This window comes from Homo sapiens, chromosome 15 (genome assembly GCF_000001405.40).
Source record: "Homo sapiens chromosome 15, GRCh38.p14 Primary Assembly".
Classification (NCBI taxonomy): Eukaryota; Metazoa; Chordata; class Mammalia; order Primates; family Hominidae; genus Homo; species Homo sapiens.
The window spans coordinates 94,564,806-94,636,894 of NC_000015.10; the positions used below are offsets into that span (position 1 = coordinate 94,564,806).

General features: G+C 41.4%; 1 long non-coding RNA gene across 1 annotated transcript, besides 1 other annotated feature; it reads right to left on the reverse strand.

Annotated features, from left to right (window-relative positions):
• Positions 12,229-12,308: an enhancer, noted in NCBI's record as "active region_10135". NCBI's record gives its function as "activates an Ori minimal core promoter by ATAC-STARR-seq in GM12878 lymphoblastoid cells {active_cell/tissue: GM12878}" and the evidence as "EXISTENCE:reporter gene assay evidence [ECO:0000049][PMID:35858748]".
• LINC02852 (long intergenic non-protein coding RNA 2852) lies at positions 18,707-24,451 on the reverse strand. The gene is made up of 3 exons (XR_932641.4): positions 24,292-24,451; positions 19,949-20,020; positions 18,707-19,240 (listed from the first exon to the last, which is right to left on the reverse strand). It is a non-coding gene; the product is annotated as a long intergenic non-protein coding RNA 2852 (long non-coding RNA).
• Positions 24,452-72,089: the final 47,638 nt, after the last annotated feature.

Here is a 72,089-nt window from a genome sequence, read left to right on the forward strand (position 1 = left end):
TCTACAATATTTAAACAAGAACCAGTAAGGGTCATTGCCTCTGTTGAGAATTAGGGAACCAGGAAAGGGATGTGAGAACAACTTAGATTTAATTGATTCCATCTTTTACTTCTAAAATGATTTTACTTCTAAAATGATTTAAGAAATAGGTCAAGGTATATTTAAGTTTTTTTCTTTTCTAACTCACCTACAAAGATTTTGAGAGAAAGCCTTTTTTAAAACTATTTATTAGTGATTCCAAGTGGACACATTTAACTTCTACTCCGGTGGCAAATCTCATTAGACTTGTACCTCACTTTGCAACCCTTGGTTAGGATCTCACTGCTTCCCTCACACTCCTGGTTGTTTACTCCAATGGAATTTCTCTACTTACCGCAAGAAAGAACCAGTCTTATCAGGGCTACCAAGGAGAGGGTTTCAGCACTCCAATTCTTGGCTCTCCCTCAGATCCTGGGGCTTACCTTATTTCCCAGAGGGAACAACAAACTTTTCTCTTGCTGCTCTTCTTTTGTTGGAAAATCTTCAACCTTACGACTGAGAACTTATGAACGTAATGATCACACATTTTTGCCCCACATTGGCTAGTGTCTAGAGCTTCCATTACGTTTTCCCTCCTGCAATGTACATTTCTTAGCCTCTTGATTCACTCCAAAATCTTCCTATCTCATTAAGAAAAAAAATTAGGCTGGAGGACTTAAGGTTTAGTCACTAAGCCCTGCATTAACAGTGTTATGCCTTCCTGAGAGCAGCACCTGATTTCTGGAAGTTATTATTGCTGGAATATTTCAAATTAACAAGGAAGTCCCAGAAAGTCATCAATAAATTGTTACTTGATTGATTACAAATTAACAACACTCTCCTTACACATACACACACATGCCAAATCTATTTTCATATTGGAATTTCCTCTCTCAGAGTAGGAGAGGTGGTGAAATGGGGTGACCATTTCCATGCCTCAGATCCCCACTATCCTGCCAACCCCTAAATAGTCTGGTCCCTGCCACCTTTGTGGCTATCTATTCTAAAAGCATTTTCTCGGCAGCGTTTGTTCTGAAGATTTGACCTGATGAGACTGGATGCTCGAATGAAATTTCTGCTTTATTCTCCCAAGTTAATCAGATGGTTTGACCTTTTGTAAATAAAGTTTTATTGGAGCACAGCCACATTTATGCACTATCTTTGCTGCTTTCATGCTACAATGGCAGAATTGAGTAGTTTCCACAGATACCACATGGCTTGCAAAGCCTAAGATGTTTCCTAACTGGCCTTTATGGATAAGTTTGCTAACCTGTACTCTAGATCACGTGAAGTCCATAATAGTTTATATTTAGTGTAGCTGGAGACACTCATTAGTCTTTTAAGTACAAGCCACATCTTCAGTCCTCTTCTGACAGCAAACCTCTCACAGCCTTATTCCTCTTATCCTCCTCATCTGAGATAACCTTTGGGAATAAAGGCATCCCCTGGGCAATGGAATAAACACAGGATTCATGGGTTGGAGGAGTACTGTCTGGTGTCATCTTAATTCTCTCTCACAGCTGAACAATTTTGCAATTTATAACCACCCAATGGGTTCTTGCCCACTGCCTAGATAGAGCTGATTCATCAAGGCAGGGGAATTGCAATAGAGAAAGTTTAATTCATGCAGAGTCAGCTGAACAGGAGACTGGAGTTTTATTATTACTCAAATCAGCCTCCCCATGGGGGCTAGGGTATTCCAAGGATAGGATGGTAGGCAAGGGAATGGTTACTGCTGATTTGTTGGGGATGCAATCATAGGGGTGTAGAAAATGGTCTTCTAGTACATGCATGCTGAGTCTGCTTCTGGGTGGCAGGTCCCTGTGGAGTCATAGGTCATCAGAAACGCAAATACGTGGAAAGACATCTCCAAAGGTCAATCTTAGGTTCTACAATAGGATGTTCTCTGTATAAGTAATTGGGGAAGCTGCAAATTTTGTGATCTCTGGAATAATGGCTGGTAATCCTTCATGCCTACACGTTAGCAGAATTCAGGCTCCTTTCATCCTCCTAACCTGATGCTCTTTCATTAGTTTTACAAAGCAGTTTAGTTTTGGGGAAGAGCTATTATCATTTGAACTATAAACTAAATTTCTTTCAAATTTAGCTTGGCGCAAACCCAGGAATGACTAAAGGCAATGTGGAAGTTAAATGCAAGATGGGAGTTGGGTAGATCAGATGTCTTTCACTGTCATAATTTTCTGTTTTAATTTTTGCAAAGGCAGTTTCAAAATTACTTAACCTCTCTATGCTTCAATTCCTTCATCTGCAAAATAATAGGAATAAGTACCTACTTTATAAAGTTATTATGAAGTTCAAATGAGATCTTAGAGTATATAACTCACTGGTACGTAGTAGTAATTGTTTAATGTTACTTAGAATTGTTGCTCCTCAGACAGCAGTGACCATGTAATTCACCACATAGGCACATCTTAGCCAGCCTCTTTCAACCAAAGATGAGTCCTTTATTCAAGAGCAAGTAGGTCCATTCTATGGGCTCTAAGGAGTCAATAAAGTGGCCAGGAGCAAAGTTTTTGTCTGACCAGTGTGGCTGAGACTTAGGGAGAATATATATTATATACACATAGCCCTGATTGCTCAGGACAGGCCTGATGTACACATATCATCCTGGCATAATAGATCTCTTTCACTTTTTAATTTGGATGATAACTACACAGCTATTGTATCCCTACAGAATGTTGACTGTCAAAAGCAGATAGCTTCAGGAAGTAAGCTGATATTGGGAAAAGTGAAAGATTCACAGAAATGTCATTAAAAAAAAAAAAAGCTCTTAGGCAACAAGAGACTCCAGGGGTAAGCTGGTGTTATGAGACGTGTCAGGACAAAGAGAACACTATAGACAGTAGGGAGAGATTCTGCCTTGATATTCAAATAGCTTCAGAGATAAAATTTGTATTGGGTTTGTGGCTGTGGTTTGACACAGAACAACAAAATGAAGCCTGTCAAATTCAAGTAGAGAGATAGAGGAATCCCAAGGCTGAAGGTTGGTCTGAGGTCAAACTTTCCTAGAGTTAACTAGGACCTATGGGGACCTATAGTAGGGATAGGCTTATCAAAATAACTCCCAGGGCCTCCTGGGGCTCTTCCTTAGTGAGCCTCTATTGTTTGTGGAAGTGACAATTCTAAGACACCTTTGAGGAGAATAAACCAATTTGATAACAGCTTTTTGTGTGTGTGGTGGAGGGTGGGAGGTGGGTATATATAGAAACAGATAAACACAAAAGCAAGACAGGTCAGTGTTTAATCATGTACCATAATCCTGATCATCATAGAGCATTAGTGGATCCACTAGGGTCGGATATTTACTGGGTGAAACATCTAGATGGTGGCTGGAACCAGGCTGGGACTCTAGAGGTGGACCCTGCCCTTAAAGGGTAAGGGTGATCTTGGAAGGGATGAGCCTGTCTGTCCCATTTTCTTGTGGTTGGATTGAAGTTGACATCTTTGGGTGGATTACAATATATGATCACATTAAGCTACAAGCATCCACAGAATGACCAGTGATGAACTGGGAAAGACCTCTGGCAAAAGAGTTGGTACAATGAACCTTCTGTGTATGTTAATGAAGAGCTTCCTTTGGGATGAAAAAGGAATATGGCCAAGCCTTGCAACTCAGGAGTTAACTTTTCTACAAGATTAAAGAGAGAGAGAGGGAGAGAAGGGAAGAAAGGAGGAGGAAGAGGTGGGGCAGAGGAGGAGGCAGGACAGAGGAGGAGGCAGGGCAGAGGGAGAACCTGCAGCAGAAAAAGAGGGAGAAAATGACAATTATATAAAAATGTCAATACCATAATACAACTTTATTGTAAAGTTAATTTGATGAATGTTTTCTCAATCAAGCTTCCATCAGAGAAACAGAACCCATGCAATATATACCTATATAAAGAGATGTATTGCAAGGAATTGGTTTATAGTATTGTTGGAGCTGGCTAGGCTAGTCTGAAATCCAAAGGGTAGGACATCAGGAAGGGTAGGTTGGAAATTCTGCCACAGGAGTTAATTCTACTGTCTATGGCCCAACTCTCTTGTTTCCAAAGGAAGAAACACTGTTCTTAAGGCCTTTCAATGTATTAGATTGGGCTCACCTAGATTACCCAGGGTAAACTCTTTTGCATAAAGTCCATTGACTGTGGATATTAATCACATCTACTAAACTACCTTTGTAGCAACACCTAGCTTAGTGTTTGATTAAATAACTGGGACTATAACCTAGCCAAGCTGACATATAAAACTGATCATCATTCATGTCAATTTATTTTATTAATTTTTTATTTTGAGATAGAGTTTCGTTTTTGTTGCCCAGGCCAGAGTGCAATGGCGTGATCTTGGCTCACTGCAACCTCCGCCTCCCAGGTTCAAGCGATTCTCCTGCTTCAGCCTCACGAGTAGCTGGGATTACAGACACGTGCCACCAAGCTCAGCTGATTTTGTATTTTTAGTAGAAACAGGGTCTCCATGTCTCTGATGACCAGGCTGGTCATCAATTTATTTTTATAATCATATCTGTTGTGTTTAGAAATAAGTGCTTCTCAGGTATGAGGTGATTTTTTAATAGAGTCAAACCAAAATTTTACAATTGTAATACACTGTGATAGAAATAAGCAGAGTTAGACATTTTTTTTAGACCTAAGATATCCCCAAGTCCCCAGTGCTTCCCTGTTACCTCCAAAAACATCCAACCTAGTCCCAACCTACCATTCCCAATCCTTCCTTCTTTACTCCACACCTCCTCATTTGAGCTACTCAGATCTTTTATCATTCACTGTGGGTGCCATACCCTTCCATGGCATGTACAGCACATACTGTTGTACCAGCCTAGAATGGAGGGGAAACACCCAAATGAATGAGTGAGAGATTAAAAAAGCAGGAAGCAGATGAAGGAAGCACAGCCATGCAAGGTGTCATGGCTCCATGCGCGCTGACTACTGAGAAGAGCACACCAATGTCTTCGTCCTCAGGCACAATCCTGCTGACCCTCCTAGTCACTGATTCAGAGTCAGGCCCCTAGCTCCTAGTGCTCTGCACAGCAGGTTGATACTCCAGACCCATAGAATTCCTGCCTGGGACCCAGGTGCTCTGCATTTCCTAGACAGGGACAGTGTGAGGGCTCCTGGTTTCAGAAGAGGTACAAGATCTCAAAGTTTGGTGATTACGTAGCTAATGGGGTACTAACGCTTCATTAAGGCTTTACAGAAGCAGCTACTCTAGAGAAGGTGATGAAGAGTTCAGTCAATCTTATTAGAGGCTCTGAAAGTGCTGGAAATATCCCTCAAGTTATCTGTCTCCCAGCTGAAGTGGGGGTCCACCCTAAGCTTCCTTTTTTTGGTAGTCAGAGGAGTTATTTATGGCAGGAGAAAGAGCGCCTCCTCTTCTCTGTGAGATGTTGAATAGGGCTGAAAATTTTTACACTTGCAGTTAGAGTTTAGACAAGATTAGTTAAGATGTTTGAAATAGCATGAACTGCTATTCAGGATTAAGCAACCCCAATTATAGGTCAATCCTTGAAACGATTAAAAGACATTAAACATCAGTTTTATTAGATGTCTAAGTACAGGAGAAGGGTCATGAATTAGAGACAATAATTCTTTTGGCCAGGGCTAAAGACAAACTTTTTCCATTAGAAATCATGTTGAGGCTCAACTGACTGACTCTTATGCCTGTGGTCATTAGAAAGTCCTCGGGGGCAGCATTTCTGATAGTTGAGGCCATTCTCAGTTTAGAGCAAACCCCACACAAGCAAATAAAAAGCTTAAGGCTCTGTTCACTAGGACAGCACTTCTGTAGGATCCCAATCTCATGGTGACTCAACTTGGACAAGGTCAAATTTTTGTTCCTTATCCATTAAGGAGACTGCTGCCGATGGATCACTCTCTAGTGATAGAACTATATGGGTACACTGAACTCTAGGATGGAGTCTTTCTGCTCTTCTCTCCATCCGTGGTAGCAAGCACAGCACTTGATTGTTTTACTGAAGAGGCTGTTAGCACTATGGTTAAGAGCCATCTATGGGAGCTCAGACTTCAGCCTGGCCACCTTCTAGCTGCATGACCCACTAACCATGCCTCACCTTCTTCATCCATCCAGAGGTCCTGATAATTTTCTTCCCACTTTAGGGTGTTACATAGAATAAATGAGTGAGAATTGCCACATTTTATGTTTCTAAAACTCCATCTGAATTCAAGTTCTCACACACCTAGATGTGAGAGATCCAAACGTCTGCCTGACTTGAGGTGTTTCCTCTTCCTAGGATGGCACAAGAAAAATGTGTGGGGGAGGGAGCTGGTTAAACCGCACCTGCTAAGCAGGGAAAGAACCTCTGGACTAGTGGCTGACGTAATCATGACCTCTGAGATGTTCATTGTCCAAGTCCATTTTCAGGCCTGTTATTCCATCCTCTAAGCCAATACTAGAGTTTGGTCCCCCCTAACCATTTCAGATAAGCCCCTGGGAAGTCCCAACACTGGTCCAGCCTCAGGAGCTAGGTTTGTCCTCCCTCAGAAGCAAGCAGGGAAAGAAACTGAAGACGCTAGTTTTAGTTAAATATCTGGGAAGGGTTTAGGCAAGCACCATGGCTTGAAGTCGGTAGAACTGTTTAAGGGAGATGTTTGGGGGCAAAAATCAAGCTGGTTTGAGGCAAAATGGTTGATGTCCAGTCATAGAGAAGTTTTTCTTTCCTCTGTGCTCAGAACACTGTGATGTTTGGCAACCCTGGGCTGGAAGCTTTGAGAGCATCTGTCATCCTGTGTCTAGTTCCCATGGTGAGCTGAAATAATCAGGCTGAGGCCTCATGGACAGCAGGTATGGACAGGTGGGAAAGGAGCAGGGAGGAGGCCCAGTGTGGTATGGAGGCTGCGGGACACAGACTGGTTGAAGAAACTTCCAGAAATAACTGGAGGGCACTTGGAGGACTATTAATTTTTAGCAGTCAGGTCTGCAGGGGCTCAAATGCCATAATTAGGTCATTAAAAGTAAATGTGATAGAACTTTATATTGAACCAAATGCTTGGCCAACAGGGACTATGGAAAAAAATGTTTTCAGATATTAAAAGAAGAATATGAATCTTCATTTTATGCACAGACAGGTAAGATCTAGGTAGTATATTCATACTCACATTTACAAATGGGTACATATTTCAAGCTCATAAAACAAGGATCTAGTCTCAAATTCTACTGATTCGGTGAGATACTAGGTGTCAGTTATGCTCTATTCCAAAGCTAGGTTCTAGATCACCTAAACAAAAGCTCTAAAGGAAGTGAGAACCCTGGTTTGAGGACTATACCCAACCCCATACCTCCAGCTTATAAAAGACTGCACAGGAGAAGTTTGAAATTGGCAAGCATGGTCTGCTATTCTGCCAGTCTCAAGCTGGCTGAAAGGGCACAGAGTACTCCTACAGAATTCAACGTGTGTGCCTAGGCCCTGTGCCACCTGCCTCCACTGAAAGAATAATCTGATGTGAGGCTGACCTTTGCAGCGTGACTTTAGCAGCCTGCTCTCCAGACAGCAGACAGTGCGGACCATGTGAGAGAGTCAGCTGTGAGTTTACCTGGGCATGGGGGGCTAGAGTCATCCCATCAGTTACAAGCTGAATGTCATCTTCCAATTGCCCAGGCAGAAGAAGGGAAGAACAGAACTGTGGCTGAGGGACCCTAGCTAAAGCTGGAGAGGTGATATCTGAAAATGCCCAGGAAAAAGGTCATCTTCAACTTCTGCTTCAATTGGGTAGAAGAAATGAAAGCTATAATAGTGGTAATCAAATGAAACGTTTCTCATTCCTTGCCCCTTGTTCCTCCTTGCTCACCACCGTGCCTCAATTCAAATAATAAAACTATTCGAATCTGAAACCCGAAGCAAAGCGGACCAGGGAGGAGCTGGAAGAGATCCAGAGAGAGGCAGCCAACCTTATCCCACCTCCTTGACTGCAAGTTTCAGCCTGGGGGAGGGAAGGAGTTTTAATTTTGATGATATTCAAAAGATCTATTATTATATTGGACAGGCCAATTAATGAACGGAGACTTTTTTAGAGAATAATATGACCAGTTTTATTATGTTTTATTATTATGTTTTATTATGTGGGACTCACTAGAAAAAATCATAAGACCTGCCCTAGATTTCATCGAAGTCATGGGGAGAAAACCTATCCTACAGAATATGTTTGAAGGGCAGTGGCTGGTGAAGAGGAGGAAATATGATTTTTCACTGCACCATGGAACTCGTTTACTTAATGAAACTGGCTACATCCACCCACAGTCACATTCCTTATGCCCATTAGCTTAGCCCCTTCCTCACTTTCCTTATCTCTATTGTGTCCAGTTTCTGAAAACCGTATGTTGCTCTCCTTCGTTACTCTGCTTAACTCTCTCTGCCACATATGCAGGCACTCCTACAGCCCTTCCTGGCCTGGAGGCACTGCTCTAAACTTCTGCTTGCTTTGCTGGGGCTCCGAGATGCGCCCTGTCTCTCAGGATCACCCTTCCCTAGGATTGGTTCATGCCCTATACAATCCAGCTCTCGGCTGGCGTCCACCTAAAGTGAGGACGGGGCCTGGTTGGCTTTCTCTTCCCCCTCTTCCTCCTGTATTACTGCTAGACTTTTGTATCATGTCCAAGCCTCTCCAGTTGAAGACACAGATGGCCTTTGGGAAGTTTTCTAGAGCCCCTGCTACAGAATTTTATTTTTCCTTTTTAAAATTTTTTGGAGAAGGGAGAGAAAAATTTTGCTTATTACATAGGCAGCACCTGTTTACCATGCATCCCTAATTTCTGGTGTCATAACTAATTATTTGATGGCTCCGAGAGGAACTTCCCATTCATTATATGTCATTTAGCAGCAAATAACTTAAAGCAAAGCAATAGTTCGACAAAATATATGCTGCATTAAGTTGGATGTGAAGTTATGAGGGGAGAGAAACAGACAACTCTCACACTGTAGAGTTTTAAAAATATATTTGTTTAAAATAACTAATTGCTGTGAGTGCCAGTAGAGTTGCAAAGGTGTGGGTTGTCAGAATCTGGATATTCTTATCTCTTCGGTCACCCTACTGCCAAATTACTAAGAAATATGATGAGAACACGCTTTATAGTCAAGAAGGTGATTTTCAAGAAATAAGACTAATGTTGAGGTTAAATTGATTTATTGAAAATCTGGAATAAACACTTTCTTAATTTTCTTATGGAGAGCCCTGACCTCTGGGAATAAAAGGTTTTGGGTTTTGTTTTTTCTGTATCCACCCTAAATTACCTGTCTGATCGTAAAGAGGCTTTTGTGACACATAATTATTTTATCTAAAGACATTCTGAGGTTTTTTTTTTTTTGGTTGTTTTCTTCTTGTATCTCCTTATAAAAATATTCAAATGGTAGACCCTGGGTTAAAGGACTTTCTATTAGGTTAACATATTAGATTGCCAATATATTATTTTTTTACTTACAAAAGTGTCAGTTTTATGCAGTTTAACTTAATACTGGTCTTGAAGCCAGTTACTGGCCAAAGTATGAGATAAACCATCTTTATTTATAGACAACAATCATATAATCCTGGATTTCTACTGATTCCCACTATAGCTTGCTGGTTTAGTAGCCATTTGAGCTCAATATCATTAACTATAAATACCTCAAGCAGCAGACATAATAGGGATTTGAGAACATGGCTGGTACAGTAGAAAACAAAACTGTCAAAACAACCAGTTGAATATCTTGTCTCAACACTAAATTGGGCTGGTTTACACACCTAATAAGACCAATCATGTTCCAACTGGTCAGAGAGAGGATCAAAAGCCAACTCATTACAAAGTGGTCTGTTCAGTGGTCAGCAATAAATCTACTCAATATGGTTGTGAACTTGGTTGAGTTGAGCATCAAAAACTACTTATGGTGGGAGTGCTGATGGTAAAAGGACAAATCTACTGGAGTAACTAGAGTTTCTCATTACTCACATATTATCACCACTAGCAGAAATGGTGGAAAGCTCTTAACTGCGAGTTTCTCATCTTACTTGTTGAGAATAATCACTTGTACCCAAATTCAGATATTGTTGCCTTGGTACTAACATACTGGAATGGTAGAATTCAAAGAAGCAGATAATCTGGAAGGAAATACAACTATGGCTAACAATGGCTACCTTCTCCAGGTGCATGGAGGAATCATACCTGCCAGCTTCTCTGAGAGAAGAAGGGGTACTGGATCCTGAATTACAACTGAAGCTCATTCTTTCACAAACAGCAACAAGATAAATGAGGGTCAAATAATCTAGCACTGTGTGAAATTTCAAAACTCAACACTTCCACCCAGAGTTAAAGATGGTCAAATAGAGAAAACAGAAGAGTGAACCAAAGTTCAATTGGAAGTAGAACCACTAAGATAAAGATAGATAGATATCTCATAGTTATATGTATGTGTGTATATCTATAAAATAGCTATAAATACATATAAATATAATATATGGTTATATCTATATGATATATAGTTATAAGTTAGTTATCAATAGATATATAGATCCATTATATATAGATATAACTATAATTATAGATATAACCATATAGTTATATAACTACATATAGATATAACTAGTTATATAGATATACATAGATATATAGATAACTATATAGTTATATAACTATATGGATAACTATATATATATAAAACCATTACATATAACTATATAGTTAATATCAACTTAATACATAGATCTTGAAGCCAGTTACTGGCCAAAGCATTAGATAAACCATCTTCGTTTATAGACAACAACCATATAATCCTTGGTTTCTACTGATTCTCCCTATGGCTTGCTGGTTTAGTAACCATTTGAGCTCAATGTGTCTATCTACCTATCTATAACTACTTCTCAATAAATAGGTTCATCTTAAGTGGAAACATGTAAGTCGTAGAATTCTAAGAAATATGTTCAGCCTAGCCAAGTGTTGTGCTGAACTCCTATTAACCACAACAGAGAAGGCACCAGTTTTAAGAGACCTATGAGGAGACCCAGAGCCAGCAAATGAGACATGGGGTTTTATTAGGAGCTTACATACAGGGGAGAGGGTCCTGTGGCGGTGGACTGGTCAGAAGAACCGCCTTATGCACAGAAATGGCCCAGTGGCATTGGGCTGGATAACATATTTGCATGGCCCAGGCTGGGCAGGAAAACTGTAACCACTTGCAAGCAGCATGCATCTTGTAGAGCATTTTTAACTTAACACCCTTCCCCTAATGACCTCCACTGGCAACCTTCATTTAACACAACACTCAGGGCCCTCAAACCTCTGTACTGCCCATGTTCCACAGAATGGGTCAGGGGCTCAGATGTTCCTCATAGACAGACGATGAAGTTCTGAGTTTGCTATTTTTGGATTCCCTATCTTAAAACACACACTCAGGTGCGTCTGCCAAACAGGGTCGTTCTAAGGGTATGCTTAAGTTATTGCTATCAGGTGCATTTACCCTACACCAAGATGACACACTACAAATCCATCTGGGGAAGCCTGATTTTCACGTATTTACCCAATGTTATCTGCTAGTAGGTATTCCCTGACCATACTGTGCCGTCCTCTGGATACAGCCAGGGAGAGGAGAGAGAGCAAAGAAAGGGTGAGGGGCCAACCAGCCCTGCCTCACCTCTGCAAACATAACATTTTAAACTGCTCTAAGCCAAGCCAAGAAAGAAGTCAGTAAGCCTAAGGCTATTGGAATGGGCAGAACATCTATTCTATTGCTGAGACAAATGAGCAAAGACGGGCTTCTTATACAAGTCAAACAATTCAACACGAGTTTTGGTGTTAGTTATCAGAGCATACAGACTTTGTGTGGTTATGATTTCTTTCTAACCTGGTCCTGAGATCTCTTTGTTGAGAGTGGCCATAGCTGATACAGTCACTCTCAAGAAAAGTCCTAAGTGAAGGGAGAAAGTTAGGTTTTGGTGTGTTACTCAAGTGAGATACGACGAGGCAGGAAAACCAAAATGCATGAAGCAGAAGAAATGTATTACTTACAAATCCCAGAGAGGTTGAGGAGGCCCACGGAATGTCCGAAAGCAGCAGGGAGTGCGACCAGGGGTGAGGCGCTCAGGAGAGAGGAGACCTGTGGGACTAGGCCTTTATTAAGGTCCGTGGATGTCTTGTAGGCCTTTTCCTGGCAGGTGTGGATTGGCTAACTTAAAGAAAACACGTGCAAAGAGTCACATGACTCTTACATTGACCATTGGGTTTTATCATGAATAGCAGCTGTAGGATGCCTTGGATTTGGGGTTGGTGAGATGAGGAACAACCGGGAGGTGTCACACTCAGCCACTAGAGGGCAACGTTGAACTAGGCCAAAGGTGATGGGGCACGACTAGGTTTCAAATAACTTACGTGAGGCTTAAAGCAATGACTTTATTAACTAATTTATGACAAGATTTCAGAATTCCAGCAGAGCGACTGTCTATGAAGGCAGTGTGTTTCGAGAGAAAGTCCTAGCCTGGCAGACCAGGACTTGTGACTCCTCCATTTCTAAAGCCATCATCCAGTCCTGGTGACTTAACTAAATGAAGGTGAGTGCTAATAGATTCAGCCCCCACAAAGGGGAATGATTCTGGTCACCCTTCTCAGAATCAGGTGTGTTCACCGAACAAGGTGGTTAAGTGTGGGCGTCCCTGTGATCCAGGTGCAAGCAATTGGCTGATGAAGAACCGCCTCTTCAGGCCCCAGAAGTAAGCCTTTGAAAGCTCTCTCATACAGTGCTGCCCTGTGCTCTGATGATCTTGGGAAAAGGGGAACTTTTCCAAGGAGAGATTTTATTTGTAGTTATCCCAGATCACCAGAGTAGAGGCTTCTGTATTTGGCCCTAACAAAGAAGAATGCATACCACCCAGAGAGCTTGGACTCTGAGCAAGATGAAGTATGCAGACATACCTTTGCGTGGTCTCCCTTTGGAAAGGAGGGGAGCGTGTTGTAGTTGTCTGTATCAGGCAAGATAATAACTTTAAAAGAGTATAAAGCAAAATGGCAATACCTGGGTGCTAGGTTGCCTTGTGATGAAATGTAGTGGATTTGGATTGTTTTTGTCTGTCCAATACTTTTTCCTCTTTGGGAGAATTGGCTCTTCCCATAATCTTTATGACTGAGTGGGACCCTCACAGCACAGACCTCTTCTTGGTCACAGCAATGGGCATAGGATCCAAGATATGTTCCATTGATCAATTGATCTATCTTTACATCTACCTTTCTTTCTAACTACTTACTTATTTATTAACTATCTATATATTTACCTCTCTTTCCATCTTTGTATTTACTTCTCTTTCACCTATCTACCTACAGATAAAAATAGATGTAGACGAAAATGTGTTTATATATGAAAAATAATGTTACCAGAGGCAACAAATTCCCTTCAACCAGCTTGAATTTGGTTTCTGATATTTGTATCTAAATGGAGTTTGGTCAATTCCACACTCTTTGTCCCAGTTTTGCTTACATAGTATACAATCTCAAAAATAAAGCAAAGAGTATCATTCTCTTCCTTTCCTTTTAAGATAACAGGCACACGGAGAGTTTAAGTAAAATACTCAAGGCCATGCAGCTTTTAAGTTGCTGACCTGGGATGTGAGCTCAAGCCTGTGTGACTCAAGCCTTAGCACATTTCTTGTGTGCCAATCTTTTTTTCCTTTCTTGGTATCATGATAAATACGACATTTCATGGACTCATTGGCAAAAACCACCTGGTTTCACAAATAAAAATGAAGCCTGTGGAGGCACTGTGCAGAAAAAGCAGAGTGTTTGGACATTCAACTATTTTTTAAAAGAGAAAAAGTGAATTTAGCCAGAATCATGTTAATAAATATAGTTTTATATTAATAGCACCTTACATCTGTGCGTCTCTATTTTACAGAGCACCGTGATATATCCTTCCTTTCTCAGTAAATTATTTAAATTACTCTGGTAAGCTGGCAGAGTACTCGTTATGATTGCAGAGAGGCCATGTGTTCTGGGCTCAGAGAGGCAAGGTACTTTGCCTAATGTTTCACAGCTAGGAAGAGATAAAAGCAAGACTTGGGCCCAAATCTTCTGACTCCAAGCTACAGTTCTCCAATTAATGGGAAAAATGGCATTTCTAACCCAGTGACCGTTGTGAGATTATTCTATGTGTGGTATTTTAAACCCTGCTAGGTAATTTAAGTTAAAAAATGGTTCTTTTCTTGTTTCATGGAAAGACGTTGTTTCTGTCTTCTCTCTCTTCCTCTCTGAATCCCTTATTTATCCCACATAACCATGGACCCGAATGTTAATCCCAGTCACAATGATTGGATATATATGTTGATTTCTATGTGCCTGACTGTTAAACGCCAAATAAAACCATTATCACACTCCCAAATTCTTGTTGCTCAAATTCATACCCCTTCTTTCTATTCTTTTTTAAAAGTCCTGATGCAATTCTGATCATGTGGGTCTCTTGCTTATAAAATTCAAAGTCTTCTTTGCATGGCATCTCACCCCTCACCCAATGCGATTCTGAAGCTCAGCCAGGATGGGATCCTGGTCCATGGAGGTCTCAGGTGAGTGACAGAAATATCTTGGGATCTGGGTTTTCTGAGATGCATGGTCAGCACAGCTGCAGAGGGAGGAGGAGAAGATCATGCAGGCCCTTGGCAGCCAGTGAAGGACAATGGGCTTATGTGTAAACATCGTTGACAGTGGACTGGAGTGGCAGGCAGATGGAGGAAGGGGAAAGGAACACAGCCAAGAGAGTGCATGGAAAAATGCCACAAGTGCCTAGACAAGACGCCTGCAGCGCCAGGAGCAGCCAATCTTGGTCTCCATTATACCCAACTTGGTTTGTGGGATCAAGGTTGATGGGGGGGGGGGGGGAACGCTCTTACTCAAATGAATAATAAGATATGAAAATACACGATTTTGCTTTAAAATACCTACAAGAAAGAAAACATTTTAAAATGCGCTTTCTCCATAACCCCCAATTTAATATTAGAAAGAATGGTAATGTGCAAAGAGTCTGAATTTTAACATTAATAAAATTAAATGGGAATTTGATTATGCTGTGTTACAGCTACACATAATGTTCTCAAGCACAACTTTTGCAAATCTGTTAATTCCACTGGTGATTAGATATGTGCATTTCAACACATCTTGCTGCCCTTTGAAATCTAGTACAATCAAGATGTTAGATTGTAAGTTATTTTCTGGTTATTAAGATGCATTTCAATCCTCATCTTTAATCAACTGAAGATTCGCAAGATGGCTTTGATTCGCACACTGGGGTGTGTGTGTGTGTGTGTGTGTGTGTGTGTTGTGCACACCTCAAATTGATGTGCTGTCTCTCTCATTTCCTGCATCTCAGGATGTTCCCTCCGGTATATGTTATTAATAAGGAATCTGTGTTCAGTTTCATGCACTTAAAAATGGGAGGGGGGGTGTTGGAAGGCTCTTTACATCCCTAAATCCTAGGGGGAGCCCCGTGGCTTGGCCCCTCCTGTCAGAGTCTATAAGGGAAGGCAGAACTCAGCGAGGCGGAGGGAACACAGCCAGTTGGTAGATAACGCCTGGCTGCCCTCTGACCCTCGGGTTAAACTGCTGTCTGGGCTGCTCAATCTGGTAAGCCGAGTTCCAGGGAGGGAGAGCTGCCAGTTATCTGTCAATGCGCCAAGACATGGACTTCATCACAGAGAGGCACACGGACCAAATCTTCCTAATGACCTCTTTCAGGCCCCCCCTCTCTCTGCAGCACTGAGGCCATTCTAGTATATACAATTTAGGGAGTTTCCAAATCATCGAGGAGCTGATGGCTTCTCTGGACCTTCCAGGGAAAGTAAAGGAAGGAGGTAACCTGTTTCTGGAACATTCTATTTCAGGCCTTCATGTGGTTATGTAAGCTGAGAGGATGGTGAGGCATATTCCCCCAAAGTGCTGCTGTCAGCACGAAGGACTCTGCAATTCTGTGGTTTAAATAAGCGGTGTACAGCGCCTCCACCAAGGATTTCAGTCAGGAGTAGAGGGATGGGAAGGAAAGACAGGACACTTTTATGTCAGATGCCACTAGAATATACACAAAGACAAAGCAATCTGTTGAGAGTGAAGAGGACACACACAGAGACTGTGAGTACGCACAAAGAGAGCAAGGGAGAAGTGAGAGAGACAGGCAGAAAGAGACACGAGGACAGAGAGACATGCAGAGAAAGGCACACAGAGCTGACAGACATAGCAACAGTAGACACAGAGACACAGATAGATGCAGAGAGAGGTAGAGACACAAACGCACAAAGGGAAAAAGAGATGGAGACAGGCAAAGAAACAGAGAGGCCCACAGAAAGGGAAGCAGAGAAAGAGGAAGAGACCGGCTGCCAGACAGACCAAGAGAGACAGAAAGATGCAGTCCGGCTGCAGAGCTTATTTGGGGTTCCAAGATGGACACTCGTGTGTCCCTAGAAAGCAGGACTCAGCCATTGGGTGGGCTGTGGAAAGGAATGTACCCCGACCCCCGACCCACACTACAAGGCTCTCCACTGAGGATGGATATTTGGCTGAGCTTTGGAGAAGGAGCAAGGGCTGGCTGGGCATGCAGGAGTAACAGCGGTGGTAGAGATGAGAATTGCTGTTTGGTTGAGCTGAGGAGGCAGACACATGTATGAGCTGCTTCTCTAACATAAGTGCTTCCACCATCCTCCTTGGAGGGCTGTCTTCTTTCCTCTCCTTTTCTCCTCCCCCCGCCCGTCTTTCTGTTCCCTTCTTTCCCTTGTTCCTCCTTCTGTGGAGCTCCCTTTGCTAGTATTTTGATTCACTCACTCTACAAATATTTTCCAACAACCTGACTATGTGGTTCTCAGCCTTCTGGACACTGGAAACAAATCAGTGAGATGAACCAAGTTGGGACTCTCCTTAATTAAGAGTTTTGCTGTCTGGGTGCCCCATGCATTGTACATGACGGGCACCAGAGTCACAGTTCGCATTGAATGAAGGAGGCCAGAGGGCTCTGGAAGGGAACTTGCATTGTGGTTGCAGAGCTGAACATCAGGCATGGGAGAGAAGAAGTTCCCATTCCCAGGCCAGAGGGCCAGTGTGTTTCATTCATTCATGTACCAAGCACTTATGCATCATCTACTACACACCAGGAACTGTGTCAGATGCTCAGGCAATTCAGTGTCAACAAGTCCAACATGATTGGAATTTAGACATTGGGTTCTTTCACTATTCCCCTCAACTAATGAGCAGATGCTAAAGCAGGAAGCAGGTAAACTGAGTCAAAACTCAGTGCTGTTTGCCAGTGACTCATGAAGGAGAGAAGGCCAGGCGCTGATGACCTTTATCACCTCATCCAAGGCTATCCTGCTGTTGAACGTTTTAACTAAATGTCGCCATACTTCACGGGAAAATCCAGCAAGAACAGCTCTGTAGCCTTCCGCAGCTTTTGTACAAGAATTATACGATTCTTAGTAAAATGCAGCTGAATTATGAGAAAAATGAGTTCCCAGGAACTCTAGTTTGGTCCCCAGCTGAGGCTGAGATTAGAGCCACTGGGCTGCCTGCTTCCCAAAGCCACCAAAACACACAAATGATGGCTCCTCAGAGGACAGCGAGGCATGCAAATTAAATGAGCCCTCCTTTTCCTAGAGACATTATCTTTTTCACAATCCTGTCGTGTTCACTTAAGCTCTGTTTAAGCTTGGAGTTAAGGGCTGTGGCATGGTCTTGACACAATTCACACTTTGGCCTCTTTCTGGGATGTGGGAAGTCACAGTTCAGTAGGTGGTGCTGTCGGCCTTTGAGTCAACCTCAGACTGTCCCCTGGCCTTAAACTAGGGCAGTCTCAGGGTGGAAGAGAGCACTTGCTGTATTAAAGAAGACTCCAAATGTCATTGCAACATAAAGGAATGTGCTGTTTCATTAATAAGGTTTTCAGGTACAAACTCAGCCAAATATGACATTTTTTCTATATTCTTCTAGAATTGTTTTCTTATATCACACAGGCATTTGTTTATACATTCACTTAATCAGGCCACAGATGTGTATGTTGAGCTGTTCCTCTGTGTCAGGAAATGTGAAATTTTTTTTCTGAGATTCAGTTAAGAGGAACAAAGAAAATATATAAAATCTGATCCCTGGTACCTAAAACCTTCAAACTAGTATTAATAAAATGGATTAATAGAGTACCTATCATACGTTGGCTAATAGGCATTTGATATGCATATATTATTCGTATAATCTTCTAAGAATTTCCACTTTCCAGCTGTGCAAATGGAGATTTTGAAATATTAAATGACTTGCCCCAGATTGCACAGCTATTTAAGAGGCTAAGGGGACTTTGAGGCCAAGTCTATGACCTTAAACTCAATTTCCTTTCCATTGCAATAAGATTATAGCACCAGGAATACTGTAAAACAGGAGAGGCTCTGGTGCACAAAATTTAAGGACTCACCCTCTCTTACCCTGATAAGATATAAGCAGAGATGAAGTAGCAGCAAGAACAGAGATCTTGGAGCCTGCCTTTTTGTCTTTGACTCCCAGAGTCTCCTTTCATTAGCTATGCAATGTTGCACAAATTTCTTGATTTCACAGTATCAGTTTCTTCATCTGTAAGATGGGGATAATAACAGTACAAGGCACACAGAGGTACTGTGGGGAGTAAATGAAATAATGTATGTAAAGTGCTTAGAGTACTAATGAACACATATATAAGTATTAGACATTCTTATTTTTATATTATATTAAAATAATTACATGGAATAGCTACATGTGAGAAATCCCCTCTATGCAATTTAGCTCTACAGTTCAGAGGGGAAAGAGCGCTTCCAAATACAATAACCTTGGAGGTTGCATTTGGATTAACTTTTGGCATGATGAAAGGATTTTGACAACTGGAGGTAGTAATATTTGTAGCAACAACATCCTCTCTTTCTTTAGTCCTTATTTTATGTCACGTGCTCTGCTGAGTCTTTTATATTCATTTTCTCATTTAATACTTGCAAGAATTCTATGAGGTCAAGACTTTCTGAGCACTTTCAACTGAGTCAGTGTTCTCTCTGCCCAAGACTGCCTCACTAATAAGCGGCAGGATAGAGTTAGCTCCAGGTCTGCTACATCTCCAAATCCATTAGCTCCTGGGCAGACCATAAGGTGGAGAGGTGCAGGCGAGATCTGAAGTGAAGTTGACTTCCCAGTGGTTGTACAGATGCTCTTGGCTAACTTGGAGCAGGATGAGAAATCCACTTTAGCACATGCGGTGTGCCTGTTGGGAAGTGTAAGAGAAAAGAGCTGAGAGCTGGGGTGGGCCAGAACCTGAACTTAAAGAATCTTCAAGGCCAGGCTAGAAAGTTTGCATGTTAGTTGGTACTGAATAGAAAACCATTGCAATTCGGGGATTGGGAATAAGCAAGTATGTTTGCCAGACACAGTTATATGATAATTGAAAAAGAGCTTGAATGACCTATAGTTCGGTCATACTTACATTTTAGAAATGGACAATTTAGGATTAAATCCCCCTATAATCTTATATTGTTGGAACTATAGGGTTATTTTTATCTGTCCTGGGAGAGGCTGTTTGGAATTTTAGATGAGTTAAGCAAAAAGGTGCTAGGGAAATGTGAAATTTTAAAATGCCAATTGGTTATATTGAATTACTTGCCTTTGGCTCTTCATTTCTACCTTTTTCACTAATTCAAATGCATGTACCACCTAGGGAAGCATTTTGAAAATGCAGCCAGCCATTCTTTCATGATAGCATGAGCTACGGCACTTCTATAGTGCCCAAAGAAAATTATACTCTGAACGTGGAATTTAACTCTAAATGGAGACCTCCTTATGATCCAGAAAGATCTATCTACAATGCTTTTTCTTGAATATGTAAGCGCCTGAACCTCTCTTCACTGTCATCCGGAAAGTTATATTAGGATGTAAGGGATTTCTGCTCCTCTTTTCTGTTCTAAATTAATCTTACCGTACACCAGGAGCAGGGCGAGTAAGTGGCAGGAGACAGGGACCCATTCTCCAGCTATTTCAGCAAAGCGTGCTGCAAAAGAGAATTCTTAGTTATAGCACTTGTGGTTTAGTTATTGTTTTAATGAGCCTTTGCTGTGTAACCACAGCACCATTATGACCCGGCCACACCACAAGAAAAGGAAGTTCCCGTAAGCCGCCTCCTCACTCATCTTTTCATGTTGCTGGAAGTCAGCTCCTCTTAGCGGTGTGCAGCTTGGGCTTCCGGAGTTGGCTGGGTCTTTGTGCTTATCAGCGATACCCTCCTGTCTCCCATCCCTCCCTCTCCCTCTTCCTTCTTCCTCCAAACTGCCAGGCCTGAAGTATCAAGGAGAGAAGGCGAAAGGGAGTGTAATGAATCACATGTCTCGGGCCCGAACGGTTGTGGAAAGAAATGCTGGGCAGGAAAAGGCAGCACGCCACTGGGATGAGAGGGCCCCCTTTCTCCTCCTGCCTTTGTCTGTCTTAAATAGAAACAGATATTTTTCACATGACTTTCCCAAGAGACCACAGTTATTAAGAAAGTGCCAATAGTATATTTAAGAAAAATCGCACTCAGTGAGGAAGTGTGTGTGTGAATTGGTATGAAACTGTACAGTGGGATTTCATGCACTTTTGGGAAAATTTGTTCTTTGAATTAGGAGAATGAGCTGGATATTCCAAAATAGAAAACAGGGATTCCAGAGCCCCAGGTTTTCTGTCACTTTTGATACACCAGCAGGTGACTTTTAATGACTCGTTCCGTGGTACCTGACTCTGGTCTTCCCATGTGAGCACACGGCTGTGTGGTATAAACTTGACCCCTCCACTCTGCTTGGTTCTGCGTCATGGTGAAAAACGTGGCTTTCAGAGTTCTATGAACCTGAATTTAAATCCCAGTCTCACCATTCTCTAATGGTGTGATATGGGTACAAAGTCAGTAATTTATGAGCCTCAGTTTTCTCAGGTGTACAACAGGGAGCTTCATACCTGCGGCATTAAAATTTTGTGGCGATTAAATAAAACAACATGTGTAAAGTACCAGGTACATAGTAGGGGCTTAATCAATAATAACTGTTCTCGTCCTCCCATTTCTTCCTCCTTTTCTTCCCCTTCTTTCTCTGTTCTCTTTCTCCTTCTCCTCCTCCTGTTTTGGTAATTCTGGGAGCTGTGGAGCATAACACTGTTTCTGCGTCCTGCCATGAGGAGGTCTTGGCCAAATGTAATCTTCCTGGGCATAGCCATATGCACATAGCATCAGCTTTCCAGTAAGAGCTTCTCAGATGAACTCAGAGGTCCGTGTATATCCCTAATGGGAAAAGAGGCTGGAAATACAGTGCTGGTCTGATTCTTTGACAGTTTCCCAATTCCTAGGGCTCCAGCCATACCGAGTCTCCTTGCCTGTACACGGGCAGCAGGTGGAGGCTCAGAGGATAGTAGGCTACACACTTCTTTGAAATACTGTAATTTAGAATGTAGAAGTGAAACATACGCCACTAACCATCATGATACCTTTTTTGTCTGTGTACTAAAAACTAGAATGTTTTAGAAAGAAATATTACAGTAGGAAGGTTAGGTTTAAATCAATTTGAGGCAGAAAAAAAATGAGGAACCTCTTCTTTCTTTCAACAAAGATCCACTGTACACCACTCATGTACCAGGCAGTGGTGAAGTAGTGAAAAACAAGATAGCCATGGCCTCTGCTTCCATATCTGTGGTCCTTAAAGATGGCCAAGAATTTTCTTGATGCTCTGGGCTGGCTCTGTGACTGCTTTGGTCAACAGCGATGTGGTATCAGTATATTAGTCTCCTGGAGCTACCATAGCAAAATACCATAGACATGGGGGCCTTAAAAACAATATTAATTGTCTCACAGTTCTGGAGGTGGCAAGTCCAAGATAAGGTGTTGGCTGAGTTGGTCCCTTCTGAGGCTCTGAAAGAGACTCTGTCCAATGCCTCTCCGCACATCCTGATGGTTTGCTGGCCATCTTTGGCTTGTAGATGCATCATTCCATCTCGGCCTTGATCTCTGCATGGCATTCTCCTTGTGAGTCTTTGTATTGTCTTCTCTTTGTGCACATTTGTGTCTCTGTCACAATGTACCCTTTGTATTAAGGACACTAGTTACGTCGGATGAGGCCTCACCCTAATGACTACCTCTTAACTTGACTATATTTACAAAGATACTATTTCCAAATAAGGTCATGCTTTGAGGTACTGGTAGTTAGGATTCCAATATGTCTTTTCAAGGGGACACAATTCACTCCTAACAGTCAGACCAGCCCTTAAGAGATTGATGACTTCTTCTTCTTGTCTTGAACACTCGCATTTGCAAATTAGCCACCCTGTTTTGAGGAAGCCAAAGGGCTTCATGGGGAGGCCCATTTGGAGAGGACCTGAGGCCCTCTGGCCAACAGCCCCACCTCAGTTCCCAGCAAGGACTGCCAGCTGTGTGAGTGAGTTATCTTGGAATAGATAACTCACTTCCAGACCTCAGTGGAGCTAACACAGCTGCCCTGTGTATAACAGTCATGTGCTACTGCTAATGAGCCTGACCCAAATTGCATATTTGTGAGCAAAGCAAATGTCTGTTATTGTTTTCAGCCACTAAGTTACATGAGAATAGATCATCATAACAATATCCTTGAAAGCAGACATTACACAAGTAGTTGTGTGTGACAAGTGTTGGAAATGAGAAGCACAAGACCCCGGCAGGGAGTAAACAAGACAGCTTAGCCGGTCTTGCACTGGTCTGCTTTGTTACTAAGTAAATGCTCTTCCGTGCAGATCAATTGGAGGTGCTTTACTAGTTTGGCATTCCTAGCAAAAGGCATATTTGTTCTTGCCTACCTGGCTTTCTGAGATGCATTTAATTCGAAAACACCTTCACTCTCTTTGCATCTGTGTTTCCCCTTTGGGAAGTGGGAAGGGTGGGAAAGCCCGTAAGTGGGTGATAACAGCTCCCATCCAAAGAGAACTCCATTTACTTTCATCTCCTTCATAATGGCACAGAAAATGGAGCATAAAAATACCCCGTGGAAGGTTAAGTGCTCTGTACTAACAGTGGAGGATATGGAGGAGGCAATGAAGCGAAGGTCGGAATGAACAGGGAGGGGTGAGTTCACATGTGGGTGGTTTCTTTCTTTTCTTTTCTTTTCTTTTTTTGCCTCCTCTTTTACTACTGTTCAAATGAAGCTATGTGATACAACACTTAATAATAAAGGGAAATTGCACAGCAGATAGGCAAGGTGACCACTTTTGACAAGAGTCCCTATCAAATCAGGTAATCCAGAGTGGTATGCTACATTCAGCAAACCAGAACAAGGCCATCTTGTCTTCTAAGAAAACCTGAGGCCAGGTTTATATTCCAAGTCTGTTGTGAGGGATGGGCAGAACCGGATGGGGCTGGGTCCAAGGGGTCATTCTGTTCAACATCTAGGACAGCTGTGTTGGACAATGGTGTGCTTTTAGTTTAAGGAACCCGGGGTCCAGGCTTGGGATGGCATTGGAGCTTTAGACATGGTTTCCTTGGTTCATTCACTCAATGAATACTGAGTGCCTTATATATGCCAGACATTGACGTAGGTAGGCAATGAATAAGTCACACAAGGACTCTGTTCATGTCACAGATTCATTCTAGCAAAGAGAGTGGCACAAATATAACAGACATATATGTATATATATATAATTTTAATTATAATAAAGTGACAAAGTGGAGGGTAAAACTGTCAGTCTTTTTATTCAAAGACCTTTCATTCAAACCCTGATATTTCCTTAAGTGACTTAAATAAACTCCAAATGACTTCTCATGGCATTTAAGATCCTGCACAATCTAATTCCTACTATACTTCCAAAATTATTTTTTTTCTCCTTTCATCATTCCTCAGGACACACCTGTACATTTCAGTGTTGTGAAGCATAGCTCTGGTATCAGACTGCCTAGGTTCAAATCTCAGCTATGGCACTCATTAGCTATATGACCTTAGGTAAGTTACTCAGCCTCTGTGAGCCTTAGCTTTGACTTCTGTAAGATGAGTAGAATACGATTGCTATCTCCCTGGGTGACTGTGAAAATCAGACGAGATCATGGATATGAGAGGGCAGCATTCATACTAAAGTAAGATATGACTTACTTGGAAGTATTAATGACTACATTATAATAAAAGTTTATGTGTGTATTCATATATATATATTCTATATTTAATCTAACAGTGACTCTGTTCTGAGTCAGAATATATCTTAATGCCACATAGTAAGCCTTAGACTGTGCCTATTTTACTATTCATGCACAGTGGATAGATGCTGAATAAAATATAGTCAACTCACTGGTGTCTTGCGGTGATGGCAGAGATCCTTAACTAGGAGGAATGCTGTTTCAGAGGGCTCAGAATGGGTAATTAGGAGACTGTCACAAGGAAGCGTGAAGAACTGCACTCTTTAGCTTAAAGAACTGCAGTTGGGAGCCATATGATGAGAATCCATGTGTGCCACTTGGCAACATTAGAATTCCAAAACAGAGTGATCTTTAAAGATTCCCTCCCCTTGCAGCTGGGTGGAGAGGTGATCTGGGCTGCTCTGGAAACAGCGGTGAGCCTTTTATCATTTAAATATTATTCCATCGGGGGCAGAAAAGGGGGACAAAATACTGAAAATAAAAGTTAATTAAAAAATAAAATCAAGAGAAATGTCTCTCAGAGGCCACCTCTGGTACAGAGACCACCTGTCATTAAGCATTTTCCTGTCTATAAACCCAAGATTGGAAGCTGATCGACTCTTCTCTTGTTTAATTTTTAATGCCTCCTGTCTGGTCTCTGTGGTAGCTATTATAAACAGAGGCTGTCACATAGATATGTACCTTGCCCAGAGAAAAAGTGATGCTTCCCACTACCAGAACTGATATCCACTGGGCAAAACCTGCAGTGGGATTTATTACTTGCCTTGGAGAATTTGCTCTTGCATTGATGCAAGTCTCTCCTCTCCTTGTGGGTGGATTAATATAATAATAGAGGAAGAGAATGTCGTTGAGAAAAGAGAATAAATGGTGGCTCCTGAGCAACAGGGTATCTTCAGATCCTAATTTTCACCTTTCTGGTTCCTTGGGTCACTCATTCAATACAAATTTATTGAGCATCTACTATGTGCCATGCATTGTTGTATGTACTGAGGTCAAAGCAACAAAGCCAGAGAAAAATCTTTATTCTTTTACCCCACAAGACATTCTATTGAGGAAAGGGAGAGAATAAATACTTTAACAAATAAGAGTGCTGGGCCATTTTAAATGATGAAAGGGCAAAGAAAGTAAAAGCTGGAAATATGGCACCCTGGGAAGTGGGTAGGAAAGGCCCCCTAAGGAGGTAATGGTTAAGTAATAAGGTGAGTGATGAGGAGCAGCCAAGAAGGCAAAATCACATGGAATGGCATTCCAAGAAGAGGGAATGGCAAACACAAAGGCCCTGAGTTGGAGATGAGCTTAGCTTCTTTAAGAAGCAGAGGCATTCGCTGCGTTAAGAGAAGGGACTTCAGACTTATGATGAATACAGGCAATTGAAGGTGCCAGAGGACTTTCAGGAACCTGTAAAAAGGGGGAAGATTTGGTTCTGAGATTAGGTTTCAAACCTGGGATGCAAACATTCAATTACAGCCTCATTTTGGCGAATGTGAAAGAAAAGTGTAGGAGATCATCTTTCTTGAGTGGATTCACTCAGTCGTGCTCCCTAGACATGACCTTCATGGACCTGTTGCCTTGGTCTCCAGGGACCCGTTCCCTCCTGACTATATGAATGCAGTGGTCTTTATACTGGGAGCCCTTTCTCCTTCCGTCACTCCAGGCCCCAATATTCTATCTTCCTTCTGCTTCCCTATCACCTTCCTAAAACACACCCCATAAAGCCTCCCTCCCGTTCAATAGTGGCCTTTGAATTTCAACAGGAAGAACTAGCTCCTTAGCACCCCACACAAGACACTCACAGTCTGCCCTCTGCACACCTGGATTCCACGTGGCTGCCCACCACTTCTCCACAAGCACCCATGCTTACGAAGAGCCACCTGCATCCTGGCAGCCCCCAGCACCTTGACTTCGGCTCTTCCCTGGGCTAGACGGCTCATCCTTTCCCTCAACAGGAGGAGACGCTATGTTTTTTTGTTTTTGTTTTTGTTTTTTTTTTGAGTCAGAGTCTCACTCTGTCACCCAGGCTGGAGTGCAATGGTGCAATCTCGGCTCACTGCAACCTTTCCCAAGAGAAGAAAGCCAGGCCAGGTAAAGTGTTAGATTGGAGAGGAAGAGGAGGCCAGGCAAAGTTTGCAGGGAAGAGCATTTCAGTAGGTAAAATCGCAACACCAAGGCTTGAGTTAGAAATGAACTTGGTGGGTTGATTTCTAGTTTGTACCCTCTGAGCTCTGGGCGACTGAGGGTGTTATGGGTGGAGGGGGCTGGGGAGTGCCCATAGTTTACTTAATTTTGTGCTTTCCCCAGTCCCTGCCACACACAATAAGAACTCACCCTCTTTCTGAGCTCATATTTTGAAGAAATTTAAGATAATTTAGAGGGGAACAAAAAACTTGTGGCATATTTATTAAGTGACAATATTAAAATGAATTCTGCTGCAGTTTCTATCATGAGATTTGTAAATAGCATTTAACGTTTATAATCTCATTTTTGGAGGACTTTAATTTTGTTGTTTCAGGAACGTTTATAAAGTAAAAAGGAACTCCTGGTTGCATCAGTGGGGGAAGCTGCTTGCTTCAGAGGGACCTGGGAGGAGATTTACAGAACTCCCTGTTCTTGCCCTAATTAAGGCATTTGTTACTGTTTTAATAGCTCCAAGGTACTCACTGTAGCTGGGTTTATAAACAGCTTTTTTTTTTTTTTCCAGAGGAGAGGAGATACTTCCTTTTACGAGTTATATACTGTGACTCCTTGAGGGCAGGGATGATGGCTTGTATTAGGAATTTACTGTGCTCAGTCCCTGTCCCAGAGATGCTGACTCCTAAACTCTGGGAATGGAATCCAGAAAATTGTCTTACAACACAGCCCTCTGTTCATTCTGATGTCCGCTCAGCTTTGAGGACCACTGAGATAGGGGAACCATTTTCATTGAGTATACATAAGCCAGGCACGGTGCTGGGTCCCTGCTACTCAAAGGGTGGTCCTCAGGCCAGAAGCATCAGGGTTACCTGGGAGCTTGTTGAAAGACTCTCAGGACTCGCCTGAGAGAGACTTGTTGCATCAGCTGGTTTCAGATGCATCATCTCATTTAATTCTCAGAGCAAATCTCTGATATAGATCTGAATATCGTCACAGAAATCTTTGTAATATATATTTTTTATATAATTCACTCTTTTCCCTTTAATTTATTGTCTTATTCAGTTCAGCTATTTCAATTACAGTGTTTTGAAAGCAATTTCCCTGTTCATGGTAAAGTTTCAATTTAACACTGCGTACACCACTTGCTGAGGAAACGCTTCTATTGACTGGATATCTCTCTTTCCCCCAAGTCTTCTCTGCAATTCTCTCTTCCACCACCAAAATGTCGTGAACCAAATTTCCTTGGCTACCCCATTAATTAAATGTGCTAGCCAACCACTCAGTCACCATAGTTGAGGCATTTAGAGTTGTCCTGTTCTATGATCTCTGTGGCAGCTGGCTTCTGAAATGACTGGCAGTAACCCCTGCCTCCTGGTGCACATGCACTTGCATAGACCTCCCCCTAAGTGTGGATCTGCTTCTCATGAATAGACTATGGCAAAAATAATAGAATGTCCTTATGAGATTAACTTAGAAAGGACTGTGGCTTCTGTCTTGATCACCTCTCTCCTTTGTTTTTTTTGGGTGGCTTGTTCTGTTGAGTCAAGCTGCTATGTTGCAAGCTGCCCTCTCAAGGGACCCACACACAGGCACAAGACTGAGGGCAGCCTCCAGCTAACAGCCAGTGAGGACCTGACACCCTCAGTATAAGAACCCACAAGAAACTGAATCTTGCCAGCAGCCACTGCATGAGCCTCTAAGCACATCAATCCCCTCAGTATAGCCCAGAGATGACTTCAGCCTTGACCAAAGACTACACTGTAGCCCTGAGAAATCCTGAGCCAGAGGACCCAACTTCTAAGGGATACTTGGAATTTCTGACCCACAGAAACTCTGGAATAATAAATGTTGTATAAACCTGCTAAGTTTTGGGGTAACTTGACATGCAGTAATTGATAACTATTATAATCTCCCTGCAATTGAGGTTGTCAAGATCTAGCTCATGGGATTGACAGAGAAAGGGGTTCTGTGCTTGATCTAAATCTATACAGAAAAATCAAGTGCATGAGAGGCTGCAAGTATTTGTCAAATTTGGTTTCCCCCCATCCCTATGTACAATGTAAACCATGTGTCTCTAACTACCTTGAATCCAGATGGATGATGGACTTGAATTTAAGGTCAATAAAATGTGCCTGGAAGTAATGAGCACTTGGCACGTATACTCAGCCTGGTTCCTAAAATACCTCATTTTAGCAGATCCTTCATGCTCTTAGTCTTTGCTTGTCAGCTGGTTGGACCAAGAAGAGAGCTTTAAGGAGGAGTTAGTGGGGAGTGAGCTGATGGAAGGACCTCAGTCCTGTGTGACCACATTGAGGAAAATCTAGGACACTGCCAACCAGAAGCATTCACACTAGATTCTGTGTAAGCAAAGAAAGGAACTTTTGTTGCATTGAACCCTTGACTTACTGGTGATGTTTGTTATGCAGCCAACCTAGCCTATCCTGACCAAAACACATATCTTATATTTTTGTCTGTTTTCTTTTTTTATATTTTTAACATGTTAATATAAGTTTATTATTTTTCAGTCCCTTAAACACATTCGTTGATCTGTTATCTTTTGAGTAACATTCACTTATTCACTTCCTGAACATTTAATGATTTCCAGGCACTGGGTTTTCATTCATAAAAGAGCATAGTTTTTCTCCTTAAAAAATGTGTAATGAATCAGGTCAATAGATGCACAAGAGGAAATTAAATTGTAATTTAATAGAGATATACACATGAACCCTGTTAGAATACCCTTTAAACGTCAAGCACTACCCTACTCACAAATATTTTAACACCATGAACACTTAGAACTCTCTTCATCACATTGATCATGTGTCTACTGTGTGCAAAGATACGAAAGTGTATCTGAATTGGAACATAATACATTTAGCTCAAATAGAGATATTCTATATAATAAGACATTAAGTCATGGAAGAAAAACATCTAGGCATTTGAAATTATTCAGTAGCCACTAGGGAACCATTGATGGTTGTAGAGGAAAGATACAGGATAACACTGTCTTTTAGAAAGATTTATTGGACAGAGCTATGTAGGGTGGCCTAGAAGACGGAAAGCAACATGCATATAGGAAGACTAAGTGGGAGCCTCACTGCATGGTAGATCAGACGTGTCAACAGAGCCCTGCCTGAGGGCAATAGGAGAAGAATTTAATGGATGGAAGTTAGCTTTGAAAGAAAAATCTATAAATCTGGCTGAGAAATTAGCCCACATGAGATGAGAAAATTGCTTGGTGTTTAACTTTTTATTTCCTCCATTTGTGTTTAGGTTCATACACATGCACATGTGTGGGTGACTGTGTATATATGTATGTGTGTGTTGTATCATTTTCTGCATATATCACGCTATATCTAGGAAAAGTACTAATTCTAATAACGTTATGTTAAATTGTTTGTATTTTACACACATGTTTAAAACAATCCAACCATATATGAATTCTAATGTATTTTTTGGAGAGAATTAAAAACACACCTTTTTTGGTGTGAAATTTTGGAGACAGCTCTAGACTATGTGGAAAAGACTGAGTTTGCTGAAAGTTGAAGAATGTCTTCAGAGTGTGAGTGGTCTCTGCTCCGGGTGATTCCTGCCCCTCTTTCTTATGGGGGAGAGGTCATGCTTCTACTTTTCTTTGGCTAATTGGTAAGTGCTAGGAGAGCCATGTGGAAAATTTGACGTGTGTTCCTTGCTGGATGTGTGTGGCCGTGGAGGTGGAGACAGATGTTTGACTCTCAGCTGGAAATTGTAGTGGGTAGAGGTGTCTTTGGGTAGCTTTGGAGGTAAGAGGCAGTGCTGCATGGGGAGCAATCTGTACTCCAGAGTTGGCTGGGCCAATGAACCTGTTTCTCAGGGACTTGCTGTGTCCTAATAAGAAGCAAGACTGCATCCTGTGGAGAGAGATCCATCTAAGAGGGCAACCCCAAGGGCCTTAGATATGCAAACAAGACTGAGGGTGTCTTAAGTGGCCATCAGGAGAGACTCTGTTCATGTCAGGGGAACCACAGAATAGAGGCCCTGAAAATAGTAGTTGTCTAGAGATCCCTCCACTCCTATCCCAAGTGGTCCCATGTGAAAAAGATGCAGCATCTGGGTCCCACAACAGCCAGAAGCCTTTGGTATCAGAATTCAACAATTCTTGTCATAGAAGCCTTTCCTGGACTTCACCTCTTCTCCCTCATACCCCTGGAGGGGACCTGAACAGCAAGGAACATGTGGTTGAAAAGGTGGCTCAAGGAAGAGAGGAATCTGACCCTGCCTCCCTTTCCTACATAAGGTCCCCTGCCCATGAATTTAGTTCTGAGCCAGAAGTTAGAATAGGTTAAAAATGGGCTGAGAACTTAGCTTTGATATGGCCCTAAGCTAGGTATTTTCTTACTCAAAAGTGATCAGGCAATTTTATTCACTGAGAAGGGACAACTAGAAAAGCTTTGGGTTCAGCTCAGGATTTCAAGCAGGATGGGGAGGTTTGGGATCTCAGGGTGGCTGTGCTAGGGCAAGTGAGAGAAAGGATCAGTTGCTTCTTGCTTATAACCACTAAGTCCAGCCCTCTAGACACTGGAAAAGTGCATTTCCTGCCTTCTATTAGAATAACTTCAACAATGTTCCTGGCATGGTCTAACTCGAAAAGAGACCAGGTAGTAAGGATTTTATAAGGTCTCCAATTTTAAATTCCTCACCCCATGTCATCTCCACCCAGTGCCATGCTGAATTCATACTGGAGTCTGAAGCCAAGGAACTATCAGTGCTATGGAGTGAACGTTTGTTTCCCCTCAAAATTCATATGATGAAATCCTCACCCACAAGGCGATGTTAGCAGGAGATAGAGGCTTTCAGTGATGATTAGGTCATGCAGTTGGAACTCCCGTAAGTGCCATTTATGCCCTTATAAAAGGGACCCCAGAGCGATCCCCCCTCCTTCTTCCATGTATGAATATGAGGAAAAAGCAGCCATCTCTGAAACGGGCAACAGTCCCTCACCAGGTGCTGAATCTGCCAGTAACTTTGATTTGGACTTCCCCACCTCCAAAACTGTGAGAAATAAATTTCTGCCGTTTATAAGATACCCATTCTGTGGTATTCTGTTATAGAAGCCCAAATGGGCTAAGAAAATCAGTAATACTGATCCCATGTTTATGTACAATTTTGATATTTTGTTCACCAAGGATTTTTGTATTAATTGTAATCCCAGCACTTTGGAAGGACAAGGCGGGTGGATCATGAGGTCAAGAGATCGAAACCATTCTGGCCAACATGGTGAAACCCTGTCTCTACTAAAAATACAAAAAGTAGCTGGGCATGGTGGCACGTGCCTGTTGTCCCAGCTACTCAGGAGGCTGAGGCAGGAGAATTGCTCGAACCCGGGAGGTGGAGGTTGCAGTGAGCTGAGATTGCACCACTGCACTCCAGCCTGGTGACAGAGTGAGACTCTGTCTCAAATAATAATAATAATTGTTATTATTTTGATTTTTTAAAAATAGTTTTAAAATATTAATGATTTTGATTGTTGACCTTCTTTGGTGTCTTAAATGTTGTGCCCAAGATAGTCCCAGCACTGTCTCCCCTCCACCTCCTCCAGTTCAACACAATTAACATACATCCAGTCTCTAGGGAAAGGGGAATATGGAAAACCCTTAGAATGAGGGACAGGTTTCTACACAACCTTCTGCTCTGTAGCCAGAAGTCTCATACCCAAAAAGGGCAATTGTGAGACTCCTTGGGATCCCAGACCAAACTACTGAAATCTTAAGGTTATGTATTTGCTAAAGGGAAGCATATATTCTTCACCTTTCCCATCTAGACCACTGTCTATAGAGAACTGAAACTGCCCTTAAGGACTTTAGGCAAGCTTATTTAATGGAAGTTTTCATAGATGACTATTATGCACACATTCAGTCATTGAAAGCCAATGTGTCATGAAGATGTTCTCTCTCAGAAACTTGGAAAGATTTTTTTTTTTGGTCATCTACTGGTATAAATCAGTGGTTAAGACAGTGGCTCAGTTAGCAGAGACGCTTTGATCTCTAGTTCTGCTACCTCCTCATTGTGTAAATTTACTTCTCAGTCCAAACCTCAGTTTACCAATGGCAAAATGACACGTTAGAGGATACATATAAAAGATGCAAGAGTCTGTTTAGCTTAGCAGGGATGGAAAATACGGTTCAAGGGAAACAAGGTGAAGGATGAATTCATAAATGTAGATGAGGCCAGATTGTAAAGTACCCTTAGTTTCGTTGAGGTTCCAGTGAGAAAATCCACCCACAGCACTCAGATGTACCCAGAGGGTTCCTGCTGTTTTCATCATTAGACTTTTACATGATCAACAATCTTGCTAACACTGAATATGGGTGAGGGTCTCAGCATGGCAAAGGCTGTTCCTCCTTGTGTGTGGAAACCTTTATTTAGTCATTTTAGCTATTTGGCCTAAATTGTGAGGTTTGGCCTGAATATCATGTTGGGTCCTCAGCAACGCAGTCAGAGTAAATAGGAGGACTTCAGGATTGGTGGGGTAAGGGGATACCCACCTGTCCTGAAAATACCAATGTATGCCTCCAGGTCTAGCAAAAGCAGCTGTGGTTCAAGTAGGCACCAGGGTTAAAATCAGACACCACCATAGATGTCCAAGCAGCAAAGAATCCTTAGCATCAGGCAGATAGGGCATGAGAGTAAGGCTGGGGGCAGGGGTGAAAGATAGGCTTTGATGATGCGTGCCAACACCAACTGAACTGGGGCAGCCATCAGGCAGTGTTTTAATAAGGCTCCTGAGGCCATGTCCAGCCCAATGGGGAAAAGGACCTGATTGCGGTGTGATGCCATCCCCATCCACCCACCACTTCCACAAATTTGAGATTTTCTAACGTGATAATCCAGACTATTTTTAGCAAGTCCCAGGAATGAACAAGAAGTATCCCACCTCCCCGGAACATGAGGCCATGCAGGGTTGCAGCAGAATTAGAGACACAGAAAGAAGTCTCTCTTCACTGTGTACCTCCCACACACACACACTTAGGGAAAGGAGTTTGCAAGACCTAAATCTATTGAGCCAAGCTGACTGGGCTTCTGCCCCGGTGGGTACATGAGTAAGAAGGAAATGAGCAGGAATCTTGAAACCATGTTGGCTTGAGCCTGACTCCAGTGGTGTAGGCTCTAACTCATGGGGCCCTCTGGGTGCACAGAGACCCCTTGATCTGCATTCAAAGGACCAGTCCTCAACTGCATCTTCCAGAGGATCAGAGGCTGCATGGTAGAGTCTTCAGGGAGGAAGGCCTGGGTGGCAGGAGCAGGATGAGTCTAGGAAATCAAGGTCCAGACCAATGAGCAGTGAAGCAAGAATGTTTTTGACCAGAATGACACATTTAAACTAAATGTTTATCCTGTGGACATGAGAGAGATGAGAACAGGGAGTCACAAATGGAAATGGGCTGTCAACTTTGCAAAACTCTCGATCAGGCTGGAAAATGCTTAAAATTTAGGCATAAATCACTGGTGAAGACATGTTCTTTGTTATTTTGTTAAATTATTTTAAGCAAAGGCTCTTCTATTTGGGCAACGTACTCCAATGTGTCAGGACAAGAAAACTCTTCTGTACTCTGACTTACTCTTTTTTCCTGCAATTTTCTCGTGTATATTCTTGCTGTGATCTTTGCAGAGATAAAGAATGGGCTATTATTTATATACAAAAATTGGTGGACTTTGTATATTATTTATACACATTGTATATTCATTTCCATCATTTATCTCTTCATCCATTAATTCAACAAATATTTATTTGAACTCTTGCTGTAGGGCAGGAACTCGACTGGATACATAAGATGGATGGTTTCTTTCATCAAATAACTTCCAAGGTAGCCAGTGTGGTAACACCAGACAAACCAATAGTTATGAAACAAGGTTACGTAGTAGTTACCCCCTTATCTGAAGTTTTGCTTTCTGAGGCTTCAGTCACCTGTGATCAACCATAATCCAAAAATATTAAATGGAAAATTCCAAAAATAAACATTTCATTGGTGTTAAATTTGCACCTTCTGAGTAGCATGATGAGATCTTTTGCCATCCCTCCTGGGACATGAATCATCCCATTGTCCAGCATAGCAACGCTGTCTGCACTCTCCACCCACAAGTCACTTAGTAGACCCCTCAGTTACCAGGTATTTGGTGAGAGAGAAAGACCACATTCACATACCTTTTATTACAGTGTGTATATTGTTCTAATTGTTCTATTTTATGATTAGTTATGATGTCTTAGTGTGCCTAATTTGTACATTACACTTTATCACAGGTACGTATAGGGAAAAACGTAGTTTCTGTGGAGCATAGTACTATTCCTGGTGTCAGGCATCCACTGGGGGTCTTGGACCGTATTGCCCGAGGATAAGAGGGGACCACTGTATGTACTTTAGTGAGTAAGATGCACTTAAGACTCTGGGGACCCTAGAAAGGAAGGATAAGTGTTCAGAAAGGACTGCACAAAAAATAGCAGTGTCCCAACAGGAAAGGAGATTAGTCCTGTAGAGAAAGCACACAAATGAAGATGGAGAGGCTGGGAAGAATCCGATGAGCTCAGCCTTCTAGACCCTTGCTTCTTGAAGTGTGATTCGGGACCAGCAATGCCAATTAGAAACTCAGCATCATCATCTCCACCCTCAAGAGTGGAATGGGGGCAGAGCTAGGAGGGAGGGGCAGGCTCCAAGAACCTTCACGTGCAATGATGCTATTTGGAAATTGCTGCCCATGAGCTTCAGGAGGGCAGTAACCCAGCTGACGGTTTCTCAGTATCTCCTCACAGTGTGTTGCACATGGGCACCCATTTATTTGTCCAATGAATGCAATGCTACATAACAGGATGACAAGAGCTTTATCAGTTGACCAGCCCTGGTTGCTTCACCTGACCTCTCAATCTCCTTTATAAAGGCAGGGTAGTAGTTTGTCTCTGAGTCAGAAAAAAAGAGACCTGAGTGGTTTTTGTTTATCTTTTTTTTTTTTAGGCAGGGTCTTGCTCTGTAGCTCAGGCTGGAGTGCACTGGTGCAATCTTGGCTCACTGCAGCCTCTGCCTCCCGGGTCCCGGTTCAAGCAATTCTCTTGCCTCAGCCTCTTGAGTAGCTGGGATTACAGGAACGCACCACTATGCCCAGCTAACTTTTGTATTTTTAGTAGAGACAGGGTTTCACCACGTTGGCCAGACTGGTCTTGAATTATTTACCTTTTACAATAGTTCAGGACTGTGACAGGAGATATGGGGGAAAATATACCTTCATCTTCCTATTTTGTTCCAGACTGATTGTCTGCCTGTTCTCCATAAACTTCTTCCCTCTCCCCACTCCCAGTCACCCAGATTGGGGAACTGACCTTTTGAATTCGATGGCAGTCATAGCAAGCCCCAGTCATTGTTGGTAATATTTCTAAAGCTTCTGAAGGTCACCTAGGATTAAGATAGGTGCCGCATGCTGCTACTTTAATTATGAAAGACACGAGAAATAAAGGAAGCCCTTGGAAAGAAAAGAAGAAAATCCCTGCCACAGCCCAACAGGTGAATAGGCTTTTGCTGGAGCCTGGGGCTTGGGCTCGGGCTTCCCAGGGCCTGTGATCAAAGAGGAGGCCTGGGCAGTGTGAGAAGCCATGTGGTTCCCATCTCCTTGACAGTGGGATTTTACTAACCCATTTCCCCCTTCTCCTTCCCCCTCCTCCAGAATAGAGAAGCGGCTGTCTGAAGAGGACAGAGATTTGAGATAAAGAGGCACATCTATTTCTTTCTTGTGGACAATATGCTTATGGATATGAAATCACACCCGACTCTTGCTTAGAAAGCAGCAGCGATTTGCTCGACGGAGTGGCACGTGTTTACTCTCACTGATGCTGTTTGAGGTGATCCGTTTTCCTGGTAACAGACAGAATGTGTTCCTTTCTGTGAATTCACAGAGGCTCCAACGCTGCAGTTCCTTGGGAGCAAACTCTGCTGTTAGGCACTATAATTTTTTGATTTTGCAGTTCACATGATGTCTCAGAAGAGGGATATGTCTTTTCTAACAACCATCATTTTTATACAAAATGGAAGGTATTCACATTATGTCTTCATCTTCTATATCTCGACTAGTAACAATATCAGGACTACTCCCTCCTGAGAACTATATTCATTTCTCATTAAAGATATTTCATGTTTTATTCAGGAATTTAAAAGAAGCTATCAGAGCCTGGAATGGCATCCGTTTGGTATAATTGTATCTCACTGATGCCAGCCCCAAGAGTTCTAATTAATATATATTTAGCTCCCTGACTGTCTTTAGACCAAACAGTTGAGCGTAGAAGACAGGAGGAAAAAAATACATTGAGATTGGAAAAGGAAAGTCTTTCTTAAAAGAGGAAATTTTTGTGCAATGCTCTGCTCCTATGTCTATGTCAGAAATTACTTTCAGGCCACTGAGTGCCTTATGAAAAATGGAGTGGAAGATGATAATTATTTTTATTGATCACACATTCAAGTTATTAATTTTTTAGTCTACTTTCTTTCTTTTATTTTTCACAAAAATGTTCATGCCCAGGGAATTATGTGCATTCACAATCCTCCTCTGGTTTGTTCTCCCCTCTCCTCCCTCTGCCCTTTTTCTCTCCGACCTCACACTATTAAAAAGCGATATTGTTCCTCTTTGCCAATGTGAAAATGACTGGAGCCATCTTGGGATTACTTGGCCTCCCTAAACCCATAATATGAAAAGAAGCTAATTGGGTACCAACCTCATTCCTTATGGGGTTTGCCATTCCCCCAATTCCCTCCAACCACATCCCCATTCTCACTTGCAGGAAATGAGTTTGGGGACATTTCTTGTGCTGGTCTAACATTGCAATTCATAGCACTTGTGTTCACTTAGAAGCTTCAATTCACTCCCGTTCCTGGGATGCTGTGGGATTGTGGTTTATAAATCACTCCTGTGGTGCACTGTATGTAGAGATCAAGACCCCTGTAAGCTCCAGTCATATTGAATTGTACCAGGCAACGGAGCGTCCTTAAGAGTTTACAGTAAGAAAAAACAAAGGCCTTATAAATAGGACAATCCAACAGACATTTACTGCATTTACAAGGCACTACTGAGAAAAGCAAAGATGCTATTTTCTTTTGTTCCAAATGTTGGTCTCATTCATTGACTGTTGAGGTTAGTTTTTCAATACGACATAAATTGGGGTTTAGAAATAGCCTATACTCAAATTGAATTGTTATTTAAACAACTGTTAGAGGTCATTTAGTGGTTTACTAGCCTGTCATTAACATACCATGAATCAGGTTCACACTACAAAGATTTGTGCTCCTCACTGAACCTCCATCATGACAAAGTCATTGCTACTTCTTCTCATTGGTATGAGAGAGGTGGGTGGCCCTTCCATTTGCTGGATGTGTAACGTGGATGAAGTCAGCAACCTGGTCTCCATGCGCAAGCTACCTTATGTGCAAAAAAGAAATATGTTTATTTCATCGGAGTGTATTAGACTCAATATTATAATGACAAAAAGACCAGTTTAGTGTTTTAAGTGCTGACCATGCCTAGGCACTGTGCTCAGTGCTAAACATCCAATTTCACATTCAGTAACAAAGATACATTATAAATTGGTGTTGAATAACAATTTAAAAAATCTGTATTTATCCAGGTTCATTTTATTTCTCCTGAAAGTCAGACTGGGTGTTTTGTGGGAATGAGGACTTTGAAAAGATTTCTATTGGAAGGTGGACTCAGGCTATTTCCCTCTCAGTCCAACAGCGCATCTTTCTGAGTGGAAGCAATCCTCCCAAAGCGGGGATTGGAGAGTGCACGAGAGTGCTCAAGCACTCATGCTCAGTTGATTTCCAGATACATTAGCCCACAGCCTTATTGACCATCACATCCATTTGACCAGACTCTGAGGGTTTTTTTATTATCTGAAACGCCTCACTGCATGGGCATGATGACAGGTATGTCAAGAGGAGAACAATAACCAGAAACAGATGCATGGAATATTCACTAATATGTCAGCAACTATGATGCATTTCGGCAGCGTCCATCCTCACACACACACACACACAATGAAAAAAAAAAAAAAAAAGGAAAAGAGAACATTTATTTTCATGAGGCCAATTTCCATGCCAAACTGAGCATCTGTCTGGCTTTTGTGTTTGGTATAAACAGGACTCACACACACTCAAAAATAATGTCAAAAGTTCAAAGGGTGGAGAGTTGAGAATTCTCACATGGGCAAATAAATGAGGTCTGCGGATTGGCTGGCCTTCACTCAGCTTTACATGAAGTGTCTCCTTGGGACCGGGGTGATGTGTGGCTTTGATTCTCTGCCCTTGTTCTTCCATAACCTGGTTTGGAATGTAGCCCAGTCCTAAGAGATTGGGGGTCACTCTGGCTTGATAGTGTAAGGTCAGAAAATGGAATGAAGCTTGGATATCTCAATTGAGATTTGAGTGTATAAAAGTATAAATCAAAAAAGCAAAATCCTTGAAGGGACACCTTGCAGCTGTTGCTACAAATGAAAGGTTTCAAAATAAGTAGATACAAGAATGCCCAGACCAGTGCAACTAATAATTCCCCTCTAGTCCTACTTGAAGAATATACGAGTACAACTGAACATTGAAAAATAAAGAATATACATTATTCCAAGCAAGGATGCAAGCCTGAATCCTTTAATAAATGTTGTGTTATTTCAGGGGAAATAGAGTATTAAAAAAAAATCCTTTACCTGCTTTTCTGCAGAATGTAAATTAGAAATTGTATCCAGTGACCAAAGTTAACCTTAGAATTTATAGGATTATTTGTTCTTTGTTTTAGAAAAATCTGGATAATCTCAAAGTTGCGTCATTCATTCAAAAAAAAGATGGGGAGAACCAGATTTTGTCCGCCTTTACTCCTAAATGCCAGTGTCTCATTTGGCTGTAGGATATTCATGATGTTATGTTTATTTAAACAGACATATCTCTAGTTTATGGGCACATTCCAGAATAGAACTGCGTGTTGCTTGGAGTGCAGTTCTTATGGGCAAACACCTGATCCCCTTTAATAAAAGATAAAAGGGAAATCGTTCCCTTGCCATTCAAAGACCTTACTGTGCTGTGCTCGTAGACACAACCTTATTGCTTGACCTTTCTTAACCAGTACAAGCATCCCATGTACTGAACTCCAGGTACAGTGATTAAAAATGACTCTTCTAGATGCCACTGAGAATCTACTGTAGCAGAACTTGTTTGAATCCAGGACTGTTCTAGGATTATGATTATAAAGCAAGTCTTAGGTGTTGCAGAGTTATATGTGGTGGGTGATTAGAATTGCTGTTAAATTATGTCACAGCTTATTCTCTAAATACTAGAATATTTTTAGTTTTTTATATTTCTAAAATATTTTCAAGGCAAAATTTTCTAATAATTATTTAAAACTATGATTTTCCACCATTGTCAAAAAAGATTATTTGATTTTCAAAACAATCACCCTTAATATGTTTCATTTTCAGGTTATTTTTCCTTGTTTAGAAGAAGACGATGAATCATAATTATGCAATTGAGTTTGTGCACTTAGCAGCTAAATGAATATTTTCCAAACTGTTTTCTGTGGAACACAGAGCTGAAAGAATGTTAGTAAATTTTAGGAAAATAAAGACACCCTGTGTCAAATAAGTTAAAGAAATGCTGAATTAAACATAATCAAAGAGTCGTATTAATGGTAGAGCTTCCCAAAACATTTAATATGCAAAGTAGCATGTGATTTTTCACTGGAGGATGAACTTTATGCTGTCTTTCCTTTCCTTTTTTTTTTTTTTTCCCAAGTCATAGCCCTATTTTTCTGAGATCATCTCTACTTATCTAAAGCTCCAAAATCTTTAGGAAATACTGCGCTAGGAGCGATGGCTCACATCTTAGGCTACTTGGAGAAGAAAAATGTTTATTTTTTACATAGCTAATGTCAAGAGCAAGTGACATTGGAGTTTAAATTAGATTAAGTGGCCTATGATGCTACTTAATTCAAACTGAGAGTTTAAAAAAATCTCACAAACTGTTATGTACTTGAAATGGAAAAGAATAAGCAAAAAAAGAGAAGGCTTTAAAACATGTTCAGTAACCTCTTCAGCAGACACCCGCATGAAACTTCATTAATCATTTAAAATGTGACAAGGCAAAGAAAATCTGATTGAATGACTGTCCAAATAATTATAGTTTATTCCTCCACTTTTTCTCATTGAAATCACATTGTCGTTTGAGTGGTCATCTTGACACGACTAATTATTGCTATTCAAGAAAAAGGAAAAAAGAGTCTCAAAATGTAGTTTCACCAATTCTTGCCATCGTAAGCAATCATGGGAAAAAGGGAGATTGTGGAGAATGAAAATTTGAATATTCCCTTCTCTACCCCTCCCTCTCTGTCTCTTCTACATGCGTTTCCCAGGACCTCTCTTGTCTCTCCACCCTCTCATCTGTGAGCTCTCCTGCCACCCTTCATCGGTCACTGGCCCATCGTTTTAGTCTTTTGCCTCATCAAGGAGAACCCGCGATCTGTTTTGCCCACGTAGGTAAAATGCGTTGAGAAATGTGCCTTGAGCTGTGGCAAAGGCTCGCGAGTGGTAAGGGGATACGGGTCTTGCCCAGCTCTGCCATTCAGGCCTGGGACCTTGAACAGGCACTCAGTCTCCCTTGGCTCCATTTCTTCCTCCATAACATGCTTCTGTTGAGCCAGATGACATCTCCAGTCCCTCTGAGCCCTAAGGGCACATGGTCCTATGTCTTTTTGAGTTTTCATTCCCAGTCTCCCACAGGAAACAACACAGCGAAGTCGACAACCTTGAGGTAACTTATTAGTTAACTGTGACTGCCCTACCCTTAGAAGAAATGGCACTTCATCAAAGAGGGGAATAGAGTCAACTCCTGTGGAAAATGTTCTGAATGGTGTGCTCATGAATTTCGATCTTTGACTGGAAGCCAATATGAGTGAACAGCTTCAGGACAAGCCTCTTACATTAATCACCTCATGACTTTAACTGAGAAATTGATGAATTGAATTGAATGTATACCTGGGTTCCCGGGCAGCAAAGGTGCTGATGGAACTGGTCTTCTCACCATTTTCTTTGAAAGAGAAAGGAAATTGCACATGGTCCATGCTCACATCCAGGAGACAAGTATTACATTGCTCCTGAAATGGAACCATTCCTCTCTGATCATTGCTTTTCTCCATGGTTATTTCTTAAACATAACTTTGTTTATATGTAACCCCAAATCAAAGAAAACTAAAACACCTCATGGAAAACAAAATTGCCTAAGTATAACACAAGAACAATTTGCTTTTCACTGCATGCAGGGTTGCTTCTCTGCCCTGGCTGGTTGTGAGATACTTCCAGGGAACATGTTTCAGGGTATGAGAATGAGGCCAGTGGCTGCTGATGTTAAAAGGACATGGCATCTGCACTAGGTTGGAGAGGGGGCTGGTTGCACAAATTAAAGTCAAACACATCACAGTCTGATCAGCAGACATGGGCTTGAGTGTGTTGTCTAGGTTTTTTCTTTTCTTTCCTTTTCTTTTTTACTACCTCCCAGTAACAGTGAGGCAATTAAAAAAAAAAAAAAAGACAACTCCATTTGTCTCCTATCATCATTTCTTCTCACCTTCCCTCATCTTGGTTCCTCACTCTATTTATCTGGGAACACAAATTACAATTGAATATGGGAGAAAATTTAAATATAGGTAGCTATTTAATCTGTCTTTGACTCATTCTGGATAACAGAAATTTTCACCCAAATGGAGCTGGAGAATATAAACCCACTGAGGAAAAAAAAAAAAGGCAAGTGTATCGCGTTTGGAACAAAATTAGGTCTCTTACTGCCAAAAATCAGAAAAATATGTTGGGTTTTTTAAAAGACAGATTTAGAATTTGATACAGACACCATTTCGTGTGCTGGAGGATTCCTCTCAATGGGTGAGTTCACCCATGAAGAGCTTTAATTACTTGATATTTTAAAAGAGTTCCCTATTATACAAGAGAGAGAGGAGAGACATTTGTGTGGGAGAAGCCTAAAGCTGTTTGTAGGAGGCAGAGAGTTTAAAAGGTAACATCTTTAATGAACAAATTTTCATTCCCACAGTAAGAAGCTGTTTTTGAAATCTTCCATGGCCTGCTACCAGGGCAGGGGGAATAGCTCCATGAGAAAGCAGGGTTGTGAGTCAAGCTTACACAACCAGTAACCACTTGTTTAAACCAAGCCAAATGACAAACCCCATCAAATTCTGTTTTCGTGGTTTTATTATTATTTTCTCACATTAATTTGTCCTAGAGAACACCGTGCGAAGGTCTCACAGCCCTGGTACAAGGAGGAGCTACCACAAAAACTCAGAGGGGCTGAAGTGGCTTCCTGCTCTCCTTCCGGCCTGACACTTCCTTTGTTCCTATAATCTCAAAACAGCTGTTTCCTCTGGAACCACAAACCCCAGCTGGCGGCCTCTCTACCTCCTGGATCCTGCTGCACATAATGTACATCAAATCTGAATGTTGATATGAAATCTTCTTCTTTTTCCCATCCTCCTCCCTCCCAAGCTCCCCGCCGCCCTCCTCTCATCCTGTATTTATGTTGGCCTTCACTGGGAAGGGGAGGGGAGGAACAGTTAGAAAAAAAGTGATACAAGCATTTCAGATCTTCCAAATGGCAAAGCGAATTATCGAAAATATTTAGAATCTCAGGTATCTCAGGTTGGGAAACATGTTTCCAGAAACCTCCTTTGTGAGACAGAAATTGACAGTCAGCCTTACTTTTTGTTTGCTTGTAAAAATCAGTACCTTTTAATAAACAATATATTAGTTATCTGTAGCAGAAACTGGGCTCTAATTTCACATAGGAGATGCAATGAGCTGTGCATGGTAGTTTTCCCTTGAAAACCATACGATTTTACTAATCGATGTCTTCATTGAAACTTTTGGGTAAAAAAATAAGGAAAAGGCTAGGTTCCACTCAGGAAAAGGTACTAACAAGTTTGGAAGAAACGATACAGAGAAGAAAATAATTGGAGAAAATGCAAGGCTGTATTTGAATCACTGCAAAACGATGGCTTGTTTATCATAGTCCTTAATGTGTTGATGGAATGAGGGGTAAGAAAAAGTCAAAGGGCCTGTGTATTAGGGAATAGAAGGTGGGGGAATGAGGCAATGAAGGCCCATGGGTGGAGGTATACTAGGGTTCTTCAGAGGAACAGAACGAATACGAGATAGATAAGTAAATAGAAAGACAGATAGGAAGAGATTTACTACAGGAATTGGTTCGCATGGTTATGGGGGTCGAGAAGTCCCATGATCTGCCATTTGTAAGATGGAGAACCAGGAAAGTTGGTGGTAAAATTCAGTCCAATTCCAAAGGAAAGTTGGTGGTATAATTCAAAGTCCCCCGTGAGAATCAGGGGGCAGATAGTGTAATTTGTGGTCTGAATCTGAAAGCTGGCAAACTGTAAATGCTGATATCTGAGGGTATAAAAAGATGGATGTTCCAGCTCAAGCAAAAGGCTCAAATTTGTCTGTCTTCTGCCTTTTTGTTCTATTCAGTCCCTCAAAGGTTTGGAGAAGTCTCATCCATGTGGGGGAGGGTCATCTCCTTACTCAGTTTGCCAATTCGAATCCTGATTTCTCTCAAAAACACTCTTACAGACACACCCAGAAAAAATGTTTTACCAGCTGTCTGGGCATTCCTTCACCAGGTCGACACATAAAATAAACCATCACGGGAGGGATGCCGTGTGGGTGAGCTGGGAAAGGAAGTCAAGACGATGGGAAATGACTTGACTAAAAACCTGGAAGGGAAAGCACAAGCTTTGGATTTGGGACAAACCTTAGAATTCATGAGTGCTGCCCTATTAACCAGAGCGCACAGCGAATTCCAGAGAAGGACATGCTCCAGGTCACTGAGGGCCCAGGAGCAGGCAGGAATAGAGGCAGGGCTAGTGCCCTGTCTCTCCTCCAGCATGCCCTTCTGCCTCTGGCGTTTTCCTCTCTGAAGTTTATGTGGGTGATTCTTATGTGGTGTAATGGTTAGAGGCCCGCACTTGAGAGGCAAAAGATCTTAGCTCTTATACTTATTATCCATATGATCTAAGGCAAGCTATTCTAAACTCTACGTGCCTCAGATTTTCTAACAATAAACAAGAAATAAATTGCATCTGACTCCTTCGGCTATGGTGATGATAATCAAGTACTTAACCTAATAGCTGCACAAAGACAACTCAAAAAATGTTTGCTTTATTATAATAATACTACAAACTATTATTATTATTAAAAAGGATATATTTAGGTTGGTAGAAGACTGACTTAGCTACAGTTAATATATTCCCTGAAAAAAATGCAAAGACATGAAATTAAGCAAATAAAGATATCAAAGTGATATTAAAGAGCAATTGAGAACAGATAAGGCTTAACGTGAAAAAGAGAACATTTTGTGCCTTGTTTTGTTTGGTAAATGGACTCTCCAATTGCAAGCTGATTTAACATTTTCAAATCAAAATTTAATACCTAATTAATGATTGACATTTATTTGCATTTGCTATAATTTGCTAAATAATCACAAAACCATAGAAGGTGGCTCTTAAGGATATGGATGGTTGAGTTGGGCTGCCTAACATTGGGTAGTAGTTCTGCGACTTAGGAGCTGTGAGACTATGGGCAAGTCATTTAACCTCTCTGAGCCTCAGTTTCCTTACTGTAAATGGAGATGAAGTTATGGGAAGGGTTGCATCAGTTAATATACATGAACATCTTTGAACAGTACCTGAAACATGGGTGCCCCATAGTAGGAAGAATGATTTTTAATTGATAGTAAATAATAAAAACAATAATTACTAAATGAATAATAAATACTATTAATATATTAAGTAGAGTTTTTATGATAAAAGCATAACTGATTAATTTACAAAGTTTTGGACTACTCTCTCTACTATTTGTACTGGTAAAAACTCTAAATAATTTGTCAGCCAATATCTAGATGTTACTACGTACCAGCTGGCAGCAATCACAGTGATGGGCTCAGTGCTTGCGGTGAAATAATTAGCCTTATAGAGGTTGAAATAGAAATTCCAAGCCTGTAAGTACTTTACATTTGCTAGAGCCCATAACTACATTTGTGTCTGATTTATGTCAGTTTTCATACTTACAGTATCCGTTGTGGTTGGAAAGGGGATTTCACTTAAATGCTCTCAAAGCCAAATGCAATGTGGCTGCTTCTTTGGACTTCCCCAAATGTTGATGAAACACTCACCTAAACCAGGGATTTTCAAAGTGTTATCCCTGGACCAGCAGCATCAGCATCACCCAGGGGCTTTTTAGAAATGCAACTTTTCAGGCCCATCCCAGACCTGCTGCATCAGAAACTCTGGGCTGAGGCCCAGCAGTCTGTGCTTTCAACAAGCACTCCCAGGAGTTCTGATGCCTGCTCAGTCTGGGAACTGCTGCAATAAACCAATATAAATATCAACGCTGACACCTATCAAGCATCAAGCATAGTTATTAGAATTGCTACTGGACACTATTAGAGGACCATGCATGCACTTCTCCCCCTCCACTCTGTTTCCTATTTGGTACCTCCCTCTGCTGACACATTCTTCCTTTTGGATGTGTTAATGTTACTAACCAGGCTGTGCTGAAGTGACTTTCCCCTGAGCCTCAGAGTCCTTTCTGTCACTTCCTATTATATGTTGATTTAATTAATTTCACTCTTGAAAAGCGGCTTTATTTTCAACTTCTTAAATTGAACCTCCCTGTCTCTACCCCCTAGACTACTGCCAGCAATGAGAATACTAATTTTAAGAGGACCATGTTCTTACGGGTGTTTGGCAATGATAGGTTTAATCCCTGGAGTGGTTTAATAGGGGGAATGGTGTAATCAAAATGCAGATGCTACCATCCTGCTGTTTAAAAGAGTGTTCGCTGCTAGAGAACCTCTGAGCATTCTGGGAAAGGGGGTGAAAAATGGACCTAGAAGAATCGACACAGAAGAAAACCTAGAAAATATCCAAGTGGGATGGAATTCTGGAGCAGGAATGTAATTTAAGGACCAATGCATATCTGTAGGTATGGCAGTGGCCATAAATTCTGAACAGATCTCAGATGTTTTGGACTTTGGTCCATGTATTCTGAGAGTAGACTAACTGGGCACGAGTCTCTGCTGACTGCTGAAAAACTTACAAAGAGTAGGAAGAGAAAACGGTCAGTGGAAATAAGGAAGAAAATGGTGACTCAAAGAGCAAGGGAATTAGTTCTATTTTTCTTCATGAAGGCTCTGAGTGTGAAACATGGAGTATGAGAGTTACAGAGTCCCCGCCAGGCCAGCAGCACGCAGTGACTACAGCAATACACAGTGGAGGGTGGTGGCTCAACCCTGGAAGGCAGGATGACAGGCAGACCTAAGACAGAAAATACTGCAACAGTGGAGAGAGAAGCAAGCCTTCTCAGCCTCACACCAGTGCCTGAACTGAGAAGAACTTGACCAACCACAATTCTGCTAACAGTATATTGAACAGTGCATTCCTGTCCATATTCTAGACACTCCTAAAGCATTGGCAGGGATGCATTACGTGGCAATAATTATAGCAGTGGTGGCACTAGTCATGTTGTAGGACAGGCTTAGATATGGCTGTACTCATAGGGGTAACTTGCATCCAAATGACTTGACTATTTGCTATCTATCAAAAACACTTGTAAGCAGAGTGTTTCAGGATCACAGAAGATAAATGATCAACTGGCTGGGGAATCCAGGAAGGCTTCCTAGAGGAGGTGACATTGGGCTGTAGGGGAGGAGCTTGAAGGAAGTCTAGAATTTTAGCAGGCAGAGCAGGTGGAACTGGTTTGCTACATTCTAGTATAATTCCAGGCTAAAGATCCTTCTTTTTAATTGTGTGTGTGTGTGTTTTATGTGAACACACCAATACTGAGAATGGCATTCTCAGGTAGATCAGGCACCTTAGCACATCCCATTTCCATTTGCCGTTTGTTACCCTGGTCGCCAGTCTTTCTAAGCATTCCATCTCATGGTGCGCTCTGGCAATGGCACACAGAGCCCTCTGTGATCAGTTGGTAGTGATGCTGTGCTGAGGATGGTGAAGCTGTGTCCTGACTAGGTGGAGAAGAGGGGCAGTCACTATTAATGAATGACATCTGCCATGGACCAAGGGAAAATCTTTATGAGGGTGAGGACCCTGGGCATTGCCCTCACTAGCACAACACCCTCCTCTGTTTAGTGGGTGTGGAACTTGCAAACACTACTTGCTCTTTTCCTACTGACATTTCTTTATCTGGGAAATGATACATGCATCCTACATATATTACTGGAAAAGAGATGTGTGCTAGAAGAGGTAGATTTCAATACAAACAACAAAAGGACAGTTCCTGACAATACATCAACAGTTTTCATTCAGTTTTGAAGAGGCTGATGGTATTAATCTAGACACCTACAGTCAGAATCATTCAATAAAGTTCCTGCCATTAATCATGTAATGTTTTCAAAATGAGTTTGCTTGTTTTTTTTTAATTTTTCCTAGAAGATATATAGAGATAGAACAATGTATACATTGCCTAGAGAGTTAAGTTAGTAGAAACTCTCATGATCTTTCCAGAAGTTTCCCTCTGAAATGTTTAATAGTCTATATAATAAAGGAGAAAAATGTTGACATGCCTGTTATATATACATATATATATTTTTTAGACAGTCTCGCTCTGTCACCCAGGCTGGAGTGCAGTGGCACAATCTTGGCTCACTGCAACCTCTCTCTCCTAGATTCAAGCGATTCTCCTGCCTCAGCCTCCCAAGTAGCTGGGATTACAGGCCCCCGCCACCATGCCCAGCTAATTTTTGTATTTTTAGTAGAGATGGGGTTTCACCATGTTGCACAGGCTGGTCTTGAACTCCTGACATCAGGTGATCTGCCCACCTAGGTCTCCCAAAGTGCTGGGATTACAGGCATGAGCCACCGCACGTGGCCAATATCGTATTTTTGTATAGTATAACATATTTTTTATAAAATAGTGTGTAGTGCAGTCATGTGCTACATAATGATATTTTGGGCAATGACGGACCATGTATACAATGGTGGTACCATAAGATCATAATACTGTATTTTTGCCTACATTTTCTATGTTTAGATACACAAATACTATTGTGTTACATTTGCCTATAGTATTCAGTACAGTAACATGCTGTGCAGGTTGGCAGCCTAGGAGCAATAGGCCATACATATAGCCTAAGTGTGCAATAGACCACCATCTAGGTTTGTGTCAGTACACGCTCTGATGTTCGCACAAGGACAAAAATGCCAGAGACAATCCTCAGTGCGTATCACTGTTGTTAAGTGATGCATGACTGTGTTTGCTTTTGTCATACTGGCTATAATAAACAGGGAACATACATTTTAACATTTGTGCAAGCATAAATGAATGAAAATACATATATTTCTTCTTTTCTTTTCTTATGGATGAAACTTCATAATTTAGACTTTGCTAAGGATCTTATTCAAGGTCTCACTGAGGTAATATTTCTTCTGGAGGCAACAGTTAGGCTAGTCTCATCATGGCTGGCATCAATATGGCAACACAATATTGCCCATCCTTTCTCACTCTGGTTCTGCCTTTCTTGATTTTTTTTCCCCTAGAACTGTCAAGATGCTCAAATTTATTACTTAAAATAGAGATCATTGCGTGCAATTCAGTAACTTCCCCTCTGGGGAAACAAGGCCACTTTGAAGTTCCTTTTATTCTCAAAGTTCATTAAGTTTATGCCAGTGGTTGTCTCAAATTAGTTTTATAGAGATAGGCATTTTGCAAATTTGTCATTTATTGATTGCATTAAGCTGACCTAATTTAGCTAAGTTGTTTAGAAAAATGACATAATGTGAATTTATCCCCAATTATTAGATAGCAAATATATAGTAATTACTAGAAGTGTGCAGACTAGCAACAGATCCTCTAAATGCCGTATTCATTTTATCTGGCACACAGATGATTTCAAATTCACTTACTTATTTAACAAAAATTTACCCTGCACCTATGATATCTCAACATTGTGTTTGGCATGGAAACCTTAAAGGCCAATAAGCCTGAAGGGAAAGCAAAGAGCCCAAACAAATCCACACAACCAACGCAAAGGAGCATGGGCTGTGAGGAAGGACCCATGGAGGTCGGATGAGAGGAGAGAGCAGAAACTCTGCAGGAAGTGATGAAGACTACAGAAAAGACTTGAGAGATGAATAGGAATGTGCTGGAAGCCTGGGGAGGTATCTTGCAAAGAGATGGGCTATGACAAAGCCTGCTGGTTCTCAGGGAATAGGGACCATTCAAGCGATGGGGACAGAATGGGGTTCAGAGAGAAGCGGGTGGAGTGAGAAGCAGACACAATTCATAAGTGTTATGCTAGCATTCGACTGGGCCTGAGGGCTGGGGAGATTTTTAAGCAGAAGAGAGACCTGGTTGGTTTGGTGTTTTTGGAAGCTCACCACGAAAGCTACATGAGAGAAGGACTGGAGAGTGGAGACTGAAGCAGAAGATGGGATAAAAAACAGCCTCCAGGGGTGTGCAGAGTCCAGGTAAGAGAGGCTAAATCTGCTCTAAGGAAATGACACTGAGTCTAGAGAAGAGAGGAATGAAGGATCTGAGAAATGTTTCAAGGTTCATTTAACGGCAGAGGTTTTTGCTTCCCTGTGTGTCCACATCATGGGTCTGAGAGCAGTCTGACCTGAAGCAGAGATAGGGGAGCTTTTGTCTTTTTGGGCTGATTGGCACGTGCCATAGGCTGTCTTCCCACCGCAGATCAATAAGTGAAGAAGACGGGATGCTGCCCTCATCTTTTTAGGAAGGACCGTAACACTGGACTGATAGTAGCTGCAGATAAACCACCTCCTGCCTAATTATCCCTCTGAAAGCATAAAGTGTCCCTCCCCTTTCTTCTTGTCCAGGAGCAGCTCCAATGGTGGAGTGTTCAGTCATCCTCTTGTCTCAGTTGGGCAGGGTCAAAGTGCCAATAGTGCAGAGTCCGAGTCCTACTTGGAAAAATCACACAGTCAACTATAACTCTGTAACAGGAAAGGATGACAACAAGGAGGCACAGAAGTTCCTGGGTTGCAAGTGCCTTTCGAGCACCTGGAAATTCTATTAGAGCCTATCAGGTAGGTTTGCAATGATGATGCTTCTTCGGCAGCTCTGACCTGCTCTTGCAGAAGGCATTGTCAAGAATAGGGCATGCCAAGAAAGCACCTGGGTGTAAGAATCCTACAGACCTGTTTTGCATCCTGACCTATGTCATCTTTCTTATCTCAGCCAACTTACTCAACTCGTCTGAGCCTCATCTCCTTGTCATCAAGCGGGGGTCACACCTAATTTTCTTTCTTTCTGTAGGGACTGAAGGTCATGAAAAATACAAAATTCTCAACAGAGTGTAATGTCCTTGATCTTGCCTCACCTCCCACAGGGAAAGGAAACTTCCTGACTTGAGCCTCTAGCAGAGGCACCAATGGGTTTTCTCAGGACCCCAGCACAACCCAACTTTCTTTTATTTGCATAGTTGCTTAACTTTTCTATTAATATTCTTCTCTCTGATCGCAAGCATTTTGAAGACAGGCAATGCAAAGATGTATTCCTTTTTCCTGTACTTGAAATAATCCTAATCCATTCCATCCCTTGGGGTCGGACCCTGCATCTTATTTATTACCTAAAACATTGCAAAAGATTAAATAGTTTGAGAAAGATTGGAAATTCACTGTCATAGGTGGTGGCGAAGTTAATGATATGAGAGGGAGAGAAGGAGGCTACTATCAGTTGTTGAATATGAGACAATGTTTTACACAATGAGTCAGTGTTGTACATTTTACATTTGACTCATCAACCCTGTGAGATCAGTGTAGCCATGAACATTGGAACCCCCTCCCAAAAAATTAGTGTGTGGAACAAGGTAAAATTTATTACTTATGTAAGACAGTTAAGACGAGCAGTAAATATGATGGCTCCACAGGCATCCTTCTGTGCTAATGTTCTGTAATCCTCAGCTTATTTCCTCCAGGCTCAGGATGGTTGCTTATGCTCCAACCCTCACATCCATATTCTAAGCAGAGGAATGAAGGAAAACATAGAAGGTATGTCCACACCCTCTAAGAATATTTCTCAGTTGTGGACCTTTGGTTTCCTCTTACTTGTCTTTCACCAGAATGTACTCTCAGTCTCTTTTAGCTAGAAGAGAGTCTGGAAAATGAGTCTGTTATCTAAGCACTTAGGCAAACGAGGAGAAAGGATGTGGGCAGCTACGAGTGTCTCCTGTAGTAAGTGTCATTGTCCCCACATTTTAATGAGAGGAAACTGAGGCCTCCTGAGTTTAACAGTGTTCTGGTTGTCTACTGCTTCATAAGAAACCAACACAAACTTAGTGACTCCAAACAATAAACATTTTATTATGTTCATGATTTTGTGGGTCAGAAATTTGGATGGGATCCAACAGGTATGGCCCCACTCTGTACTACAATGACTATGGCCTAACCTGAAGTGACCTGAAGAGGAAGGGATGCCTGGGGCAACATACCCAGTGTCTGGCACCTCATTTCTGGCATCATCTGGGTTCCTCAATTCTTTTCTGCATTGTGTCCAGGATTGCTTATTCACTCCCAGGCCTGGCATCTTGGTTGGGACGGCTGGAGCAGCTGAGGTTGGCCAGGCATCTGTCTCTCTCTGCATGGGGCTATTCCACATGGCTAGCTTGGGCTTTCTCACAGCATGGCTGTCTTTGAAAGTGAAATTTCTTCTACTAGTGGCTGGCTTTCTCCAGAAAGAGTGTTCCAAGAGACCAAGGTAGAAGTTACACACTCCTTAAGTTAGCTTTGGAAGACATACTTCTGTCACAATTCACTAAGCTCATCCAGATTCAAAGGATCAGGATTTAAACAATGCATCTCATTGAAGAGAGTCATAGAAACTTTGCAGCCATCTTTTTCACGAAGTGATTGCTTAAGAAAACACAGCTAGGAAGTTAAGGGGCTCAGCTTGGAGCATAGAGTTGACTTTACACTACATGCCTTTAAGCAGCAGGTCTTGGTGCTTTAAAAGAGTAAATTAAACAAGTTGACTTTTTCGTAGGCATCAAAGATAGTAGCTGGCTATAGAGCAGCGGGATGTAGTAAGATTTGTGACAATGGTATTTTTGTTGGGTGCACAGATTCTGGCTCTCAATGGAGTATGCCCTGGGGCTTTGCACTCAGCTCTCTTACTAAATGTAGCTGCCCCCCTCCTTCCTCTCTCCAAGCCCCCTCCAGCTGAACAACTGGGCTACTGCTCTGCTGTCTCTTTCATATTTGTGAATACTCTCTCAGGTCTGGGAAATCAGATTGTCTCATTTAAATTTAATTTAAATTTCTGTTTGAAGAATCAACCTGAGACATCAAAGGGAATCCAAAAAATGCACTACACAATAAATGATCAAATGACTTCTAAAGATATTGCACTTTTATATCTAGAAATATTAGATCAAAACTCCAATTTCTTTTATTGTTAAAATTAAAGAGAGACTTAAAAGAAACTGCCATGTAAGTTTGACACTGTGTTTAACCAACAGACAAATTGGCATAGCCTGGTAAGGTTATAACCATCAATACATGCATTCTTTCCCTAATTCATAATGAGTCACAGTCTTCCAGTCACTAAACGTCAACTTGGTTTCAAGTTAATTTTCTTCAAGTCATAAAAATATTATTCAGAGTACAGGTCACAGATGCCTAATTTACAATCTGGGTATAATTAAATTACCAGTTTATCTGTTCAAAACAGACTGAGTTTGGTGTTGAAATATGGCCTTTGAGAAACCAACTTCTCAGAAAAAATTCCATCTTAATTATTTGTGCATTTAATTTTTGAAGATCTGAAGTCCTATTCCCTATGTTAACATAGTTAGAAATAGCCCAAAAGTTTCAAGGCTATAGTGAATTGACATTTGCTGTGGGTCCTGGCAGGCAGGTACTTGGGAAAGTGCACAAGCGGGAAAGGCATGCAGCTGGCCTTAACAGGTGCAAAGGAAAACAGGTGCAAAGGCACACCCTCTTTTCACCATGAAAGAGTGAGAAGAACACCTGCTAAATGAATGAGTGAGCATATCTTCACCCATCAAGAATTAGATGGGTGATCAAAAACTTGAATGGGTGATTCTTAACTTACCAAGCAGGAAAAGCACAGTCATTGGTAGAGATGTCAGGAGAGTTTGGGGCAAGAAGTTTTAGCTGAGGGTCATCAGCCAGAGGAAAACCACCCTTTCCAGTGGATGAGCAAAAGATGATGTGTTTCTTATCTGTTGGTCACATAAGACTAGATTAGAAGGATCAATAATAAATAATTAAATCAAACGAGAATAATATTTCTTTAAATTAAATATTTAAAAATATCTAAAAAAATTTTTTTTTAAGAAGGAGGAAATGACCATGGTATTCTAGGGGGAAGAACAGCATTCCTCCCAGGAAGCTGGCTTTTTTTCTTTTTTTTTTTTTTTTTTGAGACGGAGTCTCACTCCGTCACCCAGGCTGGAGTACAGTGGCACGATCTCGGCTCACTGCAACCTCTGCCTCCCGGGTTCAAGTGATTCTCCTGCCTCAGCTTCCTGAGTAGCTGGGATTACAGGCCCCCACCACCAGACCTGGCTAATTTTCGTTTTTTTAGGAGAGACAGGGTTTCAGCATATTGGCCAGGCTTGTCTCGAACTCCTGACCTCAGGTGATCCACCCAACTCAGCCTCCCAGAGTACTGGGATTACAGGCATGAGCCACCATGCTGGGCCGAAGCTGGCTCTTTTATGTTTCAGAAAGCCTGTTACTGAATCTTTGCTAGAGACACCACTCTCCTTCCTGCTCTGGGGGTGAAGGAGAGGGTTCTAACAAAGAGAACTGAATTTGTTTGTCTAGTAAAATTATAGTAATGTGAAGTCTGTCCCCTGGCAATACCATTTGGATTTCAGAAGAACAGGAGAGAGATAAGAGGACTGACAAAGGTAAAGTCTATGGTAGGGAGAGCACACTCCTCCAGAAAAACAGCAAGTAAGATCCAAGAAAATGTGGCTGGAGAGAAGCTCTCTGCACCTGGAAGCTCTGAGAAAGCGAGTATTCACATTTATATTGGTTCTCATTATGATCTGGGCTGCTGCCAGTCTTCCTTATGTCCCCAGCATCACTAGGGTCTACAGATAAAGTAGGAATGGCAGTGCTTTGGGAGAATGGGGAGAAGGGGCTCAACTATGGTTGGGGCAGTGAAGAGGGGTCTCTGAGAACAGCAAGCAGAAGAGATGAGATGCTGTCTATGAGCTAGGCTACAGTGGCTAAGCACATTGCAGGGCGCCCAACTCAAAGATTGGAGCAAAACATCCATCCTGCTCACTTCAAATACCAGCAGGGCTGGACCCCGCAAAGTGACTATATTTTGTATTTTTAAAATTATTTTTATTATATTATTATTATTATTTTGAGACAAAGTCTCTCTCTGTCACCCTCGCTGGAGTGCAGTGGTGCAATCTCGGCTCACTGAAACCTCCACCTCCCAGATTCAAGCAATTCTCCTGCCTCAGCCTCCTGAGTAGCTGGGATTGCAGGTGCCCACCACCACACCCAGCTAATTTTTTGTATTTTTAATAGAGACGGGGTTTCACCATCTTGGCCAGGCTGGTCACAAACTCCTGACCTCGTGATCCACCCACCTTGGCCTCCCAAAGTGCTGGGATTACTGGCATAAGCCACTATGCCCAGCCCAAAGTGCCCGTATTTTGGTGTGTATCTGAAAGAGAATTGAGGATGGTGGACACACCCGGTATTTGCAAGACTACAAGCTGGTTGGGATTCCAGTCCTCAGACTACGTGTTTATACATTTTAAAGAAGGTGCCAGTGTCCCAGTGGGTGCCAGAGTGGTGGATAGTCAGCTTCCCTCAGAAAGGAAAACTCCCTCTCTCTCTAGCAGCTATCACTCTGCATCAAAAAGTCCCTCATGCATGCTTCCTTCAGATCCCTGCAAAGGATAATGCAAAGGATTCTTCTGGTCCTCTTTTTAATAAATCTGGTAATAGGAGTTTCCACCATTTCTCTTGGGGTATTTTTTTTTCTATTTATGTATTATAAACTCACTGTATGGATTTTGGAAAGTGTTGTTTTCATTGAGCACCTGAGTAACAAAGACTTGTCTGCCAGACCTGACTCAGTAGAATCTGAGATTGTTCCAAAATTAAAAAACTTACCAACTGAAAGAGGTGACGAAGGAAGTGGGGTGGAGGTGGGGGGCTCACAGATCCCTGCCCCTCCACAGCCTTCTTCATCTTTGACCCTAACTCTCACTAGATTTTTAAAATACTGTGAAACTGGAGTATCATCTCTTTCTGAAAACCAGGAATAATGGAATATGTCTAACTGAAAGGCAGAAGTTGCAGTTTATCAAAAGCTGTTGATTTTGTTATGTTCAGTCAACATGGCTTTCAACTTCAGCCCCTGCCTCCATCTGTTTGGCCTCTGTGTCAGATAAAACCCTCATCACCCAGCTCCTCTGGTTTCCAATCCAAAGCAATGGAGACATTGCTGCCAAAGCTATTTTTCTAAAACACAGATCATATCATGCCATTTTCCTACTCAAAATGTCACAATGGTTGTCCATTACTCTTTCAAATCTGGCTTCTCCCACTTGTCATGCTAACCTTCACTCACGCCCGCCCCCGCCCCCCATTAGGCAGGATAACCATGTAGCAACCCTCAAAAGTAAACCCATTGGCATTCTTCAAGGATGACTTGCTCATGCATTCTTCCACGCCTTTTGTACAGGTTCTACCTAAATTGCTTGCTCACACATCCCATCCCATCTGCCATTGCTATTTGACCTTTAATTCCTGAACAGAATCTCACTTCTCTGTTGCCCAGGCCGGAGTGCAGTGGCACAATCTTAGCTCACTGCAACCTCCACCTCCAGGATTCAAGCACTTCTTGTGCCTCAGACTCCCAAGTAGCTGCGATTACAGGCACCCGCCACCATGCCTGACTAATTTTTATATTTTTAGTAGAGATGGGACTTTCACCATTTTGGCCAGGCTGGTCTTGAACTCCTGGCCTCAAGTGATCTGCCTGCCTTGGCCTCCCAAAGGGCTGGGATTACAGGTGTAAGCCACCATGCCTGGCCTTCACTTCTATTCTTTTATCAAACATTTGGTTAACAAATATTAATGAATATTTCCTGTAAGCTATGCACTAGTATATATTATTTTGAAAATAACGCCATCATATTTTATGGTTACTAAAGAACGTAAAGATTTTCCACCTTCAAAGACTTGCATTGTAAAAGGCAAAAAGTAATAAACAAGTATTTTCAGAAATACTGTATCATTCTTATGATGTTGATTTCAGGAAAACAAGCAAGGACACAGAACCCAGCCTCCAGCACACAAGAAACGAAAGGGTAAACCCAAAGGAATAAACAAAACAAAAATACTTATGAGGTTATAATTTCACATGATTTCAATAAATTACATTATTATAATATAATAAATTTTAATTTTATTATATTATCACTGGATGTATATATACTATAATATATTATAATTGTTTAAAATTAATTTTAATACAAAAAACTATAGTGGATTGGCTGAATGCATTAAAATTCTATGTCTTTTTTATGCCAAACAGCTAACTAACACGGAAATATACTAAAACATATTTGGTAAACTACTAAAACATTGAATTTTATAGAAAAATATAAAATAACATCATGAGATGTTATTTCAAGAAAGATGTTTTTTAATGACATATTTGAGCAACCAAGCATTATAATGATGAGCTAATATCAAGGATAGGCAGGTTAACCATGTAGAACAAGTAAGCCAGAAACAATGTTGGAATGCAGGGGGCAAGGCAGGGAGAATATGAGAGGCAAGGCAGAGAGAGGAGGGGCAAAGGAAGGAATGGAGATGAGCATGTCTCTGGTGCAGTTACAGAGTGGGAAAGAAAAGAGGTTGGGAAGGAGGAAAGAAGACTCAAAATAGAAGACCAAAAGAGGGGAAATAGAAAAAGACAATTGCTGACTTCAACTTGCATAAAGATCAGCTCCTCATTGAGTCAAAGTCAGACCTCTGTGAAGGTTCATTAAATCTCTCTGACATTTCCAATAATATGTAATTAACTAGGAAAAAGATTCCTTTCTAGTTAATTGGATAAACCTGAATTCAGAGTCTATTTACTAGCTTTCACCTTACATATTTTTGTAGAAACAAACAAAGCTATATTTTGGAGTGAAAACACAATAAAGTTGCCAGCAACTGGAGATGATTCTAGAAATAATAGAAGGTCATGTATGTCTAGGCCATGAATGGAATATTTGTTATGCTTGGCACAGGCTTGAGATGTTTTAAAAACCAAATACATTAACTCCATCAAGTCTGATCAGAACCAATTTGAGGAAAGGCACAATTATAATGATAATTAGTAGAGATTATTTTAAAAATTGAAAATGATGAAAAAACATAACAAATGCATGTGCACTTGGAATGAATTATTCCAAAGTAATAATTATTTTTGAGGACAAAAAACCCATACTACAACACGTGAGATTTAGCAATCAACAAAGCAAGTGCAGAAATAATTGATGTAATAGATTACAAACAACAATGAAAATACCCACAACTCTAGAGTGTGTGACTAGGAGCTCTGCCTCATATTAACATCTGTTAGCTTAATATTTGCTCAAGTAAAAGGGGGGGTTGCATGGCTAAGCATGGTGAAAATGGTGCTGCTAAGGTTAATGCCACAAGACAAAGATACAGGGCTCTTTCAATTGCATGTGGTATCCAAGGGAGAAGCAGTTCAGTAAACATACAATTTTGAGAAAAACCACCAAAGTTCCTTTCCTCGGGGAGTTTATAGAGCAGTGAAGGGGAAAAATAAATATCTATTAAATAAATCAATCAACAAGGACTTGCAAATTAAGAAGTGCTAAGCAAGAAATAGATTGCTGAGAGAGAGTTTAATGAGGGGGCCTGTTTGTGTAGAATGGAGGAGGTAGTCTCAAAAAGACTGAAGAATGGTAGGGAGCCAGGCATGCAAACACCCAGGGGAGGAAGGTCTTCTGAAGAATAAACAAGATGCTGTTTTACTAAATTGTAAAGAACTTGCCCTGCATGAGGGACTAGCAGGCCCTTGTGCCTGTAGCAGAGGAACAACATGAAATATGTGGTCAGAGAAGTTGTTGGTACATAGCTGTTGGAGCCAGATGTTGGTACGTACACCAATGTTAGTTGTTTGACTTTTATTCCAAGTTCATTGGGAAGCATGGACTTATTCATTCTAGGGACATAATCTGATTTATGTTTGTAAAAGACCATCTGCACACTATGGAAGAATGCAATAAGGAAGCATGAGTAATTTAGTAGGAGTCTATTGCTAAAGTCCAGACAAGGAATGATGGGAGCCCGTGCTATGACGAGTGGAAGGAGACATAAAAATGGATGGATTGAAGATACAGTTTGGAATAGAACTGAAATGCTTCTTGAATACACTAGGCAGCACAGCTTTGTGTGGTGGGGGTATGCTAATAAGGAAGAAGGAATCATCTAGAATGACTCTTATGACTCCCAAGAGTTTGCCTTGCTCATCTGAATAGTTGGTAGAAGCAACTGAAATGAGGATGTCTGGGATAGAAAGATAGAGAACAGGTTTCAGGGAGAAATGAGTTCATTTTTGGCCATGTTGTATTATAGTTGCTATAAGGCACTGAATTGAAGATCTAAGTAGGCAACTGACTGTCAAAGGCAAAGACAGGTGAACTGCATATGTGACTGACTCTTGGACTTGCCAAATGCATATGATACTTAAATCCTTGGAAATGGATGAGAGCTTCCAAAAGCAGAGTATAGGGAAGAAAATGAAGGGATTCTACTCTGAAGTCCTGAAGAAGCTAGGTTAGAGGTTTTACAGAGAAGCTCATGAAGGAAACAAAGAAAGATCCATCAGAGACGTGGGAGGAAAATCAGGATTGTGTTAAAGCAGAAGCCAAAGGAGAGTGTTTCGAGAAAGATGGAGCAGTCCTCATTTTAAATATCATGGAATTTCACTGAGAACAGAAAAGCACCTACTGGGTTTGGTAACGTGGGGATTACTAGTGATGATAATAAGGGAAAAATTCAGTGTACCAATAAGTAGAAGACAGACATCGGTGGATTAAAGCATGAATTGAATGAGAGAAAGAGGAAATAGCTACAGGAGACAAATGCAAGAAGTTTCTTATGGCAGAGAGAAGAGAAATCAGATAGTGACTGGAAGAGTCTCTGGGGTATTTTTTTTTTTAAAGAATGGGTGATGCTAAAATATGTTTGATGTGTGATGGAAATGTCTCAGGTTGGGATGTGGGAGACAGGAAGAACATCATGTTCTTGATGAGAGTCCATGAGGAGGGCAAGTCCAGAGTTCAGGAGAGAGAAAGGAAAGGTGGATGTAGACCCAGGTGAGTCTGTGGTGGGCAGATTAGAGAATGCTCAGTAATGGCCTCCCTCTACACAATGACGTACAATGCAAGATCATTAGTTGAAAATCAGGTGGCATGGGTTGGAGGAGCAGGGGCCTACTAGAGAGGTAGAGATGATATGAAAATGACAAGTAGAAAAGTTCACAGGATTAAACATGGAACATGAAAGAAGTTCTGGTTGCCAAGAATCACTACTTTTTAAGGTTCGTTAATTTGTAATGACAGTCATCTGCCTTATAAAGTGATTTTTCGCAAAACGCGTTGGCTCCAATGGTACAGACATAAAAAAAGTGAGTGCCTGTGTACCACAAATATTGTAGATCTTTCTAGGTGAGTGCAGTGGAGGGAGAGAGGGACAAGGGAATTGAGGGGCATTGAAAAGCAGCGTTTGTCATAATGAGTCATGGGATCTAAGCCGGATATGAAGAAGACAAGTGGAAAAAGGACGGTACTCTACACACATAACAGAATAGCTAAAAAAGAGAAAAAAGAATGTGACCATTCCAAGTGTTGAGGAGGAGATAGAGAAATTAGAACATCTGTGCATTGCTGGTGGAATTGTGAAAGGGTACAACCACTTTGGGAAACGTGTGCCAGTTTCGTCAAAATTTAAACCTCTACCTACTGTATGACCCAGCCATTCCACATCTAGGGCTTGTGCATGAATGTTTATAGCAGCTTTATTTGTAATTGATCAAGTTACACAGTTTAAATATGTGCAGTTTATTGTATGTCACTTATGCCTCAATAAAAAGAAATCCCTATGGTAGAAAAAAGGAAGTTACTGATGGATAGTGGGAAAGTGATGGGATCAATAATTTAGATGTTTCAATGTAGTTTAAGAATTGATTTCATAGGAGTATTTGAACAAATGAAGTCAGTGGTTAAAAGTGATGTTTGGAAAATGATGTGCATAAATTGTTTCTGAGATGGAGCCATTTCTGGTGATGACAAGGTTTGGAAGGACAGTGGAAGATTAAATTGGAGTAAGAGGAGAAGGTCCTTAGAAATGAGGATATCTAAGAACTGGAAGGCCTCCATGTTGTATGACTTATCCATGTGCACATTAAAGATGTCAGAAATGATGGCAGAATTGAAGTAGAAGTATGAGCTAGGAGCTCAGAACTTTGGGGAATTGAGGAGTCAGGAGGAGGTTGGTAGACAGTAATAGCAAAGTGGACTAGGGGATGGTGAAGCCAGATAGTGCAGACTTTAAGGCAGGGTATTGCAAGCTGCAGCTTGAAGTCATCATGGTGTGAAAATGGCAGTGGTACTCAAAATCAGAGATCGGAGGTCCAGCATTTGAAGAAACAGTTCAAAAATATAATAGAGTTTGCTGCTCCCAGCAAGAGGCGTTGAAGAAGGTCTGAAGGAGGGGGTATCTGGCAAAGAGCTGGCTAAGACTGATTGCTGATAGAGTGTTAGTGTTCTAGCAAATACTGGCCTAACTAGAGATGTAAGGCATGATATTATTGATTTCTATATTCTTTGATGGTAGTTCAGAAACTTCAGGCTTAAGGTATGGTGTTGAAGTGGTCTAGCAGAGGAGGGAATCGTGCAAGTTATGCCCTGCTGCCTACTTGGTGTGAGAGCCTCTTAAGAAGCCTCTGGGTGGCCCTGAGGTCTGCGATGTATGGACGGCTACTCCAGCAGGCCTATAGCAAAGGAAAGGCAAAACTGGAAAACAAGTAGAAGGTGATGAGAAGAAAAATGGCGCCACTGGCTGGGCAAGGAACATGCCATCTGGAGTAAGAGGCTGAAAGCTTGCTCATGCTCTGAGTGGCCTTGAGTAGTGGAGCCTGCTGCACAATTGTAGGATGGAGATCAGCCCTGAGAGGTATGAAGGTAAGGACCTGGAGAGAGGCCCAGAGCTTCAGTCTACAGGCTTTAGTGAGGCTTGTTTCATATCCTCCAGGGAGTTGGCTCTCCACACACCTCTATCATGGGATTACAACATTGCCTTGGGATTACTCTGGGCTCCTGCACTTTTATACATCCCATTTTTTAGTAACCAGGACTTTGTTATTTCATTTCTGAGACTCACCTTTGTCTGTCCCATCCTTTACTTCACTGCCTACCCCAAACCTAGAGCTTGGCACGCAGTGGATCTTAAATAAAAATTTGTTGAGCGAATGAATACATGAATGAATAAATAAATGAATCCCTTTCGGAATTTATTTATTTTGTTCAAAAATTTCCTCCACTTTGGGAAATGCAAAATTTGGAACCCCAAAGTTTTTACTTTTTTTTAAGATCTCAAGCACAAAAGTTTTATCCTCTTTTTTTTTTTTTCTTTGATCAATTCCTTTGGGATATTAGAGACAGTGCTAGACTATGTATTGGCTCTGAGAGATACAACTAGGTCTTTTATTATTCAAAGATGAACATTTCTTGACTTACTTGGTAGAGTTATAAACATAGCATGCTACAGAATAGAAGGCAGCTGTGGAGGTTGGGGCAAATTATTGAAAATGGAAATAGCACAGATCTTGATGCGTCTGTTAGTGCACGTGCAGGGCAATGTGCCGTAAGGTGGCTGATTTGCACTAACAGGAGTGCTAATATGATGTATTAAATGTCAGACTGGCATTGCTGGGTGTGCATATCTCTTCTGTTGTACTGCCTGTTTATGCTTATTCAGCCCTTTGAATAATTTAACACATTTCATACTCTAAATTACTCTCAGCAATTTGATGGGGCTTCTGGCAGTTTACTTGAAATGCTCAGTGTTAGGTCAACATAGGGTCCCAGCTTCTGCTAAATAGAAGTACTCTGCCTACTTAGAAAAACATAATTAGTTTTCTCCGTGGATCTCTTCAAGGGTGGGGTGGGCTGGAAGAGTGGGGGTAGGGGAGCCAGATGGGAACCACTGCGTGAGTATATTGGGTTGTCAATCCAGAACAGGCCAGGGATCCAAGAGTTAAAAATTTAATGGGGCAGGCCTTCAGGAGAAGAAAAAGTTGAAGGGCATGGAAAATAGTTTGAGTGCACTGTGCAAATTCGTGTGTATGATAAATGACCTTCATTTAGTCAATACTGACCACGGCTGAGTCCTCTTTTCAATTGAATCCTTATGTAAAACTGGCCTGCCCCAATGAAGACTGGCTGCAGTGGTGTGGTCTAAGAGCTGCGGCGTTGAGTAGTTTGTGCAAGTGAAATGGTGAACCACTCTCAGATTGGGAACCTCTTCTTTACTTACCACTGTCCTCAGTTTACTTGTATGTAGACTGCAGTGATTATGCGAAATCCTTACAATCCTTGACTATCTTTTCTTTTCTCTCTAGAACTACAATTTCCGTGACTACAACCAAATCAAATGTTACTCAGAGCTGTAGATACACTGGTTTCTTCGGGGCTCTAGAAATGTGGTTTTAAGAACTATATTTCCCTTCACCGTTTTCTCCCTCTTTCTTCTGTGCATGCCCAGGACGGAAAGGGCATAGAGTTTTGCAAGAAGTGAGGATTTTAAATTAAGGCTTAAAATCTTACCTTTGATGATGCATCACCTTGGGTGAAATTCTGAGTGTACTAATGACCCCAGCCAAGCCATGTGGCAGCAAAACGATGATGCAAGGAGGCCCAGGCTCAGCGCTATGTGATGAGACAGCAGGACTCTGATTGACTGTCCTCTCTGGGGTTGAAATCCTCCACCATCCTCTGGATACGCTGAAAAACCTTCCTGGGGATTTGAAGAATTACATATTCTGAGACTCCATAATGAAGTGTTTGCTTATCATTCATTTTACCCCCTTTGCAATAGTCTGAGCCTTCATTGTCACCTTAGGTCAAAACTATTTGGGTTGGTGGCAACTCATGATAAGCACATGCTTTCGAAGGTTAAAATGCCATTCGTTTAAGACCATCAGATTAACTTTTTTATTTAAAAATTTTAAAAAACCTTCAAAGTGTGAGGAAGACCAACTATATGTGTACTTGTGTCTATATGTGTATATGCCTGCCTATATGAATTAATCATGTAGGTACACTCAAACACATAGAAATGTTTGTACATCACATATATATGATAGACATCTATTAAAATATGTTTTAAGAAATTAATGATACTTTGAAAAATTAGCAGAACTTCAAAAATAATTGTGTTTATAATTTATTGTGGAAAGAAAGAAATATTCCATCTTCTTTGAAAATCTGTTTTACCTCTAGCCAGAAAGGGAACAAATACTTTTGCTTAAAAGTAAAGTCTGTGAAGAGTACCATTTCCATGGAGCAAGGCTCCTAACTAGCTGTCACTATGCAAAATTATTGAATATCTTAAAAATATAAGATCATCATTATAGGTGTGATTACTTTATCTTTTAACAACACAACAAATACATGTCTTTGAAAAACATATATTTATTATTTCCCCTTTTTGGCTAACAAGGTCTACTGAATGTGTAACATTCATTTATTCCATTATTTTATTCATAATCGTGGCCACATTTTTTCTCAATAAACACACTACCCCCGTTAGAAAAATTATATATATTATAATACTCATATTGAATGGTTTTCTTCCAAAGTGGAAGAGAGCCATCTTGGTATGTTTATCATCAAAAGGAACACGTTCATATCCCACATCAAGTTTTCCATAAAGCCATTATTTAGTGGGCACATGGTAAATTAATTTTACTCCACTGTGCTTGCTATTATACAAGTGACTCCCACCCCTGAGCCCAGAGCTGGAAAACTCCAGCTTTGACTGAGCTGAGTTCTTCCCTGTTGGTTGTCAGTATCAGTGGTTGTATAATCAGCAGGGGGCTGACAACTTCGCTACTGTGTATACACGTACATAGGTTTCTGTTGCTTCCAGTTTGTGATGATGGTATATCTGTAAGATTGATCTTAGGTGGAAACTCAGCAACTGGATGTCAAACACTCATAGGGTAGATGCATGCCTTTAGAAGGTATGTTTCTCAACAGCCAAGTTACTGACCATCATGCCACATGAATGCACTGGAACTTTTAGTTTGTAGAATTTGGGTAGAGCAGGTATTACTGTCCCTAACTTTTAGCTCTTTTTCTTAAAGGTTATTTTTAACTAGTGGTCAAGGTGTCCATTCACTGAGCTGTGCAGCTCCTATACCATTTGCCTGTAAACAATAGATTTTCCACATGAAAAGCAAGGGCAAATACAATTTGCTGTCAATTTTGACTTAGCGGAAAGATACAGCACACATTCTCTATTTTTTTCTGCAGTTTGTTAGTGACTGTTGCTAGGTAATGCCTTCTCTACCAAGCATTAGGTATCTAACGAGAGGACCTAGAGAGTAGGTTTCATTATACAATTAGCCCCTGATGTGCTGACTACCAAGTTCCAGAATCTCACATAGCTGTGTTCAGATGAGAAAAAATATGTTCCAGGCCAATCGCTATGAATAGTTATGGTCAGAGCCTACAGTGATAGTAGACCATTTAAAAGTAGCCTATTCCTAATAACTCAGTTTCTGGTATGTCACCACTAATAACACCTTGCTTCATTTTCTTGAGGATTTACAGTCGAAATAGGATAGGGATGTGTCAGAAACACCCTTAAAAATAGCAAAACTTCATGACACTGTCATTCAACAAATAAGTACACTTTGGAAAGTGGTGATTTCATGAAAGATAAACAAACAGAGCATGCATAAACTCAATGCACACAAGCACACACACGTGCAGAAACAAAAATATGGTAAAAGGAAAAGAAAGATGGATAGAGCAAAATTATAAAATATCCAGGATACAAGGAAGGCAAAACATGAGAAATAACCTTCTTTTGGCCTTCTAAGTAGATAGAAAGCTCTGTGGTGTAGGATCAGGCCTGGGAGCTGTAGGCCTAGCCAACTCAGTTTCTGCACAAAGCCCTCCAAGCCTCTGGCATGTAGTGCAGAGGACTTAGTCTCTCTACAGCTTCCGCTTTGTAGGGAAGTCTTGTGATGCAGCCTCATTTTTCTTTCAGTTGTGTTACCTGTGTTGCATGTTAAAAAAAAAAAAACAACTCTTTCCTCTTAAAAGTGATAATATAATTGAGATTACTTTATTTACAGATATTAAAACATTGTTGGCAAATAAACATTGTATATAGTGCACAGCCTGATATGTTGAAACAGGTGTGCACTGCAGAAAGACGAACCCAAGATGACTGGGATTCTTGAGGCCCATCCCTGCCTTTCTCTAATCCTCATCTTCCATGCCACACAAAGTGTGCGATATTGAGGACTGAGATCCTGGGTGAAGGTGTAGCAGGTGGTTTTTGGTAGGAGGAGATGGAGGAGACAAAAAGGACTCTCAAAACATTGCTCTCACCTTCAAAGCTCCTACCCTCATTTGTCATTGACCTCTGCGACTGGGTAAAGGGAGAGGAGAGGGTAAACAGAAGGCCACTCAAAGGAGGAAGAGTGGGTGTCCACAGAGGGGTCACAAATGAAGAAGGCAGCAGGGACAATACAGCAGGCAAGGTTGGGGAGTGGGGAGAGGCCACTCTCTGCCCAGGAGGCAGACCCTAGTCATCTTGAAGCTACCACTGCAGATGATCTCATTCTTCCTCAGGGATACCCTTATGCAAGCAATTTCTGATTATATATTTGGAAGGTGAAATTAATTTTTTCCTTTCAAGTCATGTGTTGAGGGAGGAAAAAAAAACCTTTTTGTAAACTGGAAATTTTTAATTTCTCTCCTCCCAGGGCCAAATTAAGTGGAAAATATTAAGCAATTCTAAACCCAATTCGAAAATTGTCCTGAGGTAAACTCTTCCTAAGACCTGATGGAATGTATCATTTTGAATAATTCCAAAGTTAACAGGAACATTGTCAGGAATAGGGAACACTCAACTCCAAAGAAAAATTAACTGTGATTTAAAGCAGTTTTCCACTGAGAAAATTGTGTTATTCTTCTTTCTAATTGCTTTTTGTATGCTATTTTATTCTTTCCCTACAGTTGGAGCTCTAATCCTAACTGACTGAAAATCCTTCCCTTCCCAGATACCTTAAAAATATCCAAAGAGAAATTCCCAGGTCTCCTTCATCACAGAGCCTAAAATCTGTTTACTAATGACTGTACTCAACATAAGAAACTTCTAGAATCTGTCCCTACTGTGGCCCTGTCCATTTTGGGGTCAGGATGGAGCACACCAGCAGACAGGGGCTCCCCCACCCCTTTTCTGGAGGCCTTGGGCCAAGCTGTTGCTCTCGCTGGAATAGCCGCATCACGGCCTCCCTCACCCCCTTCCAGTAACTGCACCCCACTCCTTCCACCTAGCTAACACCTGCACGATTTCCTGGTCTCTGCTCAGCTGCTACTTCCCCTTTCTCAGCTTCCTTCACCGCAGTCAGGGAGGGTGAAATGCCTCTCTTTGGACTTCAGTGTTCCCAGCACTGGGTCACACTATGGGTATGGTTTAGTCTGTTCCCATCCCCGGACTGGCCAAGAGCAATGTGAGCCAGAGGACCCTGTCAGATTTTTCTGCAGAATCTAGCAGCCCCTCCTGATCTCTACTGTGCCTGCTTCTGTTCAGATCCTCATGTCTTTGTGGGACTGTTGGAGTGGCCTTCCTTCTAGTCTCTTGCCACTAGTTTCTCTCTGGTCCTTGCATCTTCTGCACTCACGGATGTAGCCATTTGATTGTCATTTCTGACTGACACACACACACACACACACACACACACACACACACACTCAGTCTCCCCATGTACCCACAAAGCCCTCTCCCTGCCGGCCTCTTCATCTCTCTCTGCATTCCATCCATGTACTCTAAGCTCCCCCAATGTCACGCTCCTGATCATCCTGTGAGTTCTCTTCCCGTCTCCCTGGTCTGTTCCTAGCTCTCAGTGTCTGTCGTGTGCACGGTGAGTTAATGCAGTAACCGCAAGTTCTATCACTCCTTGTACAAGATTCACCTTCTGAAGCTTGTTTCTCTTCACACCCTGGATGCTGTGGCATTTTCTTTGGTGTAAGGAGACCGTATGCCCCAGGTTTCTTCAATCCTAGCTCTCACACTTCCTGAGCTGACCATGAAGTTTAGGTCCATCATCAGGGAGTCGGAGGCTTCATGAGCACCTTCCCCAGCGGTGTTAATATCGTCCAAGGAAAGGAAGACAGTGCACTAGAATCTCCCATGCAGTCTAATTTCTGTGATGAAATTTTTGATATGGTGGTGCAGCCCTCAGCCTCCCTGAAACAGGATGTGTCTCTGGAGGCCTGCAGCAAAGTCCTTGATGACTCTCATGCTGCAGACCTCCCATGACCTGGGACTGCCAGAGGGCTTTAGGGGTGGACCAAGGTGTGTAAGGGAGAAGCCCAGTGGAACAGTGGCACCCACTACCCTTTGATTTTAGAGAGTTGGGCTGAGTGAGTTAGGGGGAGAAAGGGGCTTTTCTCTTAATTTTTACCCCTCCATAACTCTTGAGAGGTTTATTCTGGTGAGTTCTCACTAGAGTTAATTTTCTGACCCCAAACTGGATAATTTGGTGCATAAGTGGTACTGAGTATCAGCATGATTAATATGATGTTATTTCCCATCTTCTATTTAGTCTAAGCATTTGTGATTGCTTGGTGATCACGCTATATGAGATAAAATGAAAACAAAATAAACTCATATGATTAAAAAAAAAGTCTTGGTCATTAATCTCATTTGGCAGGAGTGGGTAAGGTTTTTGAGATTAACTGAAATTACTCTGACTCCCAAGATCTGAATAGTGAAATGACTGTTAATTGCACACACAGAGTCACAAGAATTATTGGCAGTGACTTGTTTTCCACAGTAAACAACAGACCCCTGTGAGGTGTTGCTGGAGGCCTCCCTCCCTTTCACCTGGTTCAGAAGCCCTGTGTAAATATCATTTGGGAGGAGGAATTATTCCACGGGAAGATATCAAAGCTGGACATTATTTTTTGTTCAGCTAACAGGTATGTAAATTCACCTCTTTAAACCCCTTAAGGAGGGCAGAGATTATTAGCAAATCTATTGTAGCTGAAGCATAAATTGAGGGAAGAGCTAAGATAAAGCTTGGAGGAAATTTATTTGTGGTGATAAGTAGAACACATTTTTCAGCCTGTAGAGAATGTGGAAGAGGTAAACTAACATGGCAAAAAGCAGAGAGGGGACACATTCTGAGTGGAAGGACTCAAAGATAGATCTGATAGTTCAGATTTCTACAGATCAATGTCCCAGCTCACAGCTATATGCAACAGAGTGGACCAAACTTTAAGAACTATTGGCTTAAACTAATTATTCTATGCCTTTTCTGAGCCACTGTGCATGGTAATGGCCTGTGTCAAAAGCAGAGATTGTTAGCAACAGAAGGGATCTTGAAAGCATCCAGTTCAGGGAATTCTAACCTGTGGAATCCTGAGGGGTACCCCCAAGTTGAGGGTGGACGGGAGACTAGGTTGGCAGGGCTTGGCATATCCGTTCCCATTTCAACCAATTAAGCATCATTTTTATTTGTTTTATAAATTTCACTTAAATTTGTGAAAGTGGCTGGTTGAATCCACCCTGCTCAGTTTACAGGGAAGCAAGAGCTGCAACTGTGCCCTCTTGCCCTGACTGCTGTCCCCTGATACTCAACTCAGTTTCTTTCTGGTGCTCCATAGTGATGGCTTATGTTGGTAGGATTACCTGCCACCCACAGATCATCAGTGTTGTTGGCCATATTTGTTATAGAGACTTGGCAACAATTACAGGTATATATGGATTACACAGAAGGGCAGATGTGGAATACCTAAATGTCATACATTCCCAAACTCTACCTTTCATTTGTTAGGCAGCTGGGTGTTTGGACCGAGGTATGTTCGTTAATACTGAGACTCATAGCCCCACAACAAAAAGATCTGGGGTTGCTCTGAAACTGCTGGAGAACTTGACTAGTCACTTTGATTTTGGGGGTGCACGTGTGGCAGTTTAAATAATATTATATAGTTTCCTAAAATCCTCAAGTGCAATGTTCTGTGAACCTGAGAGTACAGGCTGGATTGATTTATTTTAACTCCAAATTCATACTGAAGAGTTTTCTTTGAAATATAGTGTTGTCACTGAGATATTCAAAATATTTAAAAGAAGAATTGACATGAAAACACCAGTCAGTATAGATACAGATTGTCACAACTATACTGTTTGTATGAGCTGAGTGTTAGCCTTGGTTATGCCAGACGGTAGTGTGATGGGCAAGAAAACATAGATTCCAGTTCTAGAACAGTCACAGATTTGCTGTGTGACTTTGGACAAACCACTTTTCCTCTCTGGGTTTCAGTTTCTTCATTTGAAAGAATCTAGGCAATCTAAACTTTCTCATCTCTCCAGTCTGTAAATCTAAGGTTCTCTATAAATCATGGAAAATAGGACTGAGTTATGGGATAGGACTGACATTTAAAAAAGAAAGAAAAAAAGAAATGCACACTTTCCTGGGACTTGGAATAATGGTTGTAGACTTCTGAGAATTCCTAAATACCCTAATTATATATTTCTATTTGTACCACAGTGGTTTTGTCTATGGCCACTGCCTATCCACAAAGATTTCTTCAAGATCTCATTTCACAACTGAAAAAGATGCTAACAGCAAAAGGCATCTCATTAGTTAACATTCATAATTATTCCTACTGTTAATCAACAAGTCTTAATATGTATTGAAAAACAGCATTTCATGAATATTGAATGTTCTGTTGCCTCTATTCAGTATGTGCTGGGTGAATAGAGAAATTTAAGTAATCTCTAAAACTGCTGCTATTTAAAAGCCAGCAACCAAAAACTGCAATACTATTTGTTTTTTTTTTTTTAAACCCAGATAAATTACACCCCTCTTTACTCATTATCTATCTGCTAAACGTGTCTAGGCACCCACCACTGGTACAAACTCTGATGTAGTGCGTGCAAAAATCTCAAGCAAATATTGACAAATATTTCAAGAACTGAGTATATAAAATCCTAGTCACATCATATATGCCTCATTAATTTAAATCCAAACCATTAGCTGTATTAGATTTCTACTTACAGTAGTGGAGAAATATTATTGCATATCAATGAACACTTTCCATAGCAAGGGAACATATATTATAGGTGTAATTCATTAAACAACTTCCATATAATCTAATAGCATGGACCCAACTCTTTATCATATCTATCCCTACAATCCAAGAGCACTTGACATTTTGTGGACATGATGTTTATCTTTGAGGTTAACCACAAGATGCAAACTCTAACAAGATCTGAGAGCCTTTTTAGTGCCCACTCCGTCTCTTGCAATACCACGTGTGGAGTACACGTCTCCTTTTGGGGCATCCTTCACTGTAAGATGAATTATCTGGCCAGGCACGGTGCTCACGCCTGTAGTCTCAGCACTTTGGGAGGCCGAGGCAGGCAGATCACCTGAGGTCGGGAGTTCGAGACCAGCCTGACCAACATGGAGAAACCCCCGTCTCTACTAAAAATACAAAATTAGCCGGGTGTGGTGGTGCATGCCTGTAATTCCAGCTACCCGGGAGGCAGAGGCTGCGGTGAGGCAAGATGGCGTCATTGCACTCCAGCCTGGGCAATAAGAGCAAAACTCCATCTCAAAAAAAAAAAGAAAAGAAAAAATCTACATTGCACTTGTCCCATTCATGAGTCTTGAAGTCAAATAAAAGTATAGGAATTCTTTAAGATTCCATGGGATATTAATGTATTTTCACAGAGGAAAAATTCTAAACTAAGCAAGAATGACAGAAAAGCAGTGGAAGACACACAGAGATATGATTGAATTCATAACTGGCTGGTAAAATCTGTGGGCTCTGGAATGAGATGATTTGAAATCTGGTTACACCACTTGCTACCTAAGTCACTTTTGGCAGATTGACTTTTCTGATCCTCAGTTTTCTCATGTATAAAATGGAAAATGTAACAGTTTTTACCTAATGATAGCTATGAAGATTAAAACAGATAACATATGTAATGTGTGTAGAAGAGTTCTTGGTGTATAATAAGTGAGCAGTGAATATTACTCATTATTATTTTTTGTTTCAACAAACACTAAAAACACTACTGTAATTAAATAGATTTTCTGTACTGGGCACAGTGGCTCATGCCTGTAATCCTAGCACTGTGGGAGGCCAAGGCAGGCAGATTACTTGAGGTCAGGAGTTTGAGACCAGCCTGGCCAAAATAGCGAAACTCCATTTCTACCAAAAAATAAAAAAAATGAGCTGGGCGTGATGGCGGATGCCTGTAATCCCAGCTACCCGGGAGGCTGAGGCATGAGAACTGCTTGAACCCAGGAGGCGGAGGTTGCTGTGAGCTGAGATCATGCCATTGCACTCCAGCCTGGGTGACAGAGTGAGACCCTGTCTAAAAACAAACAAACAAACAAACAAATATATATATATAATATAGTGAATTTTTG